Here is a 72,089-nt window from a genome sequence, read left to right as displayed (position 1 = left end):
GACGATGGAGCCCGGAGGAGCTGGTGGGCCGACGGCCGACAACGGAGACGAGGGAGCACAGAGCCGGGGTGGAGCTGCAGGGTCGGAGGGCCGAGGTGGAGTCCAGGACTCTGAGACTGGAGGTGATGGTGAGGGATCCTTCAGTCTGGACACCGATGGAGACTGGCAGTCCCACGGCAAGTTCTCTGCACCGAAGGTGGGATGTGGGTGAGCAGAGGGACTGTCAGGAGACAGGAGGCAGTCACCACTGGGACTGGAGCAGCAGGGAGGGTGGGTGGGAACAGTCCATGCATGAGCTCCGTGACCAGAACCGGGCAGACAGGAATCTCAGGACGACTGGATGGAACCAGCGGAGACTCTGGAAGGCTGGGCGGAACCAGCGGAGGCTCTGGAAGACTGGGCTGAACCAGCGGAGTCTCTGGAAGGCAGGGCTGAACCAGCGGAGTGTCTGGAAGACTGGACGGAACCAGCGGAGTCTCTGGAAGGCTGGGCGGAACCAGCGGAGTCTCTGGAAAGCTGGGCGGAACCAGCGGAGTCTCTGGAAGGCAGGGCGGAACCAGCGGAGTCTCTGGAAGGCTGGGCGGAACCAGCGGAGTCTCTGGAAGGCTGGGCGGAACCAGCGGAGTCTCTGGAAAGCTGGGCGGAACCAGCGGAGTCTCTGGAAGGCTGGGCGGAACCAGCGGAGTTTCTGGAAGGCTGGGCGGAACCAGCGGAGTCTCTGGAAGGCTGGGCGGAACCAGAGGAGTCTCTGGAAAGCTGGGCGGAACCAGCGGAGTCTCGGGAAGGCTGGGCGGAACCAGCGGAGTCTCTGGAAGGTTGGGCGGAACCAGAGGAGTCTCTGGAAGGCTGGGCGGAACCAGCGGAGTCTCTGGAAGGCTGGGCGGAACCAGCGGAGTCTCTGGAAGGCTGGGCGGAACCAGCGGAGTCTCTGGAAGGCTGGGCGGAACCAGCGGAGTCTCTGGAAGGCTGGGCGGAACCAGCGGAGTCTCTGGAAGGCTGGGCGGAACCAGCGGAGTCTCTGGAAGGCTGGGCTGAATCAGCGGAGTCTCTGGAAGGCTGGGCTGAATCAGCGGAGGCTCTGGAAGGCCGGGCTGAACCAGCGGAGGCTCTGGAAGGCCGGGCTGGACCAGCGGAGGCTCTGGAAGGCCGGGCGGGACAAGCGGAGGCTCTGGAAGGCCGGGCGGGACCAGCGGAGGCTCTGGAAGGCCGGGCGGGACCAGCGGAGGCTCTGGAAGGCCGGGCGGAACCAGCGGACTCTCTGGAAGGCTGGGCGGAACCAGCGGAGTCTCTGGAAGGCTGGGCGGAACCAGCGGAGTCTCTGGAAGGCTGGGCGGAACCAGCGGAGTCTCTGGAAGACTGGGCGGAACTAGCGGAGTCTCTGGAAGGCTGTCTTGATGAGCGGGCTCTGGACGACGCTCTTGTGAAGCGGGCTCTGGACGACGCTCTTGTGAAACAGGCTCTGGACAACGCTCTTGAGGAGCGGGCACTAGACAACGCTCTTGAGGAGCGGGCTCTGGACAACGCTCTTGTGAAGCGGGCTCTGGACAACGCTCTTGTGAAGCGGGCTCTGGACAACGCTCTTGAGGAGCGGGCTCTGGACAACGCTCTTGAGGAGCGGGCTCTGGAGAACTGGACGACCCCAGCGGAGATTCAGGAGGGCTGGGCGTCTCCAGCGGAGACTCTGGAAGAGCAGGCTCTGAGCGAGCGGTCACTGGAGGGCGCTCAGGCGGCGCAGTCACTGGAGGGCTCTCCGGCGGCGGAGACTCTGATTTGACGGTAGCCATCTTGCTTGCAGACTCTGGCGTGGCAGCCATCTTGCTTGCAGACTCTGGAGGGGCAGCCATTTTGCGAACAGGCTCTGGACTAGCAGACATCTTAGGCTGTGGCTCTGAGCTGGAACTTACTGTGGGAAGATGGTCCTCCTCCACAATTCCCACAGTAAAAGGAGAGCCACACAACGAAAGAGCAAGATCCATATAAGATTGCAACGTCCAGCCCGGTTCAAACATTGGCATGAGGGAAGCCAATGGCTCTAAGAGTCCTCCACGGAAGAAAATCATCAGGCAGTGATCATCCATGGAAGACAGATTTTCCACTTCGATGAAGGCCATGACATAATCCTCAATAGTCCGCTCACCCTGCTTGAGAAGCATGATTTGCACCGTTAGATTCATGCTGGAACCGGATACCTCCACAATAGCTGCTGGATCCTTGTAGCGGCGAAGTCTTCTGTCACAGAGAGGGGTCAGAGACGTGCGGATCCATTTGCAGCATTTATTCGGTAACAAAATAAACAAACACAAAGGGGCAGGCAGAAATCGTCGTCAAATAACAAGCAGAAAGGTCGGGGCTGGCAGCAAGAATCAAACACAGGAGGGAGTCCAGGAATCAAAACACAGGGAAAACAAACTCGGGAAGAAACGCTCGGAAATACAGACCATATGGAACAATAAGACTTCGCAAGGTGGCTGTGTGTGTGAGTGGCTTAAATGCAGACAGTGTGATGAGGTGCAGCTGTGAGCAGTAATCAGTAAAGTGAGAGCAGGTGAATGCAGTGATTAGTGCAGTGGCTTGTGGGGAATGAAGTCCATGAAGTGTGGTGCAAGAGTTCATGATGACAGGATAGACCAGATACGTGACACCCTGAGTGAATTGCATGAATAAATGATGCAATTGCTTTGCTTGAATTGTTACCATTGTTGTGATTCATGTGCTGAATATTAAAGCCTGTGTGTGACCTGAGCATATCGTTGCAAATATTGAAAGTATAAATAAAATCTGTATCAAACCAGTTAATCATTTTTCAAGGTGTTTATATAAAACAATAAAATAGTAAAGGACCACTGGTAAGCATGTAAAATGCAGTTAATATATAAAAATAATATATCTAAAGATTTAATTAGAAGGTAGATCACTTTCTAAAAGCAATCTACTTATTATTTTTCTTCCTTTGAAATCATATTACTCCGATTTCATGATGCATTCCTGCATCAATAGAAATAAACAGTCCCTCCAGGATTTCGTGATTTGTGATTGTTGTGGCCTAAAATGCCAGATTTTGCGGCAGCTTTTTCAAAAAGTTGCGGGAAAAGTTGTGATTTTTTAAGACAGATTTCACAAACATGTTACGAATTTTTAAAGTGTTCTTTGCATGCTTACTCCCCCAAAGCACAGGAATTCAAAAATTCGGCTTTCTGTACGCTCTGATCACATGCAGATCGGACAGCAGACAATCGCTGCTTCTACAGAAGGCTGCAGCACAGGGTCAATTAACACAAAATCATGTTGTCCCCGTGAAATATTTAGACTTTTAGCATTTTGTTGCCGCGGTGACACGGCTAAGTCTATGTAGGGTAAACACTGGAATAAATGATTGATGAAACTACTGTGTGAAAGCATGAAAAATAGTTTTGTTAACTGCCCCTTTCAAGTTCGATAGCACTATCACCTTTGACCACGAAAGGCCTGCCTGACATCTAACAAAAGGAAACCACCACAGACCTAGTTTTACAAACGTTATGAACTTTTGTTGTTTCAAAAAGTTAGGAGCACCTAAAAAAAAAAAAAAAAAATTACGAGCACCCAATTTCTTTTTAGTTATCTGCCGATCTAGATTCTTCATGCCCGATTCTGATTGTTTTACAAGCAAATGGGCTGATTCTGAAAACCTTTTTTATATATTTATTTCATGCCTAAAGCAAGGGACAAGAATGAAGGAAAATGAGTACATGAACAAGATGTTTATTTTCCCTATTATAGGCACAGCCATTTAAATTAGAGGCAACCACTGGATTTTTAAACAATTACAGTAGCCTATAAATAACAAAAAACAAACAACACAGCTCTTACTTAATCGTGTAGACAATATACTCAGCCATCATCAAAGTAGGCTACTCTTTCAATATTCAAAGTGCAAATACAGGGCTATACTAAATATACTAATAACAGCTTAGATATTTTATATAACCTAATTTGAGCGCTTGGGGAGTCGCTCTGCAAACGCAGGGTATCAAAGTTGCTTTTGAATGTGTGTGCGCGTTTGCCTTTTTGGTTTCGTTTTAACGACCGCACGAAACTCTCGGCGGTGCTGAACGTGCTTTCTAGAGTGCGGATCGGCCGCATTTTTCTGTCTGAACCCGGCCTGCGTCCAACAGAGCAGTAACCGAACCCGACAGGCATTAATGGTGCGTTCACACCGGACGCGACTTGCGCGGAAAAAACGCGCTATTCGCGCGTAGTTGAACGCTTGAACATTTGAGTTTACTCGCGTCATTCGCGCATGACATTTTCTTCACAACAGACGCGAATTCGCGTCAAGGGAGGGGCTTCTGCCACTCGTCAGCGGGGAAGTAGTTGTAAAATAGGTGAATGAGCTCAATTTGCCAGCTTTAGCTTGCTTGTAGTCTCAATATGTATGTATATGTAGGTCAAATTGAGTAAAGAGCGTTTTTTAAAACTAACCAGATTGTCCGACGTCTTCACTCACTTTATTCTTAGCAAGATCCTTTTTATTCCTGTTTCTACAAAAGTCCAAAGATGTATCGTACAGCTCCGAGGAACCACAGACAGCAACGGTGATTTTGTCCGCCATTGTTGTTTCGGATTTCTGCCTCCGTCACTACTAGAGCAAGCTCCTGATTGGTTACCGCGGCGCGAAATTCCGCCGAAGTTCAGATTTTTGAACTCGCGCGAATGGCACGGCAATCAATTGAACGCTCAATGCGCTTCGCGCGTTTCGCGCCGCAGGATGGCTATTCGCGTCTTTGCATTGACTTAACATGTAAATCACTCGCGCTTGCCGCTTCATTCGCGTCCGGTGTGAACGCACCTTAAGATATTTATGTCCGAGCCCGATCCCAGCCCGACAATTTTTTTCTCATACTAATGACACATGCACTTTTTTGTGAAGAAAGCCCGCTTTTATGAAGCAACTGCAGGAAGGCGTTCGGAAATGTCAACAGATTAGAGCATCAGCGCAACACCGAATATTCGTTCAAACAAATTACTCCTAAATAAGAAATTAGCAGCACAGTGAGTAATTACCTACAGCTAAAAGGTAGGCTATTTAAATAAAAGACGAACGAAAAAACTAGCGCGGTATTTATATTTTATATTACATATAGGCTACATTATATATAACGTTTGTGTATATATGTCTATATATAAAATGCATATATTATTTTGAAACCCAAAATAAATGAGTCTCAAACATTATTAACAAACGTGTGTTTATTTGAACACTTCCGTCAGTGAACAATGCAGCCTACAAAACGCTAAAATAAATCAAATAAATAATAGCCTAAGCTATTAATTATAGGCTATTAAACAAACATTCGTTGCAAAAATGTGTACAACCTCGCCTGGACCTTGTCCGACAGCTCATCAGAATTACTGTCCCGAGGCCGGCTGGACCTTTTTTCTCTTTCCTATTACACAGCTGCTGTTTTTAATAGCAAAGTGATTACATTTATTTTCGTTTATTTAGTTTATAAAGTAAATTTAGAAATATATTTGGAACACTTTTTACTTGTTGAATTCAAGTTTTTGTTTTTTAAAGTAACGACCAAGCGGCAGATTAATTTAGCCGTCTCAAGTAATCACGATTTCAATTAATTATAGTATATCACAAGTATATCACAATATTAGTTTAATCGTTTAACCTAACTGTGTGCTATATTAGGTGCATATCCAGTCGTTTGTGCAGAGAGTGAATGCTGAAGCTGGCTTTGCAGGACATGGAAGTGCCGGTGTGATGTGAAACTTCATTTCTGCTCATAAAGGTTAGAGTAATATATCATCCGGATCTGTAAATTAATAATTTAAATAATTCAAATCAAAAACAAAAATCTTTCATTATGCCTAATTCATGAAGATGCATTTAGGCATTATAAAAAATGGTGGTAATTTCGAGCCCTGAATTGCTTTGCGCGGTCTTTCGCAGTGATATTTGCAGGTAATTTGCGGTAAAGTCGCGGTGATTGGATGAAATTGCAAGGCCGCAAATAAATCGCGGGGATTGGCTGAATTGGCGTGAATTGGCGCAATCGCAACATCGCGAATTTCTGGAGAGACTGAATAAAATTACAACCAATAAAGTTCCAAGTCCCCATCCAAAGGGAACACTAATCGCTATAATGGTAAGTTAATTTTTTTTTAATCAACATCAATTTATGAAGTCATCCCGATGTTCTCTTAAACATTTCAGTTGTATTGGAAGATCAACATTCAAGATGATGGGAAACTAGTGAAAAAAGATAACTGCAGACATGCAGAAAATGAGTGAAAATTCATTAAGCCCCGCCTCAAAAACATTTATTTTCTTCTTCTTCTGTTGTCATTTTGCGCATTACCAACTTATTAGTGCACTGCTGCCTCTCACTGGTTTATTAATGTGATGTGCCATCTCGGAAAGAACGAAGATTTTGAGTTAATAAAACTTTAAAGAGACATTTTGTCTAAATTAAACCAGCAAAATGTTTCAGCTTACTTGAAAGGTTTAATTTTTACAAACTCATATATAAGAGAAAAGTTCTAAATACTCATAACGATTAATTAATATAAACTAATTGTAATTATTTAAGTTAACACGACTCAATTCAATTAATTAGTTACAGCATTAGGGTTTACAGAATCAGACTGAATTGTGAGATTGATTGTTTGTAAAAGTGAGCTGCTGGTTTTGGTGCAGTAGATGATCTGGTTCATAATGCTGAAATCTGTCAATATTGCAATATTGATTTCCAGTGTGTGTGTATAAGAGCTCAGGGCCCGTATTCACAAAACATCTTAGAGCTAAAAGGGTCGTGTCAGTCCTAAATTTATATAGGACTCCTACATTTTGCTCTAAGATTATTTCACAAAGCATTTAAGCTCCTAAATCTGTGAAACATTTTAAGCCTCACTCCACTGGCTGCCCATACATTTTAGAGTTCATTTTAAAATTATTTTATTTGCTTTTAAATCCCTCAATGGTCTTGCCCCGCCATACCTCTCTGAACTTTTACACTTTTACACTCCTTCCCGGTCCCTCAGGTCAGCTGATCAGCTGCTCCTGAGAGAGCCTAAAACAAAGCGGAAGCTCAGAGGGGATCGTGCCTTCGCTGTGGCTGCTCCAAAACTTTGGAACAATCTGCCTCTGCACATCAGACAGGCTTCCTCTCTGTCTGTTTTTAGACACAACTAAAGACCCACCTTTTCTCTTTGGCTTTTGAAACCTAGTAGGAAGTTGATTTTATATGATTCTACTGTGTTTTATCTGTTATCTCGTTTGTTGTCTTATTTTGTCCATTGTCCTATTGTGCTTTTGTGGTGTTATTTATTGTCATTGTATCTTGTGCAGCACTTTGGAAACCTTGTGTTTGTTTAAATTGTGCTATATAAATAAAATTGGATTGGATTGGATTGGAAACATCAGTAGTGAAGAGGACTCCTAAATCACTGAGACCAAATCCCAAACTATCCTAAATTGGCTATTGCCGATAATCTGCCTCAGAATGTAAAAGTTTTATAAACACACTGCATTTATTTGCACACATAGGCATGCATATTTTTATATTCTTTTGGGAGTTATCTCCAAATTTGTCCTTTTGAAAGGTCATTGTCCCAATTTTTTTTTTTTTTTTCCGGGTAAAACAACAAATACTACCTCACGTTTCACGTCAATCACGTTTACATACTGCCTCCAGGACGTCATAAAAACAATCGGATCGGGTTTGATTTTCTGCATTTTTTGCATCCATAGCAAGCATTCTGAGAGGTGTTTTGACAGTTTAGAGCCATCATGTAACGGTCCTTGTACACTTGAGTTCACAGAAACTAGTGGTCTTCTTTATAATATGTGGCTCCAGTAATTCAGTAAATCATCCTCACTGCTTGAAGATTCCATTTTGTATTGTTTTGCGCTACATTTTTATTAGACTTTAAGTTTGGTTGTCTTTTATGTTTGCATGCATTCAGAAATGATCATTCTACTATTAGTAAAAGGATATTCATATATCCACGAATTGTTTACGAGAAGCACACATTTAAGAGGCTGACAATTAGCTGAACATTTAGTTGTTTAATTAGTGACACGTAGCTTTATTTTTAAACACACATTTTTATTGTAAAACCTTTATTTGAATTTGGCAAAATAGTATCATACTCTACGATATTTATATGAATAAATCTCTGACAGAGAAATCCCTATCAGCCAATCACAGTGTGCATAGCTAATGAGCATGCTGACATCATCCATATTAATGAGCTCAACCCCGCCCCTTACTCTCACCTAAAGACTTCTCTCTATTCCTGAGTAAAAGTTTGTCTCAGCAGCTTTGAGAATAGGTTTTAAGAGAAAACTCTTTTTTAGGAGAACTCTTCAGACTCACTGTTCTGGACGATGTCCTGCATCTTCTTCCAGACTCTGAACGGCAGGTTGCCCAAGTAACGTGGCACATCAATCAAAGCTCCAGAAGGCGTCTGTGGATCCGGCTGTGAGATCTGGACTCTGGAAGAACATTCAGGAGTCAGAACTGCAGTGGCTTTGGATCAGAAGCAGAGAGACCAGAGACACCAGCAGATCACTCACCTTTCCATTGAGACTGGAAACTCCTGCAGAACAAACACACCATTGATCATCAACAACTCAATCAATCATCAATCAATCAATCAATCATCTGAAATCAGACCTTTAGAAAGCAGACATCACTGGCTTTCATCATCTCCTCCATGTCTTTGATTGTGTGTGAAAGAGCTGAGATGTGTCTGTTCATCTCCTCCAGCTTCTCCTTCATCATCTGCTTCTTCTGCTCCTCTTCCTCCCTCAGTGCAGTGATTGTAGCTTCTTCTTCATCTCTGAGAAACTGATGAAGCTTCTCAAACTGCTGTTTAATCTGACGCTCTGTGTGCTCAGCTTGAGACTGAAATCAAACCACATTCACTTCAATCGTCTCCATCGACACACATCGACACGATCACATCGTTCACATCTGAGATCAACTAATCCATTATATTAAATATATCAGATCACAACTGTATATAGTGATCCTACAGCTGGAATCCAAATCACTCTCCATTCTGTTTCCTCACCTTCATGTGTTCAGCTGTTTTCTCAAACTCTCCTTTCATGTTTTCATTGTGTTTCAGTTTCTCCTGTAATGATTCCAGTGCTGTATTGAGCTCCTCCTAGAATTAAACAAAAATACATAAAACACCAGATTACAGTGAAAGAGAAGACAATACAGTGATATGATCATATAATAATGATCATCCTGATTTCTTCTTAAACAGGACTTTAAAACATGAAGTTAACTAAAACTCATTCCTCTCACCTTATATGATGAAACCACTTCACTGATGGGTCTGAATTTATGATTGTCGTGTTTCTGTGAATTAATACACACTAAACACACCGGCTGTTTGTCCTCCAGACAGAAGAGTTTGAGTTTCTCACTGTGTAAACTGCAGATCTCCTCAGATCCTGATGAACGCCTCTCATTTCTCTCCTTCAGGAACGACTCACACAAGTTTTTTAACACTAGACTAACTGGAGGATCTTGTTTTGAGGATCTTCTCCTGCAGACGGGACACTCCTGAGTTTTCTTGGTTTTCCAGAACTGTTGAAGACACTCTTTACAGACACTGTGACTACATGATAAAAGAACAGGATTCTTGAAGATTTCCTGACATACAGGACAAGAAAAATCATCTTCAGATAGTGAAGCCATTTTGACTCTTTGAGCTCCAGCGATCTAAACTTTACTGTCACTTTCTAAACGACAGTTTGAGATATAAATCTCCATGAGAATCACAGAGATCTACCATCTATTCAGAAACAAACTGAACAAAAATCCTTCTGTAAAGTGTTTCTCCTGGTTCTTCACTGATGGCTGTTTGTTTATTGTTTTGTTTTTTCAGTAGAGAAGAGAGTCAGTGTGACAGAAAGGAGAAAGAACATGTCAGTCTCTTCCTGGTAAGAGCTGTAAGAGGGAGGAGTTTATGATCCTTCACATTACTCACAGATCATAAACCTTTACTCCCTTTGATAAACCAGAAAAACATCTTGGGTTACATATGTAACCCTGGTTCCCTGAGGGAACGAGACGCTGCGTCATCAACGCTATGGGGAACGCCATTGGCGAGCCTCTCTCTGAACGTAGTCTACCAACCAGTGTTGTTTTCGTCAACGATGACGATGACAAAATCATTTCGTTGACGCCACATTTTTCCATGATGATAACGAGACGTTGACGAGATAAAAATCGCTCGTTGATGACTAAAACAGAGACAGATGATACGAGACGAGAATAGACGAAAATGTTAGTGGGTGGTCCGTCAGGCGTTTAAAATGTATGACACTTCTGTTTATTGTACATGCCAATTAAAACCGAAAAATATCTGCCGCTACGGCAAGCCGTTTTAGCATTAAATAATATTTGCCATACTACTATGGCAAGCCATTTTAGCATTCCATCCTTGTTTGTCTTTTATGTTTTAAAACATTCCTTCATTATTGTAATTATTGGTAAAAATAGTCGATCCGGAAGCTCACATTGTGTTGAACTATAGATCTGCTATTTTCAGAACTTATAAGTGACACTACCCAACAGCAAAATACTAACTGACCTACATTAATTTCTTAAAAGACAAATTTTTCCCCTTTTTTTGACTAAAACTAGACTAAAACCTTTTTGAATTTTCGTAGACTAAAATTGGACTAAAACTATCACATATAGAAGTGACTAAATTTTGGCTAACCATTTTAGTCTAAAAAACTAAGACTAAGACTAAATCTAAGATGGTTGTCAAAAACAACACTGCTACCAAACAATCAAATGAAGTGAGTGACATCACCGGCGTGAAGTATAAAGCACGTGGGTTTCAAGTGGGCGTCAGCTACCAGGAATGTAGCGAGGGGTGGCAGGAATGCAGGAATTATGGTCCATGATGCAGCGTCTTGTTCCCTCAGGGAACCAGGGTTACATACGTAACCAGAGACGTTCCCTTCCGGGAACTCGGCTGCGTCATCAAAGCTATGGGGAACGAGATGCCCACACCCCCATAATTCCAAGTCCCTGCCTAGTATCTGCTAGGACAAGGGTGGAAAGAGTTGTGTCTGGTGAATCATGCCAGAACACAGGAAAAGTCTCCGCATGGGGAAATTGCCAGGATGCGAGGAATAAAGAGTCTCTGCCTAGGGAAATTGCCAGGACGCGAGTGATATTATGCCTCTGTCTGGGGGAACCGCCAGAACAAGAGGGAGATAAAAACACCTCGGCCTGGGGAAACTGCCAGGACACGAGGAATAAGGGGTCTCTGCCTAGGGAAATTGCTAGGACGCGACTGGTATTACGCCTCTGTCTGGGGAACCGCCAGAACAAGAGGGAGATAAATGCACCTTGGCCTGGGGAAACTGCCAGGACACGAGGGGGTGTAGTACACCTCTGTCTGGGAAACTGCCAGAGCAAGAGGGATAAAAGGAGTGCCTGGTGAACCTGCCATGACACTGGAAGATCTCCGCCTGGGGAAATTGCCAGGACACGAGGGACAAATGTCTGTCACTCAAGGACGGAGGAGCCTGGAGCGGCTCTCAGGTCTAGCTCATAGAACCTGACAAATGTTAAAGGTGAAGACCAGCCCGCAGCACTGCAGATGTCCTGTATAGGGACACCTGCTGCCAGAGCTTTAGAGGCAGCCAAGCCTCGAGTAGAATGACAAGCTTTGACAAGCTCGCACTGGATACATACAGTTATACTTTTGATGGTCGGGCTCCACGAATGGAGGAGGGTAGAAGGCCTGGAGTGTAGCGGGCTGTGGTACTGCTGTCAGGACCTTCGGGACATACCCAGCTTTTGGGTAAAGAAAGGCTTTGGCCAGACCGGGCGCAAATTCAATATAAGAGGGGGCCACTGAAAGAGACTGAAGGTCTCCTACTGTCTTTAGTGATGTAAGCACGAGCAGCAGTGCAGTCTTAATTGTAAGATTGCAATCCGAAATCTCCTCTATAGGCTCGAATGGAGGTCTACAGAGGGCTTCGCGCACCACAACAAGATCCCACATGGGGATCCTTGGTCTCACTCAAGGCCTCAACTTGAGTGCACCGTGAAGGAACCGTATGACCAAAGAGTTCTTACCCACTGACAGGCCACCCGAGAGGGGCAAGGTAGGCCGATAACACCTCCACGTACACCTTCAGAGTGGAGTGGGTTAGCCCTGCGGAAAAGCGAGACTGCAGAAACTCTAGTACTGTACCTATCGGGCAGTGAACTGGGTCTAATTGGTGCTGATTGCACCATGCAGTGAACAGCTTCCATTTAAGGCCATAGAGTATCCTTGTAGAGGGAGCTCTGGAATGAAGGATGGTCTCAGCAACCTCGGTTGAGAGACCAGCCTCTATGAGTTGTGCCCCCTCAAGGGCCACACGCATAGTTTTCAAATCTCCGGGCGGGGTGAAAGATTGAGCCCCCGGCCTGGGAGAGGAGGTCCCTCCTGACGTAAATCTCCCATGGAGAGCCTTCGAGTAGGGCGATTATGTCCGAGAACCATACTCGGGCCGGCCAGTACGGGGCTACTAGTAGCAGCCGTACTCCATAACGGCGTACTTTTTCCAGAACTCCTGGGAGCAGAGCCATTGGGGGAAAGGCGTACAGACGTAGCCTCGGCTTGGACATTGCGATGTCTCTCGAGTCGCAAAGAGGTCCACCTGAGCCTGGCCAAACACTCTCCAAATCTGTTGCACCACTTCTGGGTGGAGCATCCAATCCCCGGGCCTCAGCCCCTGCTTCGCCAGGACGACTGCTCCAACACTGAGACATCCAGGGATATGAACAGCTCTGAGTGAGCTATAGATATGTTATGCCAGCTTGTACAAGGGGCGTGAACGCATACGGTCATGTGACGGTCTCTCAGGTCCGAGAGAAAGTGTTTTAGGGCCTGGAATACAGCCAGCAACTCTAAGCGGTTTATGTGCCACGAGAGTTGGTGACTGCTCCAGAGACCGTGGGCCGAGCGGCCACTCATGACCGCTCCCCAACCGGTGAGGAATGCATCTGTCGCTAGCGTGAGGCGGCTTGAGAACCAAGGTTTCTTCCACATGTCAAAGGCACGTAGGCATCGCAACGTGACCTTGATCTTGCAGAATGGGTTCCCCCTCGGGGAAAACCTCTTGGTTTTGAACCACCACTGTAGTGGCCTCATGTGCAGCAGTCCAAGAGGTATCACGCTGGATGCAGCTGCCATAAGACCTAACAGTACTTGGAACTGTTTGACAGTGAGTGACAGGCCTAGCTTGACTGCAGAGATCGTAAACAGAAGTTGGCATACCTCTGCTGCAGGTCTCATTAAACATTAAAAATCTCAATATCTGGGAGTAAAAGAAGAGCAGACATATGGATAAATTTGACGAGACAAAAGAGGACTTAATTCGGTCCGATTTTCTAAATGCCTCTCACACAGCACACGAGTAAGTTTTGCGTCTCAGGAAAGGAAAAAAAACACAAAAAATTATTTACGAATTACCCGTGTTGATGAGTATTCATGTAAACACAATCGGTTACATCTTAGATTAACTTAAACAACTGGGAGACTATCAGACATGTAAAATATTTTAAATTGAGAATATTTTTAATTGTTCTCTGATATCTAAATAGAAGGTATATGGCATAGGAAAGGGCAACAAATCTCCAGAAATGATTTTACAGGTCCATTTACAACCCTAGGATTGGTCCCTTTAATGAACTGCTCTGTTATTGCCTTATTTGGAAGCTTCATGAATATTTAAGAGCTCTGCTCTGATTGGATGTTTCACAGAGCTGCTCATCTCTATAGCTGGCACATTGATAAAAATATATATTTAATTAGGAGCTCTAGCCTCTTTTAATATGCGGTTTGTTGAATCTGCCGTTTTGAATCGCCAACATTTTAGTCTCATTACTGTGATGCATGTGCTCTGAGTAACGTTATAATGCAGAGGGAGTGCTTACTTACCACACAAGTTCAGCTGTTTGTCAGTGATTCTCGAGATCTGGAAATCATTCACCATCATAAGCGCAGTTATTTCTCCATCATTGGCCATCATCAGCTCAGTTATTTGATGGGGTTACAGTAGTATTTTTGTGGGTGTTTGTACATGTTGGTGTCCAAGGAAATGAAACTGCAGATAAAGAAGCAAAAGAAGTGGTTAAAAACAATGCCATTAATTTAACTGTTCATTTAAGTAAGAATTAAGTAAGCATATTATCGTGAAAAGACTGAAGGAAAGGTGGCAAAAACAATGGGATAAGGAGAAAAAAGGTAAGGTGGATGGTTTTATAGAATTCAAAGGAAAGTGTGAGAGATGAGAAGTGCATGGAAAACAGGAGAGATGAAATAGTAATATTGGACTATTTTGGACACACAAGGTTAAATAGTACACTTTATAAAATGGGTAAACATGATACGGGAAGGTGTGATTATTGTGGGCAAGAGAAAACAGTGGAACATTATTTAATGCAGAAATATGAGATTGAAAGAAGGTTGCTCATTCAGAATTTAAAAAAAAATAAATAAAATAAAATGTTATTTATACCAAAGTATATTTTGTAAAATATCTCAAGAACTGAGTGTTATAGTTTTATTTTTCAGTTTCTTAAAAATCTAATTTGTGGGAGAAAATATACAAAAAAATAAAAGTAATAAGTCATGTTGATCCACACTCCATACCAGTTGGTGGGAAATACACCATTTTGATGTTTGTCAGTCGCCAATAAAATTTCAAGAAGAAGACGACTGTTGGACCGCTGTTTAGTATACTGCTCTGCAAACAAATCAAATTTAGTTAAATTGGATAGAATTCAGTCTCAAGCCCTAAGAATTTGTTGTGGGGCAGGTCTAACCTCTCCAGTCTCAGCTCTTCAGGTAGAACTATAAGAGAAATGCCACTAGATAAGAAGACAACAATTCATAGTTTCCTATTGGGCAAATTTAAGTGGTCAGAGGGAAAATCATACTTCTAAAAAAGTTAATAAGAGATATGAGACTGGGAGAGGTTGGATATGCTCCAATAATTCCTTTATCCCAGTGTCATTGTGGGTTATGCCACAAAAGTTGATCTAAGCATATTAGAAAGAAGACAAAAGGAAGGGCCCTATGAAATTGAGGTATATGATGTAAGGAAATATATGGGGTCAAAGTATTTGCACATTTTCACAGATCCAAAACAAAGTCTTGTGGGCTCTGCATTTGTAATGCCCAAGTCAAAAGTGAATAAGAATAATTGAATATCAGACTGTTTGTCAGTGTATACTGCAGAGATGTTTGCAATAATTATGGCAATAAGGGGGATTAGTGAAGTTAAAATATCAGAGGCAATAATATGTTCAGTTCTAATAAATTGGATTGAGCAGAAGTCAGAAACAAGACAAGATCTGATAATAGAGATTATTAAAGAATTATATTTACTTAAAAAACAGTATAAAAGTACCGTTTCTATGGGTTCTGGCTCATATTGGTTTGAGAGAGAATGAAGAGGCAGACAATTTAGCCCAAAAAAAAGCCATAGAACGAGACAAAGTTGACATCTGTGACGGATCAGGCAGGAACACACGAACAACAACGTAATAAAAAGACGTACATTTAATAAATCCAATATGAAACTCAGAACTGCGGGGAAAATGGGAGAAACCAACATGAAAGTGCGGGGGTGTGACAACATCCAGATTCCCCTTAGTAGGTCAGAAATTAAATCAATTATCAAGAAGAAGATGTTGGCATGGCTGCTGTATTGGGCCACTGATACCAAGGGAAGGCATTGGTATCAAATACAGTCAACAGTGGGTAAGGGAAGAGTATCAGGATGGAGCAGAGCTGAGGAGAACTTAATCACAAGGTTATGATTGGGGAATACAAGATTGAATAGCACAATGCATTTAATAAGCAAACACCCAACAGGGCTCTGTGAGGATATGTGACGTCAATGAAACAGTTGAACATGTTAAAATGTACTGTAGGAAATATACTGTTGTATACACTTTTCTTTTTCTCTTCTTTTTATTCTAATGTAAATCCTGCCAAGAGGGTGGAGCTGAACATGCAGTGCCAGATGAAGCTCAATGAAGACTCTGAGCAGGTATAAGAATTCAATGTGGGTTAGTAGGGTAATCAGGAAATTTTGTAGTTAGGGTGTCAATGGTCCATTTGAGAGATATGAGGTGGTAATGCACTGTGTGCAGGTGCCAGGTCGTGCTGAAAAATGAAATCTTCATCTCCATAAAGCTTTTCAGCAGATGGAAGCATGAAGTGCTCCAAAATCTCCTGATAGCTAGCTGCATTGACCCTGCCCTTGATAAAACACAGTGGACCAACACCAGCAGCTGACATGGCACCCCAGACCATCACTGACTGTGGGTACTTGACACTGGACTTCAGGCATTTTGGCATTTCCCTCTCCCCAGTCTTCCTCCAGACTCTGGCACCTTGATTTCCGAATGACATGCAAAATTTGAGCAACAGTCCAGTGCTGCTTCTCTGTAGCCCAGGTCAGGCGCTTCTGCCGCTGTATCTGGTTCAACAGTGGTTTGACCTGGGGATGTTTCTACTCCAGACTCAGTCCACTGCTTCCGCTGGTCTGGAAATCGGTCCTTCTCCACAATCTTCCTCAGGGTCTGGTCACCTCTTCTCGTTGTGCAGCGTTTTCTGCCACACTTTTTCCTTCCCACAGACTTCCCACTGAGGTGCCTTGATACAGCACTCTGGGAACAGCCTATTCGTTCAGAAATTTCTTTCTGTGTCTTACCCTCTTGCTTGAGGGTGTCAATGATGGCCTTCTGGACAACAGTCAGGTCGGCAGTCCTACCCATGATTGCGGTTTTGAGTAATGAACCAGGCTGGGAGTTTTTAAAAGCCTCAGGAATCTTTTGCAGGTGTTTAGAGTTAATTAGTCTATTCAGATGATTAGGTTAATAGCTCGTTTAGAGAACCTTTTCATGATATGCTAATTTTTTGAGATAGGAATTTTGGGTTTTCATGAGCTGTATGCCAAAATCATCAATATTAAAACAATAAAAGGCTTGAACTACTTCAGTTGTAATGTAATTAATCTAAAATATATGAAAGTCTAATGTGTATCACTAAATTACAGAAAATAACGAACTTTATCACAATATGCTTATTTTTTGAGAAGGACATGTATCTCACCTGCACACAAACAGATTCAGCAGTCCTCAAAATAAATAAAAACAGTCAAACTCTGAATATTATTCAAACCTGTAATAATTAAATACGGTAAATAAGACAAGTATCAATTATTTGTTTAATCCCATTTTATAAACCAATGTTCTTGCTTCGGACCTTCGATGATCCAGTTCATCCATACTAATCAAACATAAGACATTTGAACTTGAAAATTTAACTTTCTTCTCCTGCTTCTGTTCTTCATGCATTTAGTTTAATCTGCGCCCTCTACTGTACAGATGTGAATTTACATTTCCTTCAATTTCACTTTTGTTGTAAAAGTGTTTTACAATTGTAAAATAACTTTTTTTATATTAAAAACAAGCAAGCCCTGCCCAGATTTAAAAAAGTAACTCAAAAGTAATGCGTTACATTTCATAAAAAGTGAGACGTAATCAGTTACTGCAAGAGCTATTTTAGTTTTTACTTTCCATTGTTATGTCTATGTGTGTCCAGTAGGGGTCACTCTTTGTTAAATCCTTGCAGAATAAAGGTGGGAACCTTCCCTCAGGTAACTGCTGTTTCTGGAGGAAAGGTGCACACCGTTTTTTGACCGCTATTTACAAACATCACTCATCTGCTTAAAGCACTAGACTTAGACGATTACAGTTATATTTTTAGTGATAATGCAATATTGTAATGCATTACATTTAAAAGTAGGTTTCCTCAACACTGATCATATGTTCACATGTTACAGCAGTGTGTGTGAGTATCTGACAGATGGCTTTATTTGATTAAAATCACTCGTCCTCTAATGCACATGCTGCTTCTACACTCCTAACTCACATAAACCTTTGCAAACAGTTTTTAAGCTGGCATATCAGTTTAATGTTTGATAAACAAGCTAATAAATAAAACATTTGCTTATGTGCACCAACAAAATGTATTTATTATACATATTGAAATCCAAGCGCTGAATAGTTTTAGGCTGTTTCAGTAATAGTTTGTTGCAGTATGTTGACTTTGACTCAAGAGCTTGATTTGTGAACCAAGTTCATCTAAAACAGCTCCAGTCTGAGTCTGAAAGGCTTTCTCATAGAGCTGTGACACTTAAGCATGTTCTCTGTTTTAATATAAGGATTGATGATGGCCATTTATTTAGGTTTATGTAAATGTTTTCTTGGGTCATTTGCTCGATCATCCACAAGGAGGCGCAGGAGTCTAATAAGAGCTTTCTCACAACTCCTCTCCTTTTTATTAAACTTCATAAATACTTTCAAAGTTCACTCACTGCTGTGTAAGAACATGTTAATCTTCATTTATGAGTGTTGTTCATTAAATAGACCATGGTTTTATTATAGTAAAAGTGTAGTAACCCTGCCTTTTTGGGGTGTATTGATCAGGCTACCATTTGTATAACACAGTTTTACTGCAGATACAGTGGTTAAACTATAGTTAGTGTAACAACATCATGGTTGATTTGTGGTTACTGTGGTTAAAATATTATGACCATGTTACATGATGGCTGACAGACTGATAACTTTTGTCACATCTCCATTTCTCATGTTTATTGTTGTGGAGCAAGGAAGAGTCGGATCCAAATGCGAAGCTTTATTAATAAACCTATAGACATGGTCAAACATCAGCAAACAGGTACAGTACAGTTTTCAAAACAGGTTTGTAACAACTTTGCAACTTTATTAGAAATAAAAAACTGAAAAGATCAGTTGCGTAAGTATTCATACCCTTTTCTGGGACACTGGAAATGTATCTCAGGAGCATTCATATTGCTTCTAGATGTTCCTACACTGTATTTGATAGAAAGATGAATTAAACCTGTCGCTCATATCTGTTTAGTTGTTGGGCTTGTTATAACGTTGTTGGTCAAACTCACATTCATACTCTACGAGATTGAGCTCTGGAAAATATCCATTCAGTTTAATTATTTCTCTGTTATTGCCACATCGCACCATGTTGAATTCAGTCCTTAAAAGCCATTTTTTATGTTTTGGAAAAAAAGAAATTGAATAAAGCTTCATTCTTTATTTTACAAAAGTGTGCTGCTTCACTGTTATTGTGAAGATACACAAATAAAAATAGACTTTTCTGAATGATGCTCTTTCATTTGATTGCTCTTTGCTTCTAAATGTTGAATGTTTTCAACTCTTAATCATGTTCAAACATTTAAAGCAGTGTTAACTTCAAGTCATTATTTATATAGCGCTTATATTTGACAATGCAGATTGTGTCAAAGCAGCTCTACACTCCAGTATTAAACGCTGTTAGTGTCAGACTTTCAGAGTCCTTCATCACTTCAATTAAGATGATTATCATTTCATTTCAAAATCTGACTTTAGCACCTCTTTTTGCTTTGAGATCAATCTGAGGATAATTACAGGTTGAAAATCACAACAAGAAATAACTGTGACAGGAAACACTGATAAAAAAAATAATTTATTCAATTACATCAATCTGTATTATATGAAAGTCTAAAGAAATAAATGTGGCTTAATAATTTGTTGGAAGAACAACGAGAAAAAATGACACTGTTAGTTTCTACAAGCGATTATTAATATTTGTTCTCATAGATTCATAGTCATCATTTGATCTGAGAATCAGATTCATAAACAGCTGAATCAGGTATTTCTAGACTAAATATTCATATTTGATTCAACATTGTGGATCAGCGAGAACCTTTTACATCCATTTACTTCAAGAAACAAATGATCATTAATCTCTAGAACTGAAATCAACAATTCTTCATTTACAACAAACACTGAGAATGTGTTGAATCAATAGTGGAATAACACTAGAGAAAATATGATCTGACTGTTTCTCATTGGTCAGATATGATGAAGATGATTTATTTGAGCCCTTCATCACGTGTTTGAATAATTGTTCATTTGTAAAGATGAATAAATGTAGTTGTTTTCTGGTCTGATGTTCAGATCAACAGTCTCTTACTGATGTGATCTGGATTAAATATTGAAACATGATGAAAGATGAAAGCAGGAAGATCCAGACCTACAGATTACTGACTATTGATCGATAAGATCCTCAGAGAGGAATCACTAAAATAAGTCCAGAAGAATGGTAAGAGTGTGTGAGTGAAGGAGGTTGTGAATGTGTGTAGATGTGTGTTAGTTACAGGATCAGAGAATGACACCGTTCCTCTGTCATAGTCCAGATTCACTCTCACACGATCAAGATGCTGTTCAACACCAAAACCAAAACCAGGAGACAGTCCGAACGACACACACCAGACACCAGTGTTGAAGAAATCCCATCCCTTCCTCTGGTTTGATGCTGTAGTTACTCCAATACTCCAGACTGAACTCTGTTTAACCTCCACATCCCAGCAGTGTGTTCCTGAGTTAAAACCCTCTGAACCCAGAACACAGAGATAACAGTCAAATCTCTCTGGATTATCAGGAACAGGTTGATATTTGCTGTACACACTGGTCAGATCATCAGACAGAAGGAGATGTGGATGAGCCGTGTTTGGATCCAGAATGACAGGAGCTGATGAGACACAATCAACAGATGCTGCTGTTATTCTGATGTTCATATAATGATCAAGACTGAACCCAACACAGATGATTATGAATTATGACACTCGTCCTGTTGATCAAACACATCAGACATTTTCCTCTCATCACTGTCAGTCATTCTCTGTCTGATTTATCAGTACTGAAAGTTCAAACACAAACACTGACAGACACAAACTCAAAACACTTTCATTTACTCTCATTTAGATTCAATTATAGTCAGAAGACAATTTTAATACAAAACCTTTGAACAGAACTTTACACAGTGATTTCATGTTTTCATGTAGAGATATGCAGTAAATAATGTTCATATCTTTACCGTTGTCCTCAGTGTTTCTCTTTTATGAATCACAAAGGTATTTACTGAATTCGGTCAGTAGATATTATTCTACAATAATGCAATGAAATAATACTGTAATAATAATAATGATAATAGTAATAAGCTTGCTGATATTAACAAAAACTACAATTAAAAATATTTAGTTATTTATTTAATTATTGTTACGTGGAAGTAAGGGCGAGAGACGAGCGGATCCATGTGCGAGCTTTATTGTGATGAGAGACAGATGAATGAATAGAACAAACAGAATGACGGGGCAACACAGAACTCCAGACAGGTAAGGTAGACAGTGATGACGACCAATAACACACAACAGTCAATGAGGGGCGATCCGAGAGAGTAATCCGATAATCCGAGAGCGAAAGTCATAAACCAGGAGAGAACAGAACACAGGAAACTCGGGAGCTAGAACACTTAGGAATATAATTTAACAATCCGCACCCTTGCATGGAATAGTCCGGAGCTATATAGCCGCACTGATTGGCCACAGGTGAAAGATGTAATGAGTGTGGTGGAGTCTGGGAATTGCAGTCCAAGACAGAGAGTGACAGTGAGTGAGTGGAGATGAGGTGAAGGTGACATCTGGTGGGGAGGGGATCGCGCAGCACCGACCAGATCTGTGACAATTATTCAGTAATTAAAATAAAGCTTATAATTAATTATAAATATTAGATGAAAATGTATTTAAATTTAAATGTTTAGAAATGTTGTTTTGGCAACTATTCTAAATAAAACTAGATAAAAAGTTTGTTAGCAAACTTTAAGTTGGCTTGAGAAAGCCTAGCCAGTAAGTTTTAAGTAGTTTTAAAAGCTTTTAGTTTAGAAAGTTTAAAGGTTTTCAGTTTGAAATAATTTTAGTTTGATTAATAAAGTTTGAAGATAGATAGGCTAGATAGATATAAATAGTTTGAAAATAGATAGATTTATAGATATAAATAGTTAGAATATATAAATAGTTTGAATGTGAATAGATGCTAAGGTGTTGCTATGCGGTTGCTAAGGTACCCAGGGTGGTTGCTAAGGTGTTGCTATGCAGTTGCTAGCATTATTTAAGCAAGACTAGCAAGTCATTAACATGATTTTTAGCATGACTTGCAAGTCGCTAGCATGATTTTAGCATGACTAGCAAGTCGCTAGCATGATTTTAGCATGACTAGCAAGTCGCTAGCATGATTTTAGCACGACTAGCAAGTCGCTAGCATGATTCTAGCATGACTAGCAAGTCGCTAGCATGATATTAGCATGACTAGCAAGTCGCTAGCATGATTTTAGCAAGACTAGCAAGTCGCTAGCATGATTTTTAGCATGATTAGCAAGTCGTTAGCATGATTTTACCATGACTAACAAGTTGCTAGCATGATTTTAGCATGACTAGCAAGTCGCTAGCATGATTTTTGCATGACTTGCAAGTCGCTAGCATGATTTTAGCACGACTAGCAAGTCGCTAGCATGATTTTAGCATGACTAGCAAGTCGCTAGCATGATTTTAGCATGACTAGCAAGTCGTTAGCATGATTTTATCATTATTTTAGCATGACTAGCAAAGTCGCTAGCATGATTCTAGCATGACTAGCAAGTCGCTAGCATGATTTTAGCATGACTAGCAAGTCGCTAGCATGATTTTAGCATGACTAGCAAGTCGTTAGCATGATTTTATCATTATTTTAGCATGACTAGCAAAGTCGCTAGCATGATTCTAGCATGACTAGCAAGTCGCTAGCATGATTTTAGCATGACTAGCAAGTCGCTAGCATGATTTTAGCATGACTAGCAAGTCGCTAGCATGATTTTTAACATGACTAGCAAGTCGCTAGCCTGATTTTAGCATGACTAGCAAGTCGCTAGCACGATTTTAGCACGACTAGCAAGTCGCTAGCATGATTTTATCATTATTTTAGCATGACTAGCAAGTCGCTAGCATGATTTTATCATTATTTTAGCATGACTAGCAAGTCGCTAGCATGATTTTAGCATGACTAACAAGTCGCTAAAACGATTTTAGCATGACTAGCAAGTCGTTAGCATGATTTTATCATTATTTTAGCATGACTAGCAAGTCGCTAGCATGATTTTTCCATGACTAGCAAGTAGCTAGCATGATTTTAGCAAGACTAGCAAGTCGTTAGCATGATTTTAGCATTGCTAGCAAATCGCTAGCATGATTTTAGCACGACTAACAAGTCTCTAGCATGATTTTAGCACGACTAGCAAGTTGCTAGCATGACTTTAGCATTATTTTAACATGACTAGCAAGTCGCTAGCATTATTTTAGCATGACTAGCAAATTGCTAGCATGATTTTAGAATTATTTAGCATGACTAACAAGTCGCTAGCATGATTTTAGCATGACTAGCAAGTCGCTAGCATGATTTTAGCATTATTTTAGCATGACTAGCAAGTTGCTAGCAGGATTTTAGCATTATTTTAACATGACTAGCAAGTTGCTAGCATTATTTTAGCATGACTAGCAAGTCGCTAGCATGATTTTAGCAAAACTAGCAAGTCGCTAGCATGACTTTAGCAAGACTAGCAAGTCGCTAGCATGATTTTAGCAAGACTAGCAAGTCGTTAGCATGATTTTAGCATTACTAGCAAGTCGCTAGCATGATTTTAGCACGACTAGCAAGTCTCTAGCATGATTTTAGCACGACTAGCAAGTCGCTAGCATGATTTTAGCATTATTTTAACATGACTAGCAAGTCGCTAGCATTATTTTAGCATGACTAGCAAATCGCTAGCATGATTTTAGCATTATTAAACATGACTAGCAAGTCGCTAGCATGATTTTAACATGACTAGCAAGTCGCTAGCATGATTTTAGCACGACTAGCAAGTCGCTAGCATGATTTTAGCACGACTAGCAAGTCGCTAGCATGATTTTAGCAGATAGATAGATAGATAGATAGATAGATAGATAGATAGATAGATAGATAGATGATAGATAGATAAGGTTTGAAGATAGATAGATAGAAAGATAGATAGATAAGGTTTGAAGATAGATAGATAGATAGATAGATAGATAGATAGATAGATAGATAGATAGATAGATAGATAGATAGAGGTTTGAAGATAGATAGATAGAAAGATAGATAGATAAGGTTTGAAGATAGATAGATAGATAGATAGATAGATAGATAGATAGATAGATAGATAGATAGATAGATAGATAGATAGATAGATAGATAGTGTGGCCGGGCGGAGAACAGCAACAACACAACAAGAGTTGAGTGAGCCCCGGAGGGTGCGTTTATTGACAGATGTGAGGGTAAGTAAACAATACGGTGGGTGATGAGGTGAATTCGTCTTCCTGGCGGTGCAAAGTGGCTTCTTCCTGGGTGCTTGTGTCTCCTAGTGACGGTGGCCGGTGCAGGGGGTCGGTGCAAGGAAGGTGCTTTAACCCCGAACGTGCAACCCGGAAGTGGGGGACCAAGCGGTCACGGCGACTCGGTAGGAGAAAGGATACAGCGGTCAGGTAAGTCTCACAGTGCATTGGAGATGTCTCTCACTCTCTGGCTGAAGCAGACTGCTTATAAGGCTGGTTGTGCCGTGACCGATTGGTCCGTGGTGAGTGGATCCAGCTGGTTCTCATGTGTTGCCAGGGCGACGCTGATTGTTCCTCGGGACGCCCGTCACACCCCCCCCCCCCCAAGCGACGTCCTGGTCCTGGAGGTGAAAAGAGAGAGGGGAAACAGGGGGTGGGCGGGGAGTGACCCCTGACAGACCTGTGTAAGCTGCCCAAGACCGAGAGAGTCCGTCGGCATTGTTGTTGCTGGAACCGGCCCGGTGGCGCACATCGAAGTGGAAGTCCTGGAGCGACAGGAACCACCTTGTGACCCGGGCGTTCGTGTCCTTGGCCCGGGCCATCCATTGCAGCGGGGCGTGGTCTGTAAAAAGAGTAAATTTGCGGCCTAAAAGATAATACCTGAGCTCCAGGACTGCCCACTTGATGGCGAGTGCTTCTTTTTCCACGGCAGCGTAGTTCCTCTCGGCCCGGGTCAGCTTTCGGCTGATGTAGACCACCGGATGCTCCTCTCCCTCCTGGACTTGGGAGAGCACAGCCCCCAATCCTGTGTCTGAAGCATCCGTTTGGAGCAGGAAGGGGCAGTTGAAGTCCGGAGCGCGCAGGACCGGTTCCGTGGTCAAGGCCTGTTTGATCTGTTGGAAGGCGCGCTCCACTTCCGGGGTCCATCGTACCTGCTCGGGCTGCCCCTTCCTGGTCAGGTCTGTCAGAGGGGCGGCTATGGAGGAGAAGCTGGGGATGAAGCAGCGGTAATAGCCGGCCAACCCCAGGAAGGCCCGTACCTGGGTCTTGCTGCGTGGCTGTGGCGCTGTGGCGCTTCCAGGATCGCCTTAACCTTGTCTTCCTGGGGTTTTACGAGGCCCCTTCCAACCCTGTAACCCAGGTACCTGGCTTCTTCCAAGGCAAGGTGGCATTTGCGGGGGTTGGCCATCAGTCCAGCCCGACGGAGCTCGGACAGCACCCTCCGAAGCCGGTCCAGGTGGTCCTCCCATGCCTCCGAGTGGATGACCACGTCGTCCAGGTAGGCCGCGGCGTAGCTCTGATGGGGCCGGAGAATCACGTCCATGAGGCGCTGGAATGTCGCTGGAGCGCCATGTAGGCCGAAGGGAAGGGTCCGGTACTGCCAGTGGCCCGACGGAGTGGAGAAGGCGGTTTTGGGCCTGGCATCAGCGGAGAGGGGGACCTGCCAATAGCCCTTGGTCAGGTCTAGGGTAGTGATGTACCGGGCCCTTCCCAGGCGCTCCAGGAGTTCATCCACCCGGGGCATGGGGTAGCTATCGAACTCCGAGACTTCGTTGAGGCGTCGATAGTCATTGCAGAACCTGAGGGTGCCGTCCGGCTTTGGGACCAGGACTATCGGGCTGGACCAGGGGCTCCGAGAAGGCTCAATGATCCCCAGCTTGAGCATTTTTTGGACTTCCTCCTCTATAGCCTGCCGGCGGGCCTCGGGGACTCGATAGGGCCGTTGCCGGACGATGACGCCGGGAGGAGTGCGGATGTCGTGGGAGAGGACATTAGTCTGGCCGGGGGTGTCGGAGAACACGTCCAGGAACTGACCGACCAGGTGCCGCAGCTCCGTCTTCTGGGCGGCCGACAGGTTGGGGTTGGTGTCTACAACCGCGGGTTCTGTGACGGCAAGGGCGACGGCTTGGTCCCTATCTCCAATCCATTTCTTAAGTAAGTTGATATGGTATAGCTGCAGGGGTCGTCTTCGCCCGGGTTGTCTCACACAATAGTTAACAGGGCCTACTCTCTCTTCCACGGTAAACGGGCCCTGCCACTGGGCGAGGAACTTGCAGGCAGCGTTAAGGACCAAGACCATCACCCTGTCTCCAGGCTGGAACTCCCGCGGTTGGGCCGGCCGATTATAATGGCGTTGCTGGGCTTGTTGGGACTTCACGAGGTGTTCCCGGACTAACGGCATGACCTTGTCGATCTTACTTCGCATGTCCTGCACGTGCTCCACCACGGTGCGGTAGACGGCCGGCTGCTGCTCCCAGGCCTCTCGGGCTACGTCGAGGAGACCACGAGGCTGGCGGCCGAACAGGAGCTCAAAGGTCGTGAACCCGGTGGAAGCTTGGGGAACCTCCCGTATGCCAAAGAGAACGTAGGGTAAGAGCAAGTCCCAATCCTTCTTGTCTTCGGCCGCCACCCTCCGGAGCATTTGTTTAAGGGTCTGATTAAATCTCTCGACGAGCCCGTCGGTCTGAGGTTGGTAGACAGATGTTTTGATTTGCTTTACCTTCAGCAGCCGGCACAGGTCAGCCATTAGCCGGGACATAAACAGGGTTCCCTGGTCGGTCAGAATCTCTGACGGAATACCCACCCGGCTGGAGAGCAGGAACAGCTCACGGGCGATGGCTTTGGCGGTGGCTTGACGAAGGGGGACTGCCTCTGGATACCGGGTGGCATAATCAACGATGACAAGAATGTGTTCGTGTCCCCGGCCAGACCTCGGCAACGGCCCTACGATGTCCATCCCGATCCGCTCGAAAGGCACCCCGATGATGGGTAACGGGATCAGAGGACTGGGGGGAGGCTTCCGAGGAGATGTGCGTTGGCATTCAGGGCAGGCTTGGCAAAAGCTCTTCACTTGGGCTTCCAGCCCCGGCCAGTGAAACCTGTCCCGGATTCGTTGGGTAGTGTTCTGGGCCCCCAGGTGGCCTGCCATAGGGTGAGCGTGGGCGAGCTCCAGGACCATCTCCGTCTTCTGGGTTGGCACTACCAGTAGTCGTTTAACCTCCCCCCGTCGCTCCACGACGCAGTACAACAGGCCATTCCGAACGATGAAATGTGGGAGGGGGTGAGGAGCCGGCAGAATTTCCTGGTCCTCGAGCACGCGGACTTGCCGCCAGCAGTGCTTGAGCCTGTCGTCCTCTTTTTGGGCCTTCCCAAAGTCTCCTCCTCCAGTAACCTGTTGAAACACATCGTGAAACAGATTAGAACGTTGGCCGGCAGACTCACCCTCTCTCCCACTGTCCGTCGTTAGCAGGCTGGAGCGGTTTCCGGACCCCCGCGACGGCGGTGGCCGCGGCTTGCGGCGGCAGCGGACAGGCTGTGTGGTGGAGGCCAAGGCGGCGTCAAGCCTGCCATCCAAGCTTTGATGGGGGTTGACGGCTCTGTGGGCATTGGCTCGTCGCGGGGGCTGGTTGGCCTGTGTACCGGTCGTGGGGTGCCTTCCGGCGGGCGTCGCTCCTGGGGCACCCTCCGGGGGAATGGCTGCGCTCGCTCCCCGACGTCCCGGTGGTAGGTTGCGTCCGCCAGCTCCACGGCGTCGATCACCTCAGCAATGGTTTTAGGTCCCCGCATACCCGCGGCCTGCCTCATTGAGCGGGGTAAAGCTCTCAGCAGCCTATCTACCACCACCCGTTCGGCCACTTGAGCTGGGGAGGGTAAATCTTCTAGCAGCCAGTGCTCGGCTAACCGCATCAGATCAGCGGCCTGGGCGCGGACTGGCAACCGTGTTTTAAACTCCCATTCGTGGAAGCGCTGGGCGGCAGCGGTTGCAGAAAGGCCGAGACGGCCTAATATTTCTTTTTTTAACTCATTATAATTATTTTGGGAAGACGCTGGTAAGGAAAAATATGCTCGTTGCGCCTCACCGGAAAGCAGCGGTGCCAGTGTCGCAGCCCAAGTACCTCTCGCCCACCCTTCGGTGCGAGCGAGTGATTCGAACATCTTAAGGTAGGCCTCAGTGTCATCATTTGCGGTCAGCTTGGGTAGCAAACGGGCAGCGGTGACTCGAGGATCCGGTAGAGGGACGTTCTGGGCGGCAGGTAAGCGTAATTCGGCCAAATACCCTTGAATGTGGCTGTGTTGCTCAGTAAGCAGTTCAAAACACTGTTGCTGGCGGACGCTAACCTCCGTAAGCTGTTTTACAAGTTCCTCCATGGTTACGGGGGGGAGCGAGCCTAGAAGAAAGGAAAAAAACAGCCGGAGGTGAGAGGGGCAACAAAATGGCGGTGTAAACAACGTCTTGTTTGTTGGTGTTCTCAGCCGGCTCTAGGAACGTCTTGCCCGCATTCTCCACCACCTTGTGGCCGGGCGGAGAACAGCAACAACACAACAAGAGTTGAGTGAGCCCCGGAGGGTGCGTTTATTGACAGATGTGAGGGTAAGTAAACAATACGGTGGGTGATGAGGTGAATTCGTCTTCCGGGCGGTGCAAAGTGGCTTCTTCCTGGGTGCTTGTGTCTCCTAGTGACGGTGGCCGGTGCAGGGGGTCGGTGCAAGGAAGGTGCTTTAACCCCGAACGTGCAACCCGGAAGTGGGGGACCAAGCGGTCACGGCGACTCGGTAGGAGAAAGGATACAGTGGTCAGGTAAGTCTCACAGTGCATTGGAGATGTCTCTCACTCTCTGGCTGAAGCAGACTGCTTATAAGGCTGGTTGTGCCGTGACCGATTCGTCCGTGGTGAGTGGATCCAGCTGGTTCTCATGTGTTGCCAGGGCGACGCTGATTGTTCCTCGGGACGCCCGTCACAATAGATAGATAGATAGATAGATAGATAATTCAGTCTAAAATAGTTTGAAGTTTAAAGTAGTTTTAAAAGTTAGATGCTAAGGTTCTCAGAGTGGTTGCTGTGGTGTTTCTATGTGGTTGCTAAGGTACCCATGGTGGTTGCTAAGTTGTTGCTATGCGGTTGCTAAGGTACCCAGGGTGGTTGCTAGGGTGTTGCTGTGCTGTTGCTAAGGTACCCATGGTGGTTGTTAAGGTGTTGCTATGCGGTTGCTAAGATACCCATGGTGGTTGCTAGGGTGTTGCTATGTGGTTGCTAAGGTACCCATGGTGGTTGTTAAGGTGTTGCTATGTGGTTGCTAAGGTACCCAGAGTGGTTGCTAAGGTGTTGCTATGCGTTTGCTAAGGTACCCGGGGTGGTTGCTAGGGTGTTGCTATGTGGTTGCTAAGGTTCCCATGGTGGTTGCTAAGGTGGTGCTATGCGGTTGCTAGGGTACCTGGGGTGGTTGCTAAGATGTTGCTATGCGGTTGCTAGGGTGCCCAGGGTGGTTGCTAAGGTGTTGCTATGTGGTTGCTAAGGTACCCATGGTGGTTGCTAAGGTGTTGCTATACGGTTGCTAGGGTACCTGGGGTGGTTGCTAAGGTGTTGCTATGCGGTTGCTAGGGTATCCGGGGTGGATGCTAAGGTGTTGCTATGTGGTTGCTAGGGTGCCCAGGGTGGTTGGTAGGGTGTTTCTATGTGGTTGGTAGGGTACTCTGGGTGGTTGCTAAGGTGTTTCCATGCGGTTGCTAGGGTACCTGGGGTGGTTGCTAAGGTGTTGCTATGCGGTTGCTAAGGTACATGGGGTGGTTGCCAGGGTGTTGCTATGCAGTTGCTAGGGTACCTAGGGTGGTTGTTAAGGTGTTGCTATGTGGTTCTTAAGGTACCCACGGTGGTTGCTAAGATGTTGCAATGCGGTTGCTAGGGTACCCAAGGGGGTTGCTAAGGTGTTGCTATGTGGTTGCTAGGGTGCAAGGGGTGGTTGCTAGGGTGAATGGGGGGTTGTTAGCATGTTTCTAACATGTTGCTAGTATGATTAGCAAGTCGCTAGCATGATTCTAGCATGACTAGCAAGTCCCTAGCATGATTTTACCATGACTAGGAAGTCGCTAGCATGATTTTAGCATGACTAGCAAGTCACTAGCACGATTCTAGCATGACTAGCAAGTCACTAGCACGATTCTAGCATGACTAGCAAGTCGCTAGCATGATGCTAGCATGACTAGCATGTCACTAGCATGATTCTAGCATGACTAGCATGTCACTAGCATGATTCTAGCATGACTAGGAAGTCACTAGCATGATTCTAGCATGACTAGCAAGTCACTAGCATGATTCTAGCATGACTAGCATGTCACTAGCATGATTTTAGCATGATTACTAGCATGATTACTAGCATGACTAGCAAGTCCCTAGCATGATTTTACCATGACTAGGAAGTCGCTAGCATGATTTTAGCATAACTAGCAAGTCACTAGCATGATTCTAGCATGACTAGCAAGTCACTAGCACGATTCTAGCATGATTAGCAAGTCGCTAGCATGATGTTAGCTTGACTAGCATGTCACTAGCATGATTTTAGCATGACTAGCAAGTCGCTAGCATGATGTTAGCATGACTAGCATGTCACTAGCATGATTCTAGCATGACTAGCATGTCACTAGCATGATTTTAACATGACTAGCAAGTCACTAGCATGATTCTAGCACGATTACTATCATGATTAGCAAGTCGCTAGCATGATTTTAGCATTACTAGCAAGTCACTAGCATGAATACTAGCATGACTAGCATGTCACTAGCATGATTTTAGCATGACTAGCAAGTCACTAGCATGATTCTAGCATGATTAGCATATTGTTAGCATGGGATAGATAGATAGATAGATAGATAGATAGATAGATAGATAGATAGATAGATAGATAGATAGATAGATAGATAGATAGATAGATAGATAGATAGATGGATGAGTTTAAATGAGTTTGATTGGATAAGAAATATAGTACATAGAAGGGCAGTTTGATTGAGTCTCAAAGGATTCTGGGAGTTTTGACAGTTGGAGTTTGAAAGTCTTGGCTCATTTGAACATTCCGTCAATGTAAGTCTATGGGATTTTTCCCAGTTTTAATCGCCATTTTTAGGAAAACCGTAAGTCCGATCAGTTAGAAAAGATATAGCAACTCGAGTCAGACCAGACTGAAGATCTGGGCTGAGTTTCGAGTTTGTCGAGTTAAAGCTCTAGGAGGAGATACAGTCAGAAAATTTTGGCTAGGAAGAAAATAGAATATCAGTAAATTGGCTTTCTCAAGCCAACTTAATAATAAAAAGCCAACTTAATAAATTAACATGAAGAATTCAAATGACAATCTAAAACTGAAATAAAATGATTTATAATTTAAAAAATGAAGCTAAATAGATTATTATTATTAAGTTGGCTTGGGAAAGCCAACTTACTGAAATCCTATTTAAACTTCTTCTTCTTCTTCTTCTTCTTCTTCTTCTTCTTCTTCTTCTTCTTATTTTTCTGAGCGGAAAATATTTAGACACCTACTCCTCCTAGACCGTTCAAGCTACATACTCCAAACTCGGGTCAGATCTTCATACTGTTCAGACTTAGATTGCTATATCTTTTCAGACTGTTTTGAGTTATGGTTTTTTTAAAAATTAATATTAAAAATCATAAAAAGGTCCCATAGACTTTCATTGTCAAGTCCATGTCTGTTTGAACTATGTTTAATGTAAACTGCTAGAAGCCATTGATACTCAATTAAGCTTCAATTTAATCTTCAAACCTTATCTATCTATCTATCTATCTATCTATCTATCTATCTATCTATCTATCTATCTATCTATCTATCTATCTATCTATCTATCTATCTATCTATCTATCATCTATCTATCTATCTATCTATCTATCTATCTATCTATCTTCAAACCTTATCTATCTATCTATCTATCTATCTATCTATCTATCTATCTATCTATCTATCTATCTATCTTCAAACCTTATCTATCTATCTATCTATCTATCTCTCTATCTATCTATCTATCTATCTATCTATCTATCTATCTATCTATCTATCTATCTATCTATCTTCAAACCTTATCTATCTATCTATCTATCTATCTATCTATCTATCTATCTATCTATCTATCTATCTTCAAACCTTATCTATCTATCTATCTATCTATCTATCTATCTATCTATCTATCTATCTTCAAACCTTATCTATCTATCTATCTTCAAACCTTATCTATCTATCTATCTATCTATCTATCTATCTATCTATCTATCTATCTATCTATCTTCAAACCTTATCTATCTATCTATCTATCTATCTATCTATCTATCTATCTATCTATCTATCTATCTTCAAACCTTATCTATCTATCTATCTATCTATCTATCTATCTATCTATCTATCTATCTATCTATCTATCTATCTATCTATCTTCAAACCTTATCTATCTATCTATCTATCTATCTATCTATCTATCTATCTATCTATCTATCTATCTATCTATCTATCTATCTATCTATCTTCCAACCTTATCTATCTATCTATCTATCTATCTATCTATCTATCTATCTTCAAACCTTATCTATCTATCTATCTATCTTACTAGTCATGCTAAAATCATACTAGCGACTTGCTAGTCATGCCAGTATCATGCTAGCGACTTGCTAGTAATGGTAAAATCATACTAGCGACTTGCTAGTCATGCCAGAATCATGCTAGCGACTTGTTAGTCGACTTGCTAGTAATGCTAAAATCATACTAGCGACTTGCTAGTCATGCCAGAATCATGCTAGCGACTTGCTAGTCGACTTGCTAGTCGTGCTAAAATCATGCTAGCGACTTGTTAGTCATGCTAAAATCATGCTAGCGACTTGCTAGTCATGCTAAAAAAAATGCTAAAATCAAGCTAGCGACTTGTTAGTCATGCTAAAATCATGCTAGCGACTTGTTAGTCATGCTAGAATCATGCTAGCGACTTGATAGTCATGCTAAAATAATGCTAGCGACTTGCTAGTCATGCTAAAAAAATGCTAAAATCATGCTAGCGACTTGCTAGTCTAGCTAAAATCATGCTAGCGACTTACTAGTCTTGCTAAAATCATGCTAAAATAATGCTAGCGCCTTGCTAGTCATTCTGAAATCATGCTAACGACTTGCTATTCATGCTAAAATCATGCTAGCGACTTGCTAGTAATGCTAAAATCAAGCTAGCGACTTGTTAGTCATGCTAAAATCATGCTAGCGACTTGCTAGTCATGCTAGAATCATGCTAGCGACTTGATAGTCATGCTAAAATAATGCTAGCGACTTGCTAGTCATGTTAAAAAGCTAAAATCATGCTAGCGACTTGCTAGTCGTGCTAAAATCATGCTAGTGACTTGCTAGTCGTGCTAAAATCATGCTAGTGACTTGCTAGTCATGCTAAAATGATGCTAGCGACTTGCTAGTCATGCTAAAATCATGCTAGCGACTTGCTAGTAATGTTAAAATCATGCTAGCGACTTGCTAGTCATGTTAAAATCAGGCTAGCGACTTGCTAGTCATGTTTAAAATCATGCTAGTGTCTTGCTAGTCTTGCTAAAATCATGCTAGCGACTTGCTAGTCATGCTAAAAGCATGCTAGCGACTTGCTAGTCATGCTAGAATCATGTTAGCGACTTTGCTAGTCATGCTAAAGTAATGCTAAAATCATGCTAGCCACTTTCTAGTCATGTTAAAATCAGGCTAGCGACTTGCTAGTCATGTTTAAAATCATGCTAGCGTCTTGCTAGTCTTGCTAAAATCATGCTAGCGACTTGCTTGTAATGTTAAAATCATGCTTGCGACTTGCTAGTCATGCTAGAATCATGCTAGCGACTTTGCTAGTCATGCTAAAATAATGCTAAAATCATGCTAGCGACTTGCTAGTCATGCTAAAATCATGCTAGCGACTTGCTAGTCGTGCTAAAATCATGCTAGTGACTTGCTAGTCATGTTAAAATGATGCTAGGGACTTGCTAGTCATGCTAAAATCATGCTAGCGACTTGCTAGTCATGCTAAAATAATGCTAAAATCATGCTAGCGACTTGCTAGTCATGCTAAAATAATGATAAAATCATGCTAGCGACTTGCTAGTAATGCTAAAATCATGCTAGCGACTTTCTAGTCATGCTAAAATCAGGCTAGCGACTTGCTAGTCATGTTTAAAATCATGCTAGCGACTTGCTAGTCATGCTAAAAATCATGCTAACGACTTGCTAGTCTTGCTAAAATCATGCTAGCGACTTGCTAGTCTTGCTAAAATCATGCTAGCGACTTGCTAGTCATGCTAAAATCATGCTAACGACTTACTAGTCTTGCTAAAATAATGCTACTGACTTGCTAGTCATGCTAAAATCATGCTAGCGACTTGCTAGTCATGTTTAAAATCATGCTAGCGACTTGCTAGTCTTGCTAAAATCATGCTAATGACTTGCTAGTCATGCTAAAATCATGCTAGCGACTTGCTAGTCGTGCTAAAATCATGCTAGCGACTTGCTAGTCGTGCTAAAATCATGCTAGCGACTTGTTAGTCATGGTAAAATCATGCTAGCGACTTGCTAGTCATGCCAGAATCATGCTAGCGACTTGCTAGTCATGCTAAAATCATGCTAGCGACTTGCTAGTCATGTTTAAAATCATGCTAGCGACTTGCTAGTCTTGCTAAAATCATGCTAATGACTTGCTAGTCATGCTAAAATCATGCTAGCGACTTGCTAGTCGTGCTAAAATCATGCTAGCGACTTGCTAGTCGTGCTAAAATCATGCTAGCGACTTGTTAGTCATGGTAAAATCATGCTAGCGACTTGCTAGTCATGCTAAAATCATGCTAGCGACTTGCTAGTAATGCTAAAATCATGCTAGCGACTTGCTAATAATGCTAAAATCAGGCTAGCGACTTTGCTAGTCATGCTAAAATCATGCTAGCGACTTGCTAGTAATGCTAAAATCATGCTAGCGACTTGCTAGTCATGCTAAAATCAGGCTAGCGACTTGCTAGTCATGTTTAAAATCATGCTAGCGACTTGCTAGTCTTGCTAAAATCATGCTAGCGACTTGCTAATAATGCTAAAATCATGCTAGCGACTTGCTAGTCATGCTAGAACCATGCTAGTGACTTTGCTAGTCATGCTAAAATAATGTTAAAATCATGCTAGCGACTTTGCTAGTCATGCTAAAATCATGCTAGCGACTTGCTAGTAATGCTAAAATCATGCTAGCGACTTGCTAGTCATGCTAAAATCAGGCTAGCGACTTGCTAGTCATGTTTAAAATCATGCTACCGACTTGCCAGTCTTGCTAAAATCATGCTAGCGACTTGCTAATAATGCTAAAATCATGCTAGCGACTTGCTAGTCATGCTAGAATCATGCTAGTGACTTTGCTAGTCATGCTAAAATAATGCTAAAATCATGCTAGCGACTTGCTAGTCGTGCTAAAATCATGCTAGCGACTTGCTAGTCATGTTTAAAATCATGCTAGCGACTTTGCTAGTCATGCTAAAATCATACTAGCGACTTGCTAGTCGTGCTAAAATCATGCTAGCGACTTGCTAGTCAAGCTAAAATCATGCTAGCGACTTGCTAGTCATGCTAGAATCATGCTAGCGACTTGCTAGTCGTGCTAAAATAATGTTAAAATCATGCTAGCGACTTGCTAGTCAAGCTAAAATCATGCTAGCGACTTGCTAGTCATGCTAAAATAATGATAAAATCATGCTAGCGACTTGCTAGTAATGCTAAAATCATTCTAGCGACTTGCTAGTCATGCTAAAATCAGGCTAGCGACTTGCTAGTCATGTTTAAAATCATGCTAGCGACTTGCTAGTCTTGCTAAAATCATGCTAGCGACTTGCTAATAATGCTAAAATCATGCTAGTGACTTGCTAGTCATGCTAGAATCATGCTAGTGACTTTGCTAGTCATGCTAAAATAATGCTAAAATCATGCTAGCGACTTGCTAGTCGTGCTAAAATCATGCTAGCGACTTGCTAGTCATGCTAAAATCATGCTAGCGACTTGCTAGTCATGTTTAAAATCATGCTAGCGACTTGCTAGTCTTGCTAAAATCATGCTAATGACTTGCTAGTCATGCTAAAATCATGCTAGCGACTTGCTAGTCGTGCTAAAATCATGCTAGCGACTTGCTAGTCGTGCTAAAATCATGCTAGCGACTTGTTAGTCGTGCTAAAATCATGCTAGCGACTTGCTAGTCATGCTAAAATCATGCTAGCGACTTGCTAGTCATGTTTAAAATCATGCTTGCGACTTGCTAGTCTTGCTAAAATCATGCTAATGACTTGCTAGTCATGCTAAAATCATGCTAGCGACTTGCTAGTCGTGCTAAAATCATGCTAGCGACTTGCTAGTCGTGCTAAAATCATGCTAGCGACTTGTTAGTCATGGTAAAATCATGCTAGCGACTTGCTAGTCATGCTAGAATCATGCTAGCGACTTGCTAGTCATGCTAAAATCATGCTAGCGACTTGCTAGTCATGTTTAAAATCATGCTAGCGACTTGCTAGTCTTGCTAAAATCATGCTAATGACTTGCTAGTCATGCTAAAATCATGCTAGCGACTTGCTAGTCGTGCTAAAATCATGCTAACGACTTGCTAGTCGTGCTAAAATCATGCTAGCGACTTGTTAGTCATGGTAAAATCATGCTAGCGACTTGCTAGTCATGCTAGAATCATGCTAGCGACTTGCTAGTCATGCTAAAATAATGTTAAAATCATGCTAGCGACTTTGCTAGTCATGCTAAAATCATGCTAGCGACTTGCTAGTAATGCTAAAATCATGCTAGCGACTTGCTAGTCATGCTAAAATCAGGCTAGCGACTTGCTAGTCATGTTTAAAATCATGCTACCGACTTGCCAGTCTTGCTAAAATCATGCTAGCGACTTGCTAATAATGCTAAAATCATGCTAGCGACTTGCTAGTCATGCTAGAATCATGCTAGTGACTTTGCTAGTCATGCTAAAATAATGCTAAAATCATGCTAGCGACTTGCTAGTCGTGCTAAAATCATGCTAGCGACTTGCTAGTCATGTTTAAAATCATGCTAGCGACTTTGCTAGTCATGCTAAAATCATACTAGCGACTTGCTAGTCGTGCTAAAATCATGCTAGCGACTTGCTAGTCAAGCTAAAATCATGCTAGCGACTTGCTAGTCATGCTAGAATCATGCTAGCGACTTGCTAGTCGTGCTAAAATAATGTTAAAATCATGCTAGCGACTTGCTAGTCAAGCTAAAATCATGCTAGCGACTTGCTAGTCATGCTAAAATAATGATAAAATCATGCTAGCGACTTGCTAGTAATGCTAAAATCATTCTAGCGACTTGCTAGTCATGCTAAAATCAGGCTAGCGACTTGCTAGTCATGTTTAAAATCATGCTAGCGACTTGCTAGTCTTGCTAAAATCATGCTAGCGACTTGCTAATAATGCTAAAATCATGCTAGTGACTTGCTAGTCATGCTAGAATCATGCTAGTGACTTTGCTAGTCATGCTAAAATAATGCTAAAATCATGCTAGTGACTTGCTAGTCATGCTAAAATCATGCTAGCGACTTTCTAGTCATGCTAAAATCAGGCTAGCGACTTGCTAGTCATGTTTAAAATCATGCTAGCGACTTGCTAGTCATGCTAAAAATCAGGCTAGCGACTTGCTAGTCATGTTTAAAATCATGCTAGCGACTTGCTAGTCATGCTAAAAATCATGCTAACGACTTGCTAGTCTTGCTAAAATCATGCTAGCGACTTGCTAGTCTTGCTAAAATCATGCTAGCGACTTGCTAGTCATGCTAAAATCATGCTAACGACTTACTAGTCTTGCTAAAATAATGCTACTGACTTGCTAGTCATGCTAAAATCATGCTAGCGACTTGCTAGTCATGTTTAAAATCATGCTAGCGACTTGCTAGTCTTGCTAAAATCATGCTAATGACTTGCTAGTCATGCTAAAATCATGCTAGCGACTTGCTAGTCGTGCTAAAATCATGCTAGCGACTTGCTAGTCGTGCTAAAATCATGCTAGCGACTTGTTAGTCATGGTAAAATCATGCTAGCGACTTGCTAGTCATGCCAGAATCATGCTAGCGACTTGCTAGTCATGCTAAAATCATGCTAGCGACTTGCTAGTCATGTTTAAAATCATGCTAGCGACTTGCTAGTCTTGCTAAAATCATGCTAATGACTTGCTAGTCATGCTAAAATCATGCTAGCGACTTGCTAGTCGTGCTAAAATCATGCTAGCGACTTGCTAGTCGTGCTAAAATCATGCTAGCGACTTGTTAGTCATGGTAAAATCATGCTAGCGACTTGCTAGTCATGCTAAAATCATGCTAGCGACTTGCTAGTAATGCTAAAATCATGCTAGCGACTTGCTAATAATGCTAAAATCAGGCTAGCGACTTTGCTAGTCATGCTAAAATCATGCTAGCGACTTGCTAGTAATGCTAAAATCATGCTAGCGACTTGCTAGTCATGCTAAAATCAGGCTAGCGACTTGCTAGTCATGTTTAAAATCATGCTAGCGACTTGCTAGTCTTGCTAAAATCATGCTAGCGACTTGCTAATAATGCTAAAATCATGCTAGCGACTTGCTAGTCATGCTAGAACCATGCTAGTGACTTTGCTAGTCATGCTAAAATAATGTTAAAATCATGCTAGCGACTTTGCTAGTCATGCTAAAATCATGCTAGCGACTTGCTAGTAATGCTAAAATCATGCTAGCGACTTGCTAGTCATGCTAAAATCAGGCTAGCGACTTGCTAGTCATGTTTAAAATCATGCTACCGACTTGCCAGTCTTGCTAAAATCATGCTAGCGACTTGCTAATAATGCTAAAATCATGCTAGCGACTTGCTAGTCATGCTAGAATCATGCTAGTGACTTTGCTAGTCATGCTAAAATAATGCTAAAATCATGCTAGCGACTTGCTAGTCGTGCTAAAATCATGCTAGCGACTTGCTAGTCATGTTTAAAATCATGCTAGCGACTTTGCTAGTCATGCTAAAATCATACTAGCGACTTGCTAGTCGTGCTAAAATCATGCTAGCGACTTGCTAGTCAAGCTAAAATCATGCTAGCGACTTGCTAGTCATGCTAGAATCATGCTAGCGACTTGCTAGTCGTGCTAAAATAATGTTAAAATCATGCTAGCGACTTGCTAGTCAAGCTAAAATCATGCTAGCGACTTGCTAGTCATGCTAAAATAATGATAAAATCATGCTAGCGACTTGCTAGTAATGCTAAAATCATTCTAGCGACTTGCTAGTCATGCTAAAATCAGGCTAGCGACTTGCTAGTCATGTTTAAAATCATGCTAGCGACTTGCTAGTCTTGCTAAAATCATGCTAGCGACTTGCTAATAATGCTAAAATCATGCTAGTGACTTGCTAGTCATGCTAGAATCATGCTAGTGACTTTGCTAGTCATGCTAAAATAATGCTAAAATCATGCTAGCGACTTGCTAGTCGTGCTAAAATCATGCTAGCGACTTGCTAGTCATGCTAAAATCATGCTAGCGACTTGCTAGTCATGTTTAAAATCATGCTAGCGACTTGCTAGTCTTGCTAAAATCATGCTAATGACTTGCTAGTCATGCTAAAATCATGCTAGCGACTTGCTAGTCGTGCTAAAATCATGCTAGCGACTTGCTAGTCGTGCTAAAATCATGCTAGCGACTTGTTAGTCGTGCTAAAATCATGCTAGCGACTTGCTAGTCATGCTAAAATCATGCTAGCGACTTGCTAGTCATGTTTAAAATCATGCTTGCGACTTGCTAGTCTTGCTAAAATCATGCTAATGACTTGCTAGTCATGCTAAAATCATGCTAGCGACTTGCTAGTCGTGCTAAAATCATGCTAGCGACTTGCTAGTCGTGCTAAAATCATGCTAGCGACTTGTTAGTCATGGTAAAATCATGCTAGCGACTTGCTAGTCATGCTAGAATCATGCTAGCGACTTGCTAGTCATGCTAAAATCATGCTAGCGACTTGCTAGTCATGTTTAAAATCATGCTAGCGACTTGCTAGTCTTGCTAAAATCATGCTAATGACTTGCTAGTCATGCTAAAATCATGCTAGCGACTTGCTAGTCGTGCTAAAATCATGCTAACGACTTGCTAGTCGTGCTAAAATCATGCTAGCGACTTGTTAGTCATGGTAAAATCATGCTAGCGACTTGCTAGTCATGCTAGAATCATGCTAGCGACTTGCTAGTCATGCTAAAATAATGTTAAAATCATGCTAGCGACTTTGCTAGTCATGCTAAAATCATGCTAGCGACTTGCTAGTAATGCTAAAATCATGCTAGCGACTTGCTAGTCATGCTAAAATCAGGCTAGCGACTTGCTAGTCATGTTTAAAATCATGCTACCGACTTGCCAGTCTTGCTAAAATCATGCTAGCGACTTGCTAATAATGCTAAAATCATGCTAGCGACTTGCTAGTCATGCTAGAATCATGCTAGTGACTTTGCTAGTCATGCTAAAATAATGCTAAAATCATGCTAGCGACTTGCTAGTCGTGCTAAAATCATGCTAGCGACTTGCTAGTCATGTTTAAAATCATGCTAGCGACTTTGCTAGTCATGCTAAAATCATACTAGCGACTTGCTAGTCGTGCTAAAATCATGCTAGCGACTTGCTAGTCAAGCTAAAATCATGCTAGCGACTTGCTAGTCATGCTAGAATCATGCTAGCGACTTGCTAGTCGTGCTAAAATAATGATAAAATCATGCTAGCGACTTGCTAGTAATGCTAAAATCATTCTAGCGACTTGCTAGTCATGCTAAAATCAGGCTAGCGACTTGCTAGTCATGTTTAAAATCATGCTAGCGACTTGCTAGTCTTGCTAAAATCATGCTAGCGACTTGCTAATAATGCTAAAATCATGCTAGTGACTTGCTAGTCATGCTAGAATCATGCTAGTGACTTTGCTAGTCATGCTAAAATAATGCTAAAATCATGCTAGCGACTTGCTAGTCGTGCTAAAATCATGCTAGCGACTTGCTAGTCATGCTAAAATCATGCTAGCGACTTGCTAGTCATGTTTAAAATCATGCTAGCGACTTGCTAGTCTTGCTAAAATCATGCTAATGACTTGCTAGTCATGCTAAAATCATGCTAGCGACTTGCTAGTCGTGCTAAAATCATGCTAGCGACTTGCTAGTCGTGCTAAAATCATGCTAGCGACTTGTTAGTCGTGCTAAAATCATGCTAGCGACTTGCTAGTCATGCTAAAATCATGCTAGCGACTTGCTAGTCATGTTTAAAATCATGCTTGCGACTTGCTAGTCTTGCTAAAATCATGCTAATGACTTGCTAGTCATGCTAAAATCATGCTAGCGACTTGCTAGTCGTGCTAAAATCATGCTAGCGACTTGCTAGTCGTGCTAAAATCATGCTAGCGACTTGTTAGTCATGGTAAAATCATGCTAGCGACTTGCTAGTCATGCTAGAATCATGCTAGCGACTTGCTAGTCATGCTAAAATCATGCTAGCGACTTGCTAGTCATGTTTAAAATCATGCTAGCGACTTGCTAGTCTTGCTAAAATCATGCTAATGACTTGCTAGTCATGCTAAAATCATGCTAGCGACTTGCTAGTCGTGCTAAAATCATGCTAACGACTTGCTAGTCGTGCTAAAATCATGCTAGCGACTTGTTAGTCATGGTAAAATCATGCTAGCGACTTGCTAGTCATGCTAGAATCATGCTAGCGACTTGCTAGTCATGCTAAAATAATGTTAAAATCATGCTAGCGACTTTGCTAGTCATGCTAAAATCATGCTAGCGACTTGCTAGTAATGCTAAAATCATGCTAGCGACTTGCTAGTAATGCTAAAATCAGGCTAGCGACTTGCTAGTCATGTTTAAAATCATGCTAGCGACTTGCTAGTCTTGCTAAAATCATGCTAGCGACTTGTTAATAATGCTAAAATCATGTTAGCGACTTGCTAGTCATGCTAGAATCATGCTAGTGACTTTGCTAGTCATGCTAAAATAATGCTAAAATCATGCTAGCGACTTGCTAGTCGTGCTAAAATCATGCTAGCGACTTGCTAGTCTTGCTAAAATCATGCTAGCGACTTGCTAGTCATGTTTAAAATCATGCTAGCGACTTTGCTAGTCATGCTAAAATCATGCTAGCGACTTGCTAGTCGTGCTAAAATCATGCTAGCGACTTGCTAGTCAAGCTAAAATCATGCTAGCGACTTGCTAGTCATGCTAGAATCATGCTAGCGACTTGCTAGTCGTGCTAAAATAATGTTAAAATCATGCTAGCGATTTGCTAGTCAAGCTAAAATCATGCTAGCGACTTGCTAGTCATGCTAAAATAATGATAAAATCATGCTAGCGACTTGCTAGTAATGCTAAAATCATGCTAGCGACTTGCTAGTCATGCTAAAATCAGGCTAGCGACTTGCTAGTCATGTTTAAAATCATGCTAGCGACTTGCTAGTCTTGCTAAAATCATGCTAGCGACTTGCTAATAATGCTAAAATCATGCTAGTGACTTGCTAGTCATGCTAGAATCATGCTAGTGACTTTGCTAGTCATGCTAAAATAATGCTAAAATCATGCTAGCGACTTGCTAGTCGTGCTAAAATCATGCTAGCGACTTGCTAGTCATGCTAAAATCATGCTAGCGACTTGCTAGTCATGTTTAAAATCATGCTAGCGACTTGCTAGTCTTTCTAAAATCATGCTAATGACTTGCTAGTCATGCTAAAATTATGCTAGCGACTTGCTAGTCGTGCTAAAATCATGCTAGCGACTTGCTAGTCGTGCTAAAATCATCCTAGCGACTTGTTAGTCATGGTAAAATCATGCTAGCGACTTGCTAGTCATGCTAAAAATCATGTTAGCGACTTGCTAGTCTTGCTTAAATAATGCTAGCGACTTGCTAGTCTTGCTAAAATCATGCTAGTGACTTGCTAGTCATGTTAATATAATGCTAACAACTTGCTAGTCATGCTAGAATCATGTTAGCGACTTTGCTAGTCATGCTAAAATCATGCTAGCGACTTGCTAGTCATGCTAAAATCATGCTAGCGACTTGCTAGTCGTGCTAAAATCATGCTAGCGACTTGCTAGTCTTGCTAGAATAATGCTAGCGACTTGCTAGTCGTGCTAAAATAATGCTAAAATCATGCTAGCGACTTGCTAGTCTTGCTAAAATCATGCTAGCGACTTGCTAGTTATGCTAAAATAATGCTAAAATCATGCTAGCGACTTGCTAGTCGTGCTAAAATCATGCTAGCAACTTGTTAGTCATGGTAAAATCATGCTAGCGACTTGTTAGTCATGCTAAAAATCATGTTAGCGACTTGCTAGTCTTGCTTAAATAATGCTAGCGACTTGCTAGTCTTGCTAAAATCATGCTAGTGACTTGCTAGTCATGCTAATATCATGCTAAGGACTTGGTAGTCATGCTAGAATCATGCTAGCGACTTTGCTAGTCATGCTGAAATAATGCTAAAATCATGCTAGCGACTTGCTAGTCATGCTAAAATCATGCTAGCGAATTGGTAGTCATGCTAAAATCATGCTAGCGACTTGCTAGTCATGCTAAAATCATGCTAGCGACTTGTTAATCATGGTAAAATCATGCTAGCGACTTGCTAGTCATGCTAAAATTATGCTAAAATCATGCTAGCGACTTGCTAGTCGTGCTAAAATCATGCTAGCCACTTGGTATTCGTGCTAAAATCATGCTAGCGACTTGCTAGTGGTGCTAAAATCATGCTAGCGACTTGCTAGTCATGCTAAAATCATGCTAGCGACTTGCTAGTCATGCTAAAAATCATGTTAACAACTTGCTAGTCTTGCTTAAATAATGCTAGCAACCGCATAGCAACACCTTAGCAACCACCCTGTGTACCTTAGCAACCGCATAGCAACTCCTTAGCATCTATTCACATTCAAACTATTTATATCTTCTAACTATTTATATCTATAAATCTATCTATTTTCAAACTATTTATATCTATCTAGCCTATCTATCTTCAAACTTTATTAATCAAACTAAAACTATTTCAAACTGAAAACCTTTAAACTTTCTTTAAACTAAAAGCTTTTTAAACTACTTAAAACTTACTGGCTTGGCTTTCTCAAGCCAACTTAAAGTTTGCTAACAAACTTTTTATCTAGTTATTATTATTATTATTATTATTATTATTTCAAATTACAAAAACACTTACAAAATTAAATAAATAAAAATATATTCAAATAAAACCTAATTAAAGTAGCATATAAATAGCAATAATCAAATGGGAAATAATGTTTATGTGACTTTAGACTACATATGAGAGTGAATCAGACTGAATTGTGGGATTATTTGTAAAAGTGAGCTGCTGATTTTGGTGCAGTAGATGATCTGGTTCATAATGCTGAAATCTGTCAATATGGCCTCATCATCATCATCATGATTTCCAGTGTGTGTGTATAAGAGCTCAGGGCCCGTATTCACAAAACATCTTAGAGCTAAAAGGAGCTCATAACTTGCCGATTTAGGAGAAAATCTTAAAAATAATGGCCGTGTCAGTCCTAAATTTATATAGGACTCCTACATTTTTGCTCTAAGAGTATTTCACAACGCATTTAAGCTCCTAAATCTGTGAAACATCAGTAGTGAAGAGGACTCCTAAATCACTGAGACCAAATCCCAAACTATCCTAAATTGGCTATTGCCGATAATCTGCCTCAGAATGTAAAAGTTTTATAAACACACTGCATTTATTTGCACACATAGGCATGCATATTTGTATATTCTTTTGGGAGTTATCTCCAAATTTGTCCTTTTGAAAGGTCATTGTCCCAATTTTTTTTTTCGGGTAAAACAACAAATACTACCTACAAATAATACTACGTTTCACGTCAATCACGTTTACATACTGCCTCCAGGACGTCATAAAAACAATCGGATCGGGTTCCATTTTCTGCATTTTTTGCATCCATAGCAAGCATTCTGAGAGGTGTTTGGACAGTTTAGAGCCATCATGTAACGGTCCTTGTACACTTGAGTTCACAGAAACTAGTGGTCTTCTTTATAATATGTGGCTCCAGTAATTCTGACAAAGCATCAAAGTTTACTGACGTTCTTAACTAAACTTTAAATTGCTGGGATAATCTCAGAGATCCTTTGAGGAGGTGCACAAAAAAAGGATTCTCTCCTTCCTCTCCTTATATTATAACTGGATGGAACCAATGTCCTTTCTTTTTTCTCTTTTTAAGAAGAAAATCATCCTCACTGCTTGAAGATTCCATTTTGTATTGTTTTCATTTGACTTTTTATTGATTTTTTTTCTTTCTTTTTGTATCGGAAGAATTACTACGTGACTAGTGTGCAATAATTTGATGCGTGACAAATTTTTCGAATGATGAATACAAAAAAATTCTGACTCAGTGTGCAAGGGTCCTTGTATAAAGTTTGGTTGTCTTTTATGTTTGCATGCATTCAGAAATGATCATTCTACAATTAGTAAAAGGATATTCATATATCCACGAATTGTTTACGAGAAGCACACATTTAAGAGGCTGACAATTAGCTGAACATTTAGTTGTTTAATTAGTGACACGTAGCTTTATTTTTAAACACACATTTTTATTGTAAAACCTTTATTTGAATTTGGCAAAATAGTATCATACTCTACAATATTTATATGAATAAATCTCTGAAGGAGAAATCCCTATCAGCCAATCACAGTGTGCATAGTTAATGAGCATGCTGACATTATCCATATTAATGAGCTCAACCCCGCCCCTTACTCTCAACTAAAGACTTCTCTCTATTCCTGAGTAAAAGTTTGTCTCAGCAGCTTTGGGAATAGGTTTTAAGAGAAAACTCTTTTTTAGGAGAACTCTTCAGACTCACTGTTCTGGATGATGTCCTGCATCTTCTTCCAGACTCTGAACGGCAGGTTGCCCAAGTAACGTGGCACATCAATCAAAGCTCCAGAAGGCGTCTGTGGATCCGGCTGTGAGATCTGGACTCTGGAAGAACATTCAGGAGTCAGAACTGCAGTGGCTTTGGATCAGAAGCAGAGAGACCAGAGACACCAGCAGATCACTCACCTTTCCATTGAGACTGGAAACTCCTGCAGAACAAACACACCATTGATCATCAACAACTCAATCAATCATCAATCAATCAATCAATCATCTGAAATCAGACCTTTAGAAAGCAGACATCACTGGCTTTCATCATCTCCTCCATGTCTTTGATTGTGTGTGAAAGAGCTAAGATGTGTCTGTTCATCTCCTCCAGCTTCTCCTTCATCATCTGCTTCTTCTGCTCCTCTTCCTCCCTCAGTGCAGTGATTGTAGCTTCTTCTTCATCTCTGAGAAACTGATGAAGCTTCTCAAACTGCTGTTTAATCTGACGCTCTGTGTGCTCAGCTTGAGACTGAAATCAAACCACATTCACTTCAATCGTCTCCATCGACACACATCGACACGATCACATCATTCACATCTGAGATCAACTAATCCATTATATTAAATATATCAGATCACAACTGTATATAGTGATCCTACAGCTGGAATCCAAATCACTCTCCATTCTGTTTCCTCACCTTCATGTGTTCAGTTGTTTTCTCAAACTCTCCTTTCATGTTTTCATTGTGTTTCAGTTTCTCCTGTAATGATTTCAGTGCTGTATTCAGTTCCTCCTAGAATTAAACAAAAATAAAATACATAAAACACCAGATTACAGTGAAAGAGAAGACGATACAGTGATATGATCATATAATGCAGTGCTAAAGTATTTGCCATCATCCTGATTTCTTCTTAAACAGGACTTTAAAACATGAAGTTAACTAAAACTAATTTCTCTCACCTTATATGATGAAACCACTTCACTGATGGGTCTGAATTTATGATTGTCGTGTTTCTGTGAATTAATACACACTACACACACCGGCTGTTTGTCCTCCAGACAGAAGAGTTTGAGTTTCTCACTGTGTAAACTGCAGATCTCCTCAGAACCTGATGAACGTCTCTCATTTCTCTCCTTCAGGAACGACTCACACAAGTTTTTTAACACAAGATTAATTGGAGGATCTTGTTTTGAGGATCTTCTCCTGCAGACGGGACACTCCTGAGTTTTCTTGGTTCTCCAGAACTGTTGAAGACACTCTTTACAGACACTGTGACTACATGATAAAACAACAGGATTCTTGAAGATTTCCTGACATACAGGACAAGAAAAATCATCTTCAGATAGTGAAGCCATTTTGACTCTTTGAGCTCCAGCGATCTAAACTTTACTGTCACTTTCTCAACGACAGTTTGAGATATAAATCTCCATGAGAATCACAGAGATCTACCATCTATTCAGAAACAAACTGAACAAAAATCCTTCTGTATCTCCTGGTTCTTCACTGATGGCTGGTTGTTTATTGGGGTTTTTTTTTCAGTAGAGAAGAGAGTCAGTGTAACAGAAGAAAGGAGAAAGAACACATCAGTCTCTTCCTGGTAAGAGCTGTAAGAGGGAGGAGTTTATGATCCTTCATATTACTCACAGATCATAAACCTTTACTCCCTTTGATAAACCAGAAAAACGTCTTGGGTTACGTAACCCTGGTTCCCTGAGGGAACGAGACGCTGCGTCATCAACGCTATGGGGAACGCCATTGGCGAGCCTCTCTCTGAACGTAGTCTACCAACCAGTGTTGTTTTCGTCAACGATGACGATGACGAAATCATTTCGTTGACGCCAATTTTTTCCATGACGATAACGAGATGTTGACGAGATAAAAGTGGCTCGTTGATGACTAAAACAGAGACAGATGATACGAGACGAGAATAGACGAAAATGTTAGTGGGTGGTCCGTCAGGCATTTAAAATGTATGACATTTCTGCTTATTGTGCATGCCAATCAGTGTTGCCAGATTGGAAATGTACAAGTATCGTACCAGAAGCTCAAAATTATCGTATTTGGGAGAAAATCATCGTATTTGAGTCAAACGTTCAAAATAAAGAAAGGCTATTTATCTAGATGTTACAGCTATTCTCCTTTTCAGCACTCATTTTCTATACCTTATATTAATGCTAAACTAATTATCTTACCCGAGTCAAACATTCAAAATACAGCTATTAATCTAGATGTTACAGCTATTTATCCTTTTCAGCACTCATTTTCTATACTTTATTGTTAAACTAACAACCTCAGTTTTGAAACAACTGACCTAAGGACAGGAACACTTGTGCTTGTGAGAGAGAGTCATTCTCCACGATGATTGGTTGAGAAGACGTAAGATTGGATGAAAGACATGCGTAACACCACGTTCATGTCTCCTCACAATCATGAAGGTGGACGTAGGATCCACACAACTAGATCTTTGAGAATCTTCTTTCCTAGCGTTCGTCCCACGTAAATGCAGGGTTTGCTGTGCGGCAAGCCTCTCTCCATTTGTTCCGATCAAGAGCATCCTCGGGGTCGACATTAGCTGCTTTCATATCTTCCTTGATTCGGTCCATCCATCGCTTCTTTGGTCGCCCTCGCAGCCGTCGCCCACTAGGACTGAGACACATTGCTCTTTTGGCCACCGACTCCTCCTTGCTGCGCACAACGTGGCCATACCATCGAAGGCGCACATCTCTCATCTTCTCAGTAATCGGTCCCACATCCAGGACCATCCTGACATCCTTGTTCCTTACATGGTCCAGTCGGGTCAGGCCGAGCGTCCATCTAAGCATGCGCATCTCCATGACGTGAAGGGCTTGCTGGTGTTTTGAGGATGCAGGCCAGCACTCCGAGCCATATAGTGCCACTGGTCGAACGACGGTTTTGTAGATTTTTGCCTTAAGGCGGTTGGGCATTCGTCGATCGCAGAGAACACCCGTCACTTGGTGTCACTTAAGCCAGGCCGCATTGATCCGGGCTCGGACGTCCGGGAGGATGTCACCGTCTGCCGAGAGGGTGGAGCCGAGATACTTGAACTGCTCCACTTTCCTGAGGTCTTGTCCATCGACGCTAATGGTGCCGTCGGATTGCAGGCCGCCCTCCATATATTCTGTTTTCACAAGGTTAAGCCTCAACCCATTCTCGTCTAGCCTCTCTTTCCATTGTTGTACTTGGTTCTCGAGAGCTGGGCGCTCTTCACTGGCGAGGAACACATCGTCGGCATAAAGGAGTGTCCACGGATGGGGTTTCTGGATGTCTCCTGTAATTACGTCCATGCACAAAATGAACAAGAACGGCGATAGGGCCGAACCCTGGTGTACTCCCACGTTGATTGCGAAAGTTGGCGAGGTTCCCACAGGACAGCGGACAGCGCTGGTGACCCTCCCATACAGGAGTTGAACCCATCTCACATAGGCTTCTGGGACACGATGCGAGCGGAGGGCGCTCCAGATAAGGTCATGGGGCACTCGGTCGAAAGCTTTCTCCAAGTCGAGGAATGCCATGTGCACTTTCTTGTTCTTCTCCCTATGCTTCTCCATGAGTAGGCGAACAGCATGGATAGCGTCTGTTGTTCCACACCCTCTCACGAATCCACACTGGTTGGGAGTGATGTTAGTAATACAACGGAGTCGGCTGTCCAAGATGCGTTCGAAGATCTTCATTGTATGACACAGGAGTCGAATGGGTCGATAATTGGTACACTTACTAACATCGCCTTTGCCTTTCCAGATTGGCACGGTAACACTAGCCGTCCAGTCTAAGGGGACCTTATTATCGTCGACTATTCGATTAAAGAGTGCTGCGAGTATCTCGGCGCCTCGCCATCCCATCAGCTTCCAGACTTCAGCCGGGATGTCGTCCGGCCCCGTCGTTTTGCCATTTTTCATTTTCTTGACAGCCGTGAGCATTTCGGCTACGGTGATCGACGGGACCGGTCCCATGACGGGCTCAGGGCTTGGTATCGGCGGGTGCGGAAATTCTTCATTTGTGATTTTTGAAAAGTAGTCACGCCAGCGTAGGAGGATGGCTGTTGGATCTCGAAGGAGCTGGTTATTGGCGTCTTTGATGTACACCATGTGGCCGGTCGGTTGCATCGACTGGTGACGAGAGTTGGCTAGGCGATAGATCTTATTTGCTCCCTCCGGCGTGTCCAGTTGGCTGTATAATTCGTCGAGGTACTTTGCCCTGGCGATGGCCACTGCCCGCTTCGCTGCTGACTTCAGGGTCTTGTAATGATGGAGGTCTGTATCCAGGCGCGTCTTGAACCAAGTCTTGTAGGCCATCTTCTTGGCCTTGATCGCCACTTTGACTTCTTCCTTCCACCACCAAACGGCTTTGTCGATAAATCTCCTTCCTGGCTTCGTTCTTCCGAGGATGTGGCAGCTTCGCGGACTTGGGCACTAATCTTGCTCCAGAGGACCTCCGCCGGTTGGTTGGAATCGACTTTGATGGCGCCAAGGGCCTCTGCCAGCTGGTTCTTGTGCTCTGTCCACTTCCACCATTTGACTCGCTTAGAGCCCGTCTTCCGTCCGCGGTGCCGCTGCAGGTGGATCCGAATGTCAAGAATAAGTGGCCGGTGTTGGGGTCCAATATTGTCGGACGGGATCACCTTGACGTTCAATGCAAGTTTCAAGTCTTGACGTCGCAGCATCCAATAATCGATCTGGGTCGACCGTCCACCGCTGATGTAGGTAGCGAGTTGTGTGGGCCTCTTTTTAAAGAAGGTGTTGGCGATGGTTAGATCATGTGCCTCAGCACAGTCGAGGATACGACGACCACCGTCGTTGAGGGCGCCGCATCCTTGGCCTCCGTGGCACCGCTCGTATCCATGTCTACTCGCACCCACATGTCCATTTAGGTCCCCACCGATCAGAAGATGCTCCTCTGGTTCCACCGTCCGGAGGTGGGCGTCTAGGACTTCCCAGAATTCATCCTTCTCGTCCTCAGTACAGCCAGTACAGCCATAGCAGGAGACGACGCGCATGGCGGTCCTGTCAGAGATGATCTTAACTGACATGTGGCGGTCCGAGATGTTAAAGACCTCAACCACACTGTCCCTTAGTTGCTGGCTAATGACCACTGCAACTCCATTTTGAGTTGTCTTCAGGCCGTGGTAAATTATCTTATATCCCTCGCCAATTTCTCTGGCCTTCGTTCCCTTCCATCTTGTTTCCTGGATGCAAGCGATGTCGACTCGTCGTGTCTTAAGGACATCGGCCAACTCGCGACTGCGACCAGTAAGCGTGCCGATGTTGATTGTGGCTAATCGAATTCGGAGGACTCGCTTCTTTAGCCCATTTCGTCCATGAACGGGGATGAATTTGAGAATAGAAGCTCTATAATTACAACGACCACCATGGTGTCACAAAATTCTGAAATTATCATACATTGTGGTATTATTGATCGTACATCGTACAGAGGTAAAAATTATGGTACAAATACGATCATTATCGTACGTCTGGCAACACTGATGCCAATTAAAACCGAAAAATATCTGCCGCTATGGCAAGCCGTTTTAGCATTAAACACTCTTTGCCATACTACTATGGCAAGCCGTTTTAGCATTCCATCCTTGTTTGTCTTTTATGTTTTAAAACATTCCTTCATTATTGTAATTATTGGTAAAAATAGTCTATCCGGAAGCTCACATTGTGTTGAACTATAGATCTGCTATTTTCAGAACTTATAAGTGACACTACCCAACAGCAAAATACTTACTGACCTACATTAATTTCTTAAAAGACTACTTTTTCCCCTTTTTTTGACTAAAACTAGACTAAAACCTTTTTGACTTTTCATCGACTAAAACTAGACTAAAACCTTCTTGAATTTTCGTCGACTAAAATTGGACTAAAAGTATCACATATAGAAGTGATTAAAATTTGACTAAAACTAATAACCATTTTAGTCCAAAAGACTAAGACTAAGACTAAATCTAAGATGGTTGTCAAAAACAACACTGATACCAACCAATCAAATGAAGTGAGTGACATCACCGGCGTTGTGACGTAAGCGACCAGGAAGTATAAAGCACGTGCGTTTCAAGTCGGCATCAGCTTCCAGGAATGTAGCGATGCGTGGCAGGAATGCAGGAATTATGGTCCATGACGCAGCGTCTTGTTCCCTCAGGGAACCAGGGTTACATACGTAACCCGAGACGTTCCCTTCCAGGAACTCGGCTGCGTCATATCAACGCTATGGGGAACGAGATGCCCATGCCCCCATAAGTCCAAGTCCCTGCCTTGTATCTGCTAGGACAAGGGTGGAAAGAGTTGTGTCTGGTGAATCATGCCAGAACACAGGAAAAGTCTCCGCCTGGGGAAATTGCCAGGACGCGAGGGATAAAGAGTCTCTGCCTAGGGAAATTGCCAGGACGCGAGTGATATTACGCCTCTGTCTGGGGAACCGCCAGAACAAGAAGGAGATAAAAACACCTCGGCCTGGGGAAACTGCCAGCACACGAGGGATAAGGGGTCTCTGCCTAGGGAAATTGCTAGGACGCGAGTGGTATTACACCTCTGTCTGGGGAACCGCCAGAACAAGAGGGAGATAAATACACCTCGGCCTGGGGAAACTGCCAGGACACAAGGGGGTGTAGTACACCTCTGTCTGGGAAACTGCCAGAGCAAGAGGGGTAAAAGGAGTGCCTGGTGAACCTGCCAGGACACTGGAAGAACTCCGCCTGGGGAAATTGCCAGAACACGAGGGACAAATGTCTGTCACTCAAGGACGGAGGAGCCTGGAGCGGCTCTCAGGTCTAGCTCGTAGAACCTGACAAATGTTAAAGGTGAGGACCAGCCCGCAACACTGCAGATGTCCTGTATAGGGACACCTGCTGCCAGAGCTTTAGAGGCAGCCAAGCCTCCAGTAGATTGAGCCTGGACTCCCAAGGGTGATGGCAGGCCAGAGGACTCGTATGCAGTAGAAATGGCATCCACGATTCATCTACTGATCTTAGGTTTTGAAGCAGGGTACCCCCTCTTAGGGGGACAGTAACAAACCAACAATTGCTCTTTATTACGCCACATGGCAGCTCTGTGGACAGATGTGTCTAGTGCTCGCACTGGACACATACAGTTATACTTCCGATGGTCAGGCTCCATGAATGGAGGAGGGTAGAAGGCCTGGAGTGTAGACGGCTGTGGTACTGCTGTCGGGACCGTCGGGACCTTCGGGACATACCCAGCTTTTGGGTAAAGAAAGGCTTTGGCCAGACCGGGTGCAAAGTCAATATAAGAGGGGGCCACTGAAAGGGCCTGAAGGTCTCCTACTCTCTTTAGTGAGGTAAGCGCGAGCAGCAGTGCAGTCTTAATTGTAAGATTGCGATCCGAAATCTCCTCTATAGGCTCGAATGGAGGTCTACAGAGGGCTTCGCCCACCACAACAAGATCCCACGTGGGGACCCTTGGTCTCACTCGAGGCCTCAACCTGAGTGCACCGCAAAGGAACCGTATGACCAAAGGGTTCTTACCCACTGACAGGCCACCCAAGAGGGGCAAGGTAGGCCGATAACACCTCCACGTACACCTTCAGAGTGGAGTGGGTTAGCCCTGCGGATAAGCGAGACTGCAGAAACTCATGATTGCACCATGCAGTGAACAGCTTCCATTTAAGGCCATAGAGTACGGCACACGCATAGTTTCCAAATCTCCGCGCGGGGTGAAAGATTGAGCCCCCGGCCTGGGAGTGGAGGTCCGTCCTGACGGAAATCTCCCATGGAGAGCCTTCGAGGAGGGCGATTATGTCCGAGAACCATACTCGGGCCGGCCAGTACGGGGCTACTAGTAGCAGCCGTACTCCATACCGGCATACTTTTTCCAGAACTCCTGGGAGCAGAGCCATTGGGGGAAAGGCGTACAGACGTAGCCTCGGCTCGGACATTGGGATGTCTCTAGAGTCGCAAAGAGGTCCACCTGAGCCTGGCCAAACACTCTCCAAATCTGCTGCACCACTTCTGGGTGGAGCATCCAATCCCCGGGCCTCGGCCCCTGCCTCGACAGGATGACTGCTCCAACATTGAGACATCCAGGGATATGAACAGCTCTGAGTGAGCTATAGATATGTTGTGCCAGAATGTACAAGGAGCGTGAACGCATACCCCCCTGGTGATTGATGTATTACACCACCGCCATGTTGTTGGTGCGAATCAACACGTGACGGTCTCTCAGGTCCGAGAGAAAGTGTTTTAGGGCCTGGAATACAGTCAGCAACTCTAAGCGTTTTATGTGCCACAAGAGATGGTGACCGCTCCACAGACCTTGGGCCGAGTGGCCACTCATGACCGCTCCCCAACTGGTGAGGGATGCATCTGTCGCTAGCGTGAGGCGGCTTGAGAAGGTTTCTTCCACATATCAAAGGCACGTAGGCATCACCGCGTGACCTTGATCTTGCAGAATGGGTTCCTCCTCGGGGAAAACCTCTTGGTTTTGAACCACCACTGTAGTGGCCTCATGTGCAGCAGTCCAAGAGGTATCACGCTGGATGCAGCTGCCATAAGACCTAACAGTACTTGGAACTGTTTGACAGTGAGTGACAGGCCTAGCTTGACTGCAGAGATCGGAAAGAGAAGTTGGCATACCTCTGCTGCACTTCTCATTAGACATTAAAAATCTCAATATCTGGGAGTAAGAGAAGAGCAGACATATGGATAAATTTGACGACGCAGAAGAGGACTTAATTCTGTCCGGTTTTCTAAGCGCCTCTCACACAGCACATGAGTAAGTTTTGCGTCTCATGAAAGGAGAAATACACAAAAAATGATTTACGAATTACCCGTGTTGATGAGTATTCACGTAAACACAATCGGTTACATCTTAGATTAACTTAAACAACTGGGAGACTATCAGACATGTATCAGTACATTGCATCCGTGCGTTCGGGTTTTAAAGGAAATCCAAGATGGCGGCATGTATGGTCTGATGTGTGTTTGTCCCTTTGTCTATACTCATTTGTTTGCTTCTGTGCTCATATTTGGAGTAAATTTTTAGTGGATACTATGACTGAGCTCTTTGGTTTTTAAATGAAATAATTTTCAATGGATTATGGACTACTTTGCTACAGAAAAATGATTAAATCTAAGGCTAGATGTCTATATCAGCAATCCACTTAGCTTAACCAGGTGCTAACAGCCAGCAAGAATCCTCAGGCCCTGCTAGTCCTCCAGGCCTTAGCAGCCCAGCTACCATCTACAGGCTCTGCTTGGATTTTGAGGTTCTGCTAGCCTCTCCAGGCCCTAGCAGCCCAGCTACCATCTCCAGGCTCTGCTAGCAGCCCAGCTAACATCTCCAGGCCGTAGCAGCCCAGCTACCATCTCCAGGCTCTGCTAGCAGCCCAGCTAACATCTCCAGGCCCAGCTACCATCTCCAGGCCCTAGCAGCCCAGCTACCATCTCCAGGCTCTGCTAGCAGCCCAGCTTACATCTCCAGGCTCTGCTAGCAGCCCAGCTAACATCTCCAGGCCCAGCTACCATCTCCAGGCCCTAGCAGCCCAACTACCATCTCCAGGCTCTGCTAGCAGCCCAGCTAACATCTCCAGGCCCAGCTAACATCTCCAGGCCGTAGCAGCCCAGCTACCATCTCCAGGCTCTGCTAGCAGCCCAGCTAACATCTCCAGGCCCAGCTAACATCTCCAGGCCGTAGCAGCCCAGCTACCATCTCCAGGCTCTGCTAGCAGCCCAGCTAACATCTCCAGGCCCAGCTACCATCTCCAGGCCCTAGCAGCCCAGCTACCATCTCCAGGCCCTAGCAGCCCAGCTACCATCTCCAGGCTCTGCTAGCAGCCCAGCTAACATCTCCAGGCCCAGCTACCATCTCCAGGCCCTAACAGCCCAGCTACCATCTCCAGGCCCTAGCAGCCCAGCTACCATCTCCAGGCTCTGTTAGCAGCCCAGCTACCATCTTCAGGCCCTGCTAGCTTTTCTAGGCCTTAGTAGCCCAGATACCATCTCCAGGCTCTACTTGGATCCTGAGGCCCTGCTAGCTCCCTGTTAGCCAGGCCTTAGCAGCCCAGCTACCATCTCCAGGCTCTGCTAGCAGCCCAGCTACCATCTCCAGGCTCTGCTAGCAGCCCAGCTACCATCTCCAGGCTCTACTTGGATCCTGAGGCCCTGCTAGCCTCTTCAGGCCCTAGCAGCCCAGCTATCATCTCCAGGTTCTGCTAGCAGCTCAGCTAACATCTCCAGGTTCTACTTGGATCCTGAGGCCCTGCTAGCTTCTCCTGGCTTTGCCAATATCTTCTGCTAACATGGCTCTTCTCTTAATGTTGCTTTGTTCATTGTTCTTGCAGAATTTAAGATCAAGCGATTTTTACGGGGTGAGTACATCTTACAACATCTGTGGCTCTTTGGACATAGTCTATGGATACAACCGCTCAGCCTTTGTGCATTCCCCTCAAATGCCAAAAGAGTTGGCAGAGGACTTAAACTTAGCCTGGTTTCTACCTAGAGATATACTCCAGCTTCAAAATCTTTTGACTTTAAATGATTATTTTGTGTTTGATGGCAGGCATTGCTGGGACTCTCATTCTAAAACCACTACAGATTCCTCATATACTAATGGCAAACAGAGATGGTTAATATTGTTATTGCTGCTTTTATCTGGTAATGTGCAGCCAAACCCAGGCCCTGAGTTGCAGTGTATTCCATTGCCATCTGATGTGAAATCCATGTCTGGTTTGAGTGTAATTCACCTTAATGTTCGTAGTTTGTTACCCAAAATGGATCTGCTTAGAATTTGGGTGAATTTAACAGATGCAGATATTGTTGTGCTATCTGAAACCTGGCTGACAAAATCAATTACTGATACTGATATTGGAATGATTGGTTATAACGTGTTTCGTGCTGACAGGCCAAGGAAGGGTGGTGGGGTTGCTATTTATGTCAAATCTAAATTTAATTTGAAGTTAGTTTATTCTGAATCAATCAGTAAGCAGCTGGAATTTCTGGCAGTGAAGGTGGAATTGTCCAAGGGCCTTTATGTTACTGTGGTTGGGTGTTATAGGCCTCCTTCTGCCCTGAGTACTGCATTGCAGACTCTAATGCAACTTTTATCCAGATTGGACTACTCTGAAATTATTTTAGCAGGTGATCTAAACTGGGACTGGCTGAATCCTTGTTCAGATGAATTTAAGTCATTTTGTGATTCTGTTAATTTCACACAGTTAGTTAATTCTCCCACTCGTCCAAATCTCAAGTGCCATGAGAAATCCACCTTAATTGATTTAATTTTGACTAATGTCCCGCACAAATTCTCTGCAGTTGGTGTTTTTTGCAATGACTTAAGTGACCACTGTGTTGTTGCTGCTGTAAGGAACACTAAGATGCCCAAATGTAAACCGCGAGTAATCTGTAAGAGGAATCTCAAAAAATTTAATGAACAGGGTTTTTGCCATGATTTGTTTAATTGTGACTGGAGTAGAATAGAGCTGCCCAGGTAAAAAAAAAAGTGCACTAAAATGCACTTTATTTAAGTATACTTAGTACACTTTTCAGTAATGTACTAAAAGTGCTCTATTTTCGCACACTAATTTTGTACTTAATGTACTAAAAGATAGTATTAAGTATATGTTAAGATAAACTTAATACCATCTAAGTGTACTCAACTGTGCTATTTTGAGACACCCTGAAATTGAACTAAAATGTGCTTTTAACATACTATATCTGTATTTTAAAAAATATATTTAGTTAAAACTAGAAATACACTTGAACCCTATTTTTAAACATTTATAAATATATTTAAGACTAATTTAAAGTATAATAGTAATATATTAAAAGAATATTCAAAATGTGAAAAAAGTGTGCTAAAATACAATTTAAGTACACTTAGTGCACTTCCCTTAATGTACTTAAAGTGCTCTATTTTCGGGCACTGATTTTGTACTTAATATACTAAAAGTTATTCTTAAGTACTCCTTAAGATAAACTTAAGATCATCTAAGTGTACTCAACTGTGCTATTTTGAGACACCATGAAGATGAACTAAAACGTGCTTTTAACATACTATCTCAGCATTTCCAAAAATGTATTTTGTTACCACTTATAATACATTTGAAACATATTTCATAAACCTTTAAATATACTTATTATACATAAAAAATAAACTTACTGATTATTTAAAATACAATAATAATATATAACAAATGTATACAAGGCGTATTTATAATGTATTGCCCACATGTTTTTTATTAATAAAAAATACACTTATTAATTATGTAAAATACATGAATAATATATAAAAAATGTATACAAAGCGTATTTATAATGTATTGGCCACATATATTCATTAATAAAAAATACATTTGTTGATTATTTAAAATAGATGAATAATATATGACAAATGTATACAAAGCGTATTTATAATGTATTGCCCAAATATTTTTATTAATAAAAAATACACTTGATGATTATTTAAAATACATGAATAATATATGACAAATTTATACAAAGCGTATTTATAATGTATTGCCCAAATATTTTTATTAATAAAAAATACACTTGATGATTATTTAAAATACATGAATAATATATAATAAATGTATACATAGCGTATTTATAATGTATTTTTTATTAATAAAAATATGTGGGCAAGACATTATAATTACGCTTTGAATAAATTTATTATATATAATTGATATATTTTAATTAATTAATAAGTGTATTATAATGAATAAAAATGTATGGGCAATACATTATAAATACGTTGTCACGAAACGTGTAGGAAAGCAAAAAATAACGTCTTCAATAAAAAGTCTTCAATAAATCCTCAGGCAGAGTAACAATAGACAGGAATGACGGGAGAAGACGTGCACACAACGAAGGAACATAGGTGTAACGCTTGTAGCCGGACAACGAAACAAGGAAATCAAACAAACTTATAAAGGGGAGATAATTACAACAACAGGTGGAGGGGATCACACTAATGAGCAGGAAGACCAAAAAAGGGCATGGGAGAAACCAAACAGACAGTCCAATGGGGGAAACACTGGGAAAAACCAAGACAAACAGTCCAAGGGCGTGACATACACTTTGTATACATTTATCATATATTATTCATGTATTTTAAATAATTAAGAAGTGTATTTTTTATTATTAAACATATGTGGGCAATACATTATAAATATGCTTTGTATACATGTATTATATATTATTCATGTATTTTAAATAATCAACAAGTGTATTTTTTTTGTAATAAAAATATGTGTGAAATACATTATAAATACGCCTTGCATACATTTGTTATATATTTATGTATTTTAAATAATCAACAAGTGTATTTTTTATTGATAAAAATATGTGGGCAATACATTATAAATACGCTTTGTATACATTTGTTATATATTATTCATGTATTTTAAATAATCAGTAAGTTTATTTTTTATGTATAATTAGTATATTTAAAGGTTTATGAAATATGTTTCAATCCTATTAGAAGTGGTAACAAAATACATTTTTTTAAATACAGATATAGTATGTTAAAAGCACATTTTAGTTCAATTTCATGGTGTCTCAAAATAGCACAGTTGAGTACACTTAGATGGTATTAAGTTTATCTTAACATATACTTAATACTATTTTTTAGTACAATAAGTACAAAATTAGTGTGCGAAAATAGAGTACTTTTAGTACATTACTGAAAAGTGTACTAAGTATACTTAAATAAAGTGTATTTTAGTGCACTTTTTTTAACCTGGGAGAATTACCACACTCAAAATCAGTTTAAGTGTTAGTGCTAATAATGCATTCATATTAAGTGTACTTAAGTACAACTTTTGGGAAAATGTACTTCTACTACAATACATTACTAATAGATTTTTAATAAAATAAATTTAATGTAAACTTAAAATTACCACACTCAAAATCAATTTAAGTGTTAGTGATAATAATGCATTCACATTAAGTGTACTTAAGTACAACTTTTGGGAAAATATACTTCTACTACAATACATTACTAATAGATTTTTAATAAAATAAATTTAATGTAAACTTAAAATTACCACACTCAAAATCAATTTAAGTGTTAGTGATAATAATGCATTCACATTAAGTGTACTTAAGTACAACTTTTGGGAAAATATACTTCTACTACAATACATTACTAATAGATTTTTAATAAAATAAATTTAATGTAAACTTAAAATTACCACACTCAAAATCAATTTAAGTGTTAGTGATAATAATGCATTCACATTAAGTGTACTTAAGTACAACTTTTGGGAAAATATACTTCTACTACAGTACATTACTAATAGATTTTTAATAAAATAAATTTAATGTAAACTTAAAATTACCACACTCAAAATCAATTTAAGTGTTAGTGATAATAATGCATTCACATTAAGTGTACTTAAGTACAACTTTTGGGAAAATGTACTTCTACTACAATACATTACTAATAGATTTTTAATAAAATCAATTTAATGTAAACTTAAAATTACCACACTCAAAATCAATTTAAGTGTTAGTGATTATAATGCATTCACATTAAGTGTACTTAAGTACAACTTTTGAGAAAATGTACTTCTACTACAATACATTACTAATAGATTTTTAATATATTAACTTATTTTAAACTCAAGATTAGTATGTAAACAGTGTACTAAAAATCAACTAATGTTTAAAGCATTTAAAGCACACTTTTGAAAAACACACTAATAAAACTCTTTTGGATGTTTTTTCTGTAGTGTACTTTATTGTAGTACACTAAAAAAATATTTAAGTATTACTGGTATTTAGTATACTTTTGTCAAGTGTACTAAAGTCCTACTGAAGTATAAACATACTTTTAATTAGTAAATTTATAGTGTATAACCATCAAACTTTTATTTAACACAAAAAAAAACAATGTACTAAAAATGTATTTGCGGGTATTTAAGTGTATTTTAATTGCATTTAAGTATATTTTTTTTTCACCTGGGTGATTCCTGATGTGGAGTCAGCCTGGATCTTTTTCAGGGACAGTTTTTTGCAAGTCATAGATAGACACGCCCCACTTAAGAGCTTCAGAGTTAAGGGGCGTGACAACCCCTGGTTTTCCTCTGAGCTTGGAGACATTCTTCATGACCGCAATTTAGCTTGGGCCAAAGCAAGAAAAATGGGCTCTTCGTCTGATTGGCTTGTTTTTAGGCAGTTAAGAAATAAATGCTCTTCTTTTATTAAGAAAGCAAAATCTGACTTTTATCTGTCAGCCACTACAGACACCTTAAATGATCCCAGAAAATTTTGGAAGGCTATAAAATCACTTTCACTAAACAAAGATAGTATTAATGTTCCTTCTTTTATTATGAAAGAGTCTGCGGTTGTTCATGACAAGCTGGAGATATTGAATCATTTTAATGAGCATTTTATTCAGTCTGGTTCTTTGTGTGACATTGCTGGTCCTACTACTGTGACACCTTGTAGAGATGTACCAGTCTCTACAAGTGTCTTCAATTTCACTCCATTCTTAGTGGTTGACGTTCATAAAGCCCTAAAAGAGCTGGCTCCTGAAAAACCTCCAGGACCTGATCTTATAGAGCCCTATTTTTTAAAAATAGCTGCTGATTGTGTAGCAAAGCCTCTAACGTACCTTTTTAATCTCACTTTAGAGAGCAACACCATTCCCAAAGTATGGAAATCTGCATTTGTTTGTCCATTATTGAAAGGGGGTGACCCGTCAAATTTAAATAATTACAGGCCCATTTCTAATCTGTCTGTTTTGGCCAAAACTCTTGAGTCCCTGGTGAGTAATCAGATGAAAGACTTCCTGCATGTACAGGACATTTTATCCCCAGTTCAGTCAGGTTTTAGAAAAAAACATAGTACCATCACAGCTGCAATGAAGGTGATAAATGACATCTCTGTTGCTCGTGATAAGAAGCAGCACTGTGCATCACTTTTTATTGATTTGTCAAAAGCTTTTGATACGGTTGATCATGATGTTTTAAAGGTTAGGATTCTTAATTCGGGGTTCTCAGAGAAAACTGTCTCTTGGTTCTCAAACTATCTTAGTGACAGAACCCAGTGTATTAAGCATGATGGTGTTCACTCTAGTATTTTACCAATCTTTAAAGGGGTGCCACAAGGCTCTGTGTTAGGCCCTCTTTTATTTACTATTTATATAAATAACCTTGATCGGCATGTATCTGATGCAAACTTTCATTTTTATGCAGATGACACAGTTATTTACTGCTGTGCACCTTCTCTTAAGCAAGCCATTGAACATTTACAGAATGCTTTCACTGTGGTCCAAAACACTCTGCTACAGTTGAAACTTGTGCTCAGTGCAGACAAAACCAAACTTATGCTTTTCACGGACCCTCGGAATAGACCACTGAATGTTCCCTCAGTGGTTACTCTTGATGGACGGGAAATACAGATTGTTACAACTTATAAGTATCTTGGTATTGTTATTGATGATTGCCTGTCTTTTAAGCCTCATGTTCACACCCTAGTGAGAAAGTTGAGGCAAAAATTGGGTTTTTATTTTCGAAATAAGCTGTGCTTTTCTTTTAACGTTAAAAAACGGCTGGTGGCATCCACTTTTTTATCTGTGCTGGACTATGGTGATATTTTATATATGCATTCATCTGCTCAATGCCTTCATATGATCGATGCAGCCTATCATGCCTCGTTGAGATTTATCACCAACTGTAAAGATCGCAGCCACCACTGTGAGCTGTACTCTCGTGTGGGATGGTCTGCTCTGGCCACACGGAGGCTCTGTCATTGGTACACCTTTATATATAAGGCTATTCTTGGTGTGCTTCCATCCTATTTATGTTCACTTCTTATGAAAAAAATTACTGGTCATTATTCTCTCCGTTCTCAGGCTGTTGTCTTGCTTTCTGTCCCACATGTCAGAACTGAGCTGGGTAAAAGGGCCTTTGTTTATTCTGCACCCTTCACATGGAATTTGCTGCAGAACAACTTAAAACTTAGTAAATTGATTCCTTTGAGTGTTTTTAAGTCAAAAATTAGATGTTTCGAGTTGGACTCACTCACATGTCAATGTTTTTAACTGAGATTTCATTGTAACAATTGGCCTTCAAACTGTTTCTTTCTTTATTTGTTTTTATTTTGTCTTTGTATGTATGTACTGTTTGTGATGTAACTTAGCTGCCTATCTTGGCCAGGTCTCCCTTGCAAAAGAGATTTTTAATCTCAATGGGCTTCTCCTGGTTAAATAAAGGATATAATAAAAAGGTGCCGTAGAATGCATTGAGAGAATATTTTAAATTGCTCTCTGATATCTACATAGAAGGTATATGGCATAGGAAAGGGCAAAAAAAATTCAGAAACGGTTTTACAGGTCCATTTAGAACCCTAGGATTTGTCCCTAGAATGAAATGCTCTGTTATTGCCTTATTTGGAAGCTTCATGAATATTAATGAGCTCTGCTCTGATTGACTGTTTCACAGAGCTGTTCATCTCTATAGCTGGCACATTGATAAAAATATATATTTAATTAGGAGCTCTAGCCGCTTTTAATATGCGGTTTGTTGAATCTGCCGTTTTGAATGGCCGACATTTTAGTCTCATTACTGTGATCGCATGTAAAGTTACAATGCAGAGGGAGTGCTTACGTACCACACACGTTCAGCTGCTTGTCAGTGATTCTTAAGATCTGTAAATCATTCACCATCATCAGCGCAGTTATTTCTCCATCATTGGCCATCATCAGCGCAGTTATTTCTCCATCATTGGCCATCATAAGCGCAGTTATTTCTCCATCATTGGCCATCATCAGCGCAGTTATTTCTCCATCATTGGCCATCATCAGCGCAGTTATTTCTCCATCACTGGCCATCATCAGCGCAGTTATTTCTCCATCATTGGCCATCATCAGCGCAGTTGTTTGATGGGGTTACAGTAGTATTTTTGTGGGTGTTTGTACATGTTGGTGTCCAAGGAAATGAAACTGCAGATAAAGAAGCAAAAGAAGTGGTTAAAAACAATGACATTAATTTAATTGTTAATTTAAGTAAGAATTAATTAAGCATATTATCGTGGAGAGACTGAAGGAAAGGTGGCAAAAACAGTGTGATAAGGAGAAAAAAGGTGGATGGTTTTATAGAATTCAAAGGAAAGTGGGAGAGATGAGAAGTGCATGGAAAACAGGAGAGATTAAATAGTAATATTGGACTATTTTGGACACACAAGGTTAAATAGTACACTTTATAAAATGGGTAAACATGATACGGGAAGGTGTGATTATTGTGGGCAAGAGAAAACAGTGGAATGTTATTTACTGCACTGTCAGAAATATGAGACTGGAAGAAGGTTGCTCATTCCGAATAAAAAAAAATTAATAATAATTATACCTGAGTATATTTTGAAAAATATCTCAAGAACTGAGTGTTATAGTTTTATTTTGCAGTTCTTTAAAAATCTAATTTGTTGGAGAAAATATACAAAAAATAATAGTAATAAGTCATGTTGATCCACACTCCATACCAGTTGATGGGAAATACACCATTTTGATGTTTGTCAATCGGCAATAAAATTTCAAGAAGAAGAATACTGTTGGGCCACTGTTTAGTATACTGCTCTGCAAACAAATCAAATTTAGTTAAATTGGATAGAATTCAGCCTAAAGTCCTAAGAATTTGTTGTGGGGCATATCTAACCTCTCCAGTCTCAGCTCTTCAGGTAGAGCTATAGGAGAAATGCCACTACAGATAAGAAGACAACAATTCATAGTTTCCTATTGGGCAAATTTAAGAGGTCAGAGGGAAAATCATACTTCTAAAAAATGAATAAGAGATATGAGACTGGAAGAGGTTGGATATGCTCCAATAATTCCTTTATCCCCAGTGTCATTGTGGGTTATGTTCCAACCAAAAGTTAATCTAAGCATATTAGAAAGAAGACAAAAGGAAGGGCCCTATGAAATGGAGGTATATGATGTAAGGGAATATATGGGGTCAAAGCATTTGCACATTTTCACAGATGCTTCAAAAGATCCAAAAACAAGTCATGTGGGCTCAAACGTGAATAAGAATAATAGAATATCAGACTGTCAGCGTATACTGCAGAGATGTTTGCAATAGTTATGGCAATAAGGTGGATTAGTGAAGTTAAAATATCCGAGGCAATAATATGTTCAGATTCTAGTTCAGTTCTAATAAGTTTGATTGAGCAGAAGTCAGAAACAAGACAACATATGATAATAGAGATTATTCAAGAATTATATTTACTTAAAAAACATAAAAGAACAGTTTTTATGGGTTCCGGCTCATATTGGGTTGAGAGAGAATGAAGAGGCAGACAATTTAGCAAAAAAAAAAAAAAAAACCCCAGAGAAAGAGACAATGTTGACATCCAGATTCCCCTTAGTAGGTCAGAAATCAAATCAGTTATCCAAAAGAAGATGTTGGCAGTATGGCAGCAGTATTGGGACACTGATACCAAAGGAAGGCATTTATACCAAATACAGTGGGTAAGGGAAGAGTATCAGGATGGAGCAGAGCTGAGGAGAACATAATCACAAGGTTATGATTGGGGAATACAAGATTGAATAGCACAATGCATTTAATAAGCAAACACCCAACAGGGCTCTGTGAGGATATGTGACGTCAATGAAACAGTTAAAGATGTTAAAATGTACTGTAGGAAATATACTGTTGTATATAGTTTTCTTTTTCTCTTCTTTTTATTCTAATGTAAATCCTGCCAAGAGGGTGGAGCTGAACATGCAGTGCCAGATGAAGCTCAATGAAGACTCTCAGCAGGTATATGAATCAAGGATGATTCAATGTGGGTTAATAGGGTAATCAGGAAATTTTGTAGTTAGGGTGTCAATGGTCCATTTGAGAGATATGAGGCGGTAATGCACTGTGTGCGGGTGCCGGGTCATGCTGAAAAATGAAATCTTCATCTCCATAAAGCTTTTCAGCAGATGGAAGCATGAAGTGCTCCAAAATCTCCTGATAGCTAGCTGCATTGACCCTGCCCTTGATAAAACATAGTGGACCAACACCAGCAGCTGACATGGCACCCCAGACCATCACTGACTGTGGGTACTTGACACTGGACTTCAGGCATTTTGGCATTTCCCTAGGTAGGCAGTCTCACCCATGATTGCGGTTTTGAGTAATGAACCAGGCTGGGAGTTTTTAAAAGTCTCAGGAATCTTTTGCAGGTGTTTAGAGTTAATTAGTTGATTCAGATGATTAGGTTATAAGCTCGTTTAGAGAACCTTTTAATGATATGCTAATTTTTTGAGATAGGAATTTGGGGTTTTCATGAGCTGTATGCCAAAATCATCAATATTAAAACAATAAAAGGCTTGAACTACTTCAGTTGTGTTGTAATGAATCTAAAATATATGAAAGTCTAATGTGTATCACTAAATTACAGAAAATAACGAACTTTATCACAATATGCTTATTTTTTGAGAAGGACATGTATCTCACCTGCACACAAACAGATTCAGCAGTCCTCAAAATGAATAAAAAACAGTCAAACTCTGAATATTATTCAAACCTGCAATAATTAAATACGGTAAATAAGACAAGTATCAATTATTTGTTTAATCCCATTTTATAAACCAATGTTCTTGCTTCGGACCTTCGATGATCCAGTTCATCCATACTAAGCAAAAATAAGACATTTGAACTTGAAAATTGAACTTTCTTCTCCTGCTTCTGTTCTTCATGCATTTAGTTTAATCTGCGCCCTCTACTGTACAGATGTGAATTTACATTTCCTTCAATTTCACTTTTGATGTAAAAGTGTTTTACGATTGTAAAATAACTTTTTTATATTAACAACAAACAAGCAAGCCCTGCCCAGATTTAAAAAAGTAACTGAAAAGGGGAGGTGCACAGTTTTTTGACCGCTATTTACAAACATCACTCAGCTGTTGACTATTGTCACATCTCCATTTCTCCTGTTTATTGTTGTGGAGCAAGGAAGAGTCGGATCCAAATGCGAAGCTTTATTAATAAACCTATAGACATGGTCAAACATCAGCAAACAGGTACAGTACAGTTTTCACTCAGTTGTGTTTTAGTGACTGAAACTCTCCAGTATTTCATAGTCAAACACAGTTTCATATTGAAATGAATATAAAATGAAAACATCCTGGCTCCTCCACTGCTCTAGAACAGCATCAGGTTGAATAATTACTGGTTGTGAATGATAATGAATTCTGAATGATGAGATTATGAGAGCGAGTGAGTAAAATAAGGGTTAGGTGTAAAAGAGCACATAGTTATTGTGTTCCTGGAGTTTGTTCAGGTTAAGTCCAGCCCTGGATGAGTGCTTTGAACTGCAGCTGGACTCCTGGTGACTTTATGATTCTGGCAACAGTGTGTTTAATGCAAACCTGTTCATTTATTGATATTATACAGTGCCTTGCAAAAGTATTCACACCCCTTTATTTGGTACGTTTAGTTTTGTTGCAGCATTATGTTAAACTATTAAATCACTTTTTTCTCCACATCAATCTACATCTAATACACCACCATGACAAGCACAAAACGTCTAGGTTACGAAGGTAACCCACGTTCCCTGAAGGAGGGAACGGAGACGTTACATGGGATCTCGCCTGAGAGACCGATCATCTCTGAGCCTTATATAAAAAGGCCAATTGCAAATTGGCGAGTGGACGTGCGCGTCGGCCACTCCCCCGTACATACGGGTATATAAGATGGCGGCGCGCATCACTCAAACAGGTTTTCGCTGAAGAGCCGTCAAGCCGGCGTCAGCGCGACGCCAGGGGCGTGGCAGGGGAATGTAACGTCTCCGTTCCCTCCTTCAGGGAACGTGGGTTACCTTCGTAACCTAGACGTTCCCCTTCAGTCGAATCACTTCGACGTTACATGGGAACTAGCCCTATGGAAAAGGCCACGACCCTGACGCCGCGTTACGCAACAACTTCACGTGCTGACAAGTATACGTGCCGGCAGGCGAAGTGTAACGTAACCTTCCCAACGCCCCGAGGCCCAATAAGGGGGCCCTTCCAGGGATGCCAGTGTACTGAAGCATGGGTTGGGGGGGCGGAGCACATGAAATCTTTACATGTGGAAATGAGAATAATTCAATATATCCATAAAGGTTTTTAGGGATACACGAGGGAAACAGCGGTCTCCTCCGCTGGAATAATAAAAACTAAGCCACAACCTGCGGGGCGAAGGAGACCCAGGCAGGATCACAGTGCAGGACTACTCCGCGTCTAGCCTTGACTGCGGGGCAGGAGGACCCAGGGTTCGCCGGAGGGAACATTCTGGGAAATAGCGCACGGATCCACGTGGGAATGGCGCCGCAAACCGACACCAGCCGGTCTTCCCGCTCACCTGTGAGTCCTCATGTTAGGACACGGGAGAACGGCCTCTGCGCAAGGTTGTAGAACCAAGCGAAGGTAGGGTGTCGCCCAGCCCGCAGCTTCTGGTTTTTACATTTGCTGGTGAGGTGCCGTGACCCAAGGATCATAGCTGTCCCTGAGTATAACAGGGAGAAGGCATCTACCACCCATTTAGCCAACCTCAGTTCGGGGAGCATTCCCTTTCTGCTGAATCCCGAGGCAGATGAAGCTGCTTGGTGCGGCTGAAGTGCCGAGTGATTCAAGTTTCACATATTTAACGACACGACATCGCAAGGCTGGGTCTGCCTCCTCCAGGGCAGAGCTTGCAGGTTCACCACCTGATCGCGGAAAGGCGTGGTGGGAACCTTGGGCACTGGGCCGGGGTCTCGACGGTAACGTGGAAGACGCCGGGCCGAATTTCTCGACACACTTTGCTGGCAGAGAAGCTTGTAGGCCCTCTTGATGGGAGCCAGGGCAGTCAGGAGCGCTGTCTTAATGACAGGAATTTTAGCTCCCCTGGCTCCAATGGAGCGACCGCGGCCCTGAAAGGCGACGGGGAGGTCCAAGAGGTATGAGGTGCGTTCTAAGCACCTCTGAGGAACCTCAGCTTTAAGCACCTCTAAGGAACCTCAGCTTGTCGATATCCTACCCTCTTAATGGAAGCCAGGGCAGTCAGGAGCGCTGTCTAAATGACAGGAATTCTAGCTCGACTGAGGCCCGTGGCTCCAAGGAGCGACCCGTGGCCCTGAAAGGCGGCGGGGAGATCCAAGAGGTATGAGGTGTGTCTTTTTGAGCACCTCTGAGGAACCTGAGGCTGTCGGTATTCTACCCTCTTAAAGGAAGCCAGGGGAGTCAGGAGTGCTGTCTAAATGACAGGAATTTTAGCTCGACTGAGGCCCATGGCTCCAAAGGAGCAACCCGCGGCCCTGAAAGGCGACGGGGGGGTCCCAGAGGGTATGAGGTGCTACTTGACAGAGAAAACTTGTAGGTCTCCTGCCCTCTTGACGGGAGCCAGGGCGGTCAGGAGCGCTGTCTTAATGACAGGAATACTAGCTCGACTGAGGCCAATGGCTCAATTGGAGCGTCCCGCAGCTCTGAAGGCGACGGGAAGGCCCCAAGAGGGTGAGGGGTGCGTTCTGGGCACCTCTGTGAAACCTCACGGTCAGTGAATGCTTGCCTACTTAGCTCCATCTACTGCATGTGATACGCGGCGAAGCAGCGGCATATACTTGGAGAGTCGAGGGGACAGCCTGCGCTCAACTCTCCTGCAGGAGGGGAAGCATTACTGCAGTCGTGTATCTCTGTGGAAAGCCAGCAAAATAGACCTCATCTCAGTGCGCAAGCCTGCCTAGTAGGGGAGCTCGGTACTGAGTGATAGTTGTATCACGGTCTGTGAAGGCCGGAGAGGTCTGGGGTGTCATACCATGCCCTACAGGGAGGGACTGCCGCGAGGGAACGGTTACTAAGACCTGAGTCCGGGTGGGCCATTGTTGTAGCGCAACCAACAGACTTACTCCTCGTCCTCCCTGGACTTGCACATTGTCTGTGCAAGGAGGCTCGCTGGGGAAGGGCGTACTTGGGCCCTGGAGGTCAGCTGTGAGCCAGCGTTACTCAGAAAGAGGCAGCTGGCAAAGGGAGGAATCGGAAGACGAGCGAATGTGGCTGGCCTACCGATATACTCCAAACTAGCTGCATCACGGGGTGGAGTCGCCATCCTGCAGGTGGGTGGACTGCCGTGAGAGCCGAGAGGCTGCACGGTTGAGTTTCCCTGCTTCAAGTGAATGGCAAGTAGCAAATCTGCCACGTTGGACTCCATGGGAGCAGATGGGGAGGTTGTAAACCTCTGTCGTACATGGCAACCCAACCCGTGGTAGCCACGGGCTGGCTTGGCGGCCAAACTGCGGGAAAACGCCAGTCCGGAGTGGGCCGAGGTGCCATGCCCATCATGGGACTCGATCGTGCTGAAGCGGTCTCACATGAACAAGCTTAGCGGCTCTAAGCGGCTTAGAGCTGTCATGTGCCCCAGGAGCCTCAAATTTGAGAGGACCGCTATGTTGTGCCTGATTGACTCAGGAACTACAGCACTGACTGCGCGCTCTTAGTAGTAAGGCGGGCTGTCTTGTGGACCGAGTCGGGCTCCCGACCGAGGGAACGGATTCCTTCGGTTGGCCTGAAGGACCAGATGGCGGGGGTGCCGAAGCACCAGGTCCCCAAGTTCGCACAACGGAACTCACGAGTGGGCTGGCAAAGCACCAGTCGAAGAGACGGTTGATGATGCGAAGTCCTGTCTGCCGAAGAGGAGACAGGGGAGCTCCCATGGCCTAAAAAAGGCAGGAAGGAGGGGGACTGGCCAAATGGAAGCACCCCACGCTGAAGAGCTCGACCCCCGGAGCAGACCGCCGAGGGGGTGTGTGTCGGGGGAAATCGAGACGCGACAGCGGGTGCCCTTCAGGCAGATGGCTGCAACCCAGCCCTGGAGACGGAAACATACCTGTATGTGCTTCGTCGTGAGCGAGTGTGCCGACAGCCTGAGAAGGGATCGGGACAGAGCTCCATCCAGGGCGGATATTAACCCACCACACTTAACTGGACACGTGAAGTCGGGACTGAGAGATCCCGACCTCGTCCCGGGGGAGGGACAGGCTGGATCGCATCCTTCGCCAGTAGGAACGCGACCTCCGCAGGCAGAACAGAGGCACGCCTGCCCGAATAAGAATGTAAGGGGTACCTCTGAGTCTGGGCGGACGCCTGGGGCCGGGCCGTACCGTCCGTATCAACCAGCGTAGTGGTATCAAGGGAACGTTGACCGACGTGACCGTGGTGGGGCAGCCTAAGGGGAGACAGGGAAGGGGACAGAACCCAGAAGGATGAGCGTCCTGGGGAAGTGTCTAAGTGCACTAAGCAGTGCTTACCTTCTTCCCTGGATCCCGCGCTGGCGAAGACCAGCCGCGAGTCTGGTTCCGAGGAGTGTAAATGCTGCTCAGGAAGGAAACTCGAGGCCGAAGCCAGAGGTGAGAAATTTGCTCTTTTTGAGAAAATGTGGGTACCGTCGACCGTTGGCCGACGGCAGCATTGAAGCACACAGTGGCTCCCGGCCCTCCACCGGGAGCGGGGAGCGTAGATGTTAGCATCCCCTAAGGAGCAGTCTCAATCACCTCTGGAGGCCCGCGTCAGGGACGTTTCGCAGTTTTCTTGCGAGTGTTTCGGGCCGGTCCCTGTGCCGCGGGCGGCGCCACTCTCCTGCGGCTGGCTCTGCGCTTGCGGGCCCTTCTCGCCGACCTGGCGTCGTGGGCCTCCGCAGGGGGGCGAGCCGTAGATGTTGCGGCCGCAGGGGGGCGCCCTCGGCGACGTGCAGGCGGAGGCGGTGCCTCCGGCGGCGGGATGGAAGCATCGCGGCGGGGCAGGATGTGAAGCGCCTCCGTCTGTCTCTGGGCTGCCGAGAACTGTTGGGCGAAGTCCTCGACAGAGTCGCCGAATAGGCCCCTCTGGGAGATGGGAGCGTCGAGAAAGCGTGCTTTGTCGGCATCTGCCATCTGGGCCAGAGAGAGCCATAGGTGTCGCTCCTGGACCACAGCCGTGGACATCACCTGACCAAGGGCCCGCGCCGCGACCTTCGTCGCACGAAGGGCGAAGTCGGTGGCAGCGCGGAGTTCCTGCATCGTACCTTGGTCAGGACCACCCTCGTGTAGCTGTTTCAACCCCTTGGCCTGGTAGACCTGCAGGGTCGCCATCGCATGCAGGGCCGAGGCGGCCTGGCCCGCAGCGTGAAAAACGCGGCCCGCAAGGGCGGATGAGCGCTCACACGCCTTGGACGGGAGACG

At 42.8% G+C, this 72,089-nt stretch overlaps 2 protein-coding genes and 1 pseudogene across 2 annotated transcripts in view; all 3 read right to left on the bottom strand.

The window, feature by feature from the left end:
• The window catches only part of LOC141332572 (nuclear factor 7, ovary-like), a 13,142-nt gene extending 3,216 nt beyond the window's left edge, over positions 1-9,926 (bottom strand). Inside the window, exons 1-6 of the mRNA XM_073837673.1 lie at positions 9,312-9,926; positions 9,070-9,165; positions 8,670-8,900; positions 8,570-8,592; positions 8,389-8,488; positions 7,192-7,214 (exon numbers count right to left, since the gene is read on the bottom strand). Coding sequence (XP_073693774.1) covers positions 7,192-7,214; positions 8,389-8,488; positions 8,570-8,592; positions 8,670-8,900; positions 9,070-9,165; positions 9,312-9,707 — 869 coding nt within the window. The 5' untranslated portion in view covers positions 9,708-9,926. The remainder of the gene's footprint in view (positions 1-7,191; positions 7,215-8,388; positions 8,489-8,569; positions 8,593-8,669; positions 8,901-9,069; positions 9,166-9,311) is intronic.
• Positions 9,927-18,723: 8,797 nt separating this feature from the next.
• Positions 18,724-47,421, bottom strand: LOC141327242 (nuclear factor 7, ovary-like). Its single transcript, XM_073835331.1, has 6 exons — positions 46,918-47,421; positions 46,655-46,750; positions 46,255-46,485; positions 46,155-46,177; positions 45,955-46,073; positions 18,724-20,649 (listed from the first exon to the last, which is right to left on the bottom strand). Exons 1-6 carry the CDS (start codon positions 47,311-47,313, stop codon positions 20,159-20,161), a joined length of 1,356 nt encoding a protein of 451 aa, XP_073691432.1. The 5' UTR covers positions 47,314-47,421; the 3' UTR covers positions 18,724-20,158.
• A 1,017-nt stretch (positions 47,422-48,438) lies between these two features.
• LOC141332457 (uncharacterized) lies at positions 48,439-53,705 on the bottom strand (annotated as a pseudogene).
• Positions 53,706-72,089: the final 18,384 nt, after the last annotated feature.

Source organism: Garra rufa, chromosome 1 (assembly GCF_049309525.1).
Source record: "Garra rufa chromosome 1, GarRuf1.0, whole genome shotgun sequence".
In the NCBI taxonomy this organism is placed as follows: domain Eukaryota; kingdom Metazoa; phylum Chordata; class Actinopteri; order Cypriniformes; family Cyprinidae; genus Garra; species Garra rufa.
This window is presented reverse-complemented; position numbering and strand designations above follow the sequence as displayed.

Coding starts and splice junctions, on each gene's coding strand:
- LOC141327242 (XM_073835331.1), bottom strand. CDS start 47,313: ATGGCTTCACTATCTGAAGATGATTTTTCTTGTCCTGTATGTCAGGAA. Junction 46,751..46,917: donor AAGTGGTTTCATCATATAAG/GTGAGAGAAATT, acceptor GTTTAATTCTAG/GAGGAACTGAATACAGCACT. Junction 46,178..46,254: donor GTGATGTCTGCTTTCTAAAG/GTCTGATTTCAG, acceptor TTTGTTCTGCAG/GAGTTTCCAGTCTCAATGGA.